At 36.1% G+C, this 72,089-nt stretch overlaps 1 protein-coding gene and 1 long non-coding RNA gene across 2 annotated transcripts; one reads left to right on the top strand and one right to left on the bottom strand.

Annotated features, from left to right (window-relative positions):
- Window positions 1–50,659: 50,659 nt before the first annotated feature.
- Window positions 50,660–56,372, bottom strand: LOC104887209 (MLP-like protein 34). Its single transcript, XM_010671805.3, has 2 exons — window positions 56,097–56,372; window positions 50,660–51,203 (listed from the first exon to the last, which is right to left on the bottom strand). The coding sequence occupies exons 1-2, from the start codon at window positions 56,287–56,289 to the stop codon at window positions 50,926–50,928; spliced, it is 471 nt and encodes a 156-aa protein (XP_010670107.1). The 5' UTR covers window positions 56,290–56,372; the 3' UTR covers window positions 50,660–50,925.
- Window positions 56,373–67,279: 10,907 nt separating this feature from the next.
- Window positions 67,280–69,570, top strand: LOC125495152 (uncharacterized). The gene is made up of 3 exons (XR_007271834.2): window positions 67,280–67,455; window positions 69,055–69,129; window positions 69,247–69,570. It is a non-coding gene; the product is annotated as an uncharacterized LOC125495152 (long non-coding RNA).
- Window positions 69,571–72,089: the final 2,519 nt, after the last annotated feature.

Here is a 72,089-nt window from a genome sequence, read left to right as displayed (position 1 = left end):
TTATAACCGGTCTCTTAGCCTAGGACACCTGTGAGATGGAGATGTGTTATAGTACGGTTTCCTAGGCTATTTTCAACCGGTTTCCTAGGCCTTTTTTTTGTAGTAGTGATCATGAAGTTGTCACCCTACATGCAAGCATGTCAAGAGATTGGGCAGACTTTTGTGACGGGTTTCCTCTTCTTTTTGGGGAAGACATGTTTCCAAAATCAACGGTTGAAGATGAGGGAACGAACAAGAAGAAGAACAAAAGGAATCCAACCGATTTAGGGAACGAGGGTACGAGTAAGAAGAATCGGGTGTGGTTCTAGTTTACGTTATTTAGTTACAGAAATTTAACTTAATTCTACTTAATTCTACTTGTCTATGCCCAAAATCTAACTTCATTTTACTTGTCTTGTCTATATGCCCAAACTGTACTTTGGTTGACGTTATTATATAGTCTTTACATAAATATAGTTGTAATATGTAATCTCTTTGTGTTTTTAACCATTATGATATAAACTATATACTACTTTTTACGCGTTATAATATTTATCCATGATTTTAACCATTACTCCTAAGAACAACACTGTTTAAATAAATAAGATCACATTAATTTTCTTTCCCCATGTACTTATCTTACGATTATTTGCAACATATATTATAAAAGATTGGTTATGGTGTGCTGCCCTGCCCTTATGGCCTCTACTCAAATTGTGAGAATGCAGGGGTTCGAATCCTTATAATGATCTAATTCCCAATTATTATTTTTTTTTGTGTTCCCAACATTCATTATAATGATCTAATTCCCAATTACTTTTTTCTTCTTACAAACAATTGAAATACTTATTGTATTTATGTCATATATATTATATATATACACTTTTATCTTAGTAAATGCAGTTGAAGTATATAGTCAATCCATAAAAGGCTATATATGTTTTTAATTTTACTATACTTTAAATTAACTCATATGATCAAATCACTTACTATACTTTAATGTGTGTAGTTACCCGATTCTAATATAATTTAACTAGTTTAATTAATGTCCACGATTCTTCCCCAGTGGCGATTCTTCTTATAATTTTCATTTGTTAATGTTATTACTTAAAATAATAACATCAAACATTACTTGATTTAATGGTTAAATTCGAACTCATATGATCAAATCTATAGCACAGCTCTTAGTCGATTTATAACACCAAAAAAAAAAACTAGTAATACTTCAATAGTAACACTAATATGTTAAGCTTAGTAAAATGTTCTCAAAGATTTAACAAATGATTAATGATCGTCAATGACAAAGACAACCTTAAACTTAAAACCTTGGGCCAAAAAGTGATCGACAATTGTATTACCAATTAAGGGCCCATTTCTAATTACTTGCACAACGCCTCCAAAATAATTGAGACGCCCCTGTTAGTATGGTATTACCTAGATTACAACATTGGGCCAACAATATCATGAAGTAACTATCTCGTGTGGCCCAGATCCCAGATTACAACCTTGGGCCAAATTGTCATGAAGTAACAAGTTATGCGGTTTCTAATTGCTAAGTTGTTAATTGCAATGGCCATTTACAAAAAATTATGGACACCAACTCATAATGTACTTAATAGATCAATAACGCTGCTTCGTGCTTCATTTTCCGTTGACATAACGTCGTCACATAGCAGCCACTCCCGTTCCTTGGACATGTTATCCTTTATAAGGGATTAAACAAAGGATTTTAAGTGTATGTAAACTTATGTTACGTTAACAAATTATGTTAAGTAGTTAGATAAGAAACAAATACCACAATAAGTCTGTACATAAAATGATCCACACAAGCTTTAATCGCAATGAGCATATGCATACCACAACTGTGTCTATCTGTGTGCATGTAAAAATTATAATTCGTTATCATGTAATGTAACATGGAAAAATAGTTAACTAACAATCACGAAATAAAAGTTCAGATAATCATACGTGTCCTTTTGGAGGTTAATGTCCAAGGTCACAGTCGGCCAATTATGTATACCACCTACTCTCCAAGAGCTATCCAAAGCACTAAATAACGTACCCATCCCATACCCCTACAATGATATTTCTTTCTTCAATGGTAACATTCCTTATAACAAAAAAAAGTACATAACAGGGTCAATGGTACTTTACCAATTGTGTAAGGCTCAAATGATGGCAATTGGATGCCTTCTTTGGCTCCAATGAGTCAATCACCAACACCTCTTCCCTATTTGGAAAGTAAGCCGCGCACCACCAATGCTTATTCTCAAGAACCGGAACAAATACCTTAAACAATGTAAAATGAATTTCAAATATTACTAACTTCGATTACTATAACTTAACATATACTTCAACAAACTATGAGCCATTAACATATAGTTCAACAAATTCAATATTGACTACTTACATGTACTATCCTTTTCCATGAAGTTCCAATCATTTGCTTTCAATAAAACGATACAACTTCCTCTACATCTGTATGCTGCGTAATACCAACCTGCAGTACACGTATCTACAAGATAACATAACACACATGAGCTCCTTCAACTAATAATAACATTCCTTAGCATTTTATTTGCATCTTAGCACTTTATTTGAATCTAACCGCAAATGTCGGGTCAAGCATAAACCTCCTACTCCTCCCTGGGAAACGTTTCTCCCACGCTCTCGTGTATAACAATGCTGCCAACCTAACATACTGCAACAACACGTTAAAATTGACTTTCTAATAATACGATACACAAATACACTTAAAAAATTCGATATAATACTTACGTTATCGTCAGCCCACCCCCTAGGACGTGCGACGGAAGCACAACTTTGTAAAGACGCGTAGTTCCCATCACACTTAATCATTTCCATCGTCTTCAGCGCACTACGATAATTATCCTTACAAACCTCCCTAGCTTCGCCTTGTGTTGCTTGTATTGGCATGGCCACCATGTCTCCTTATAACCTTCAATTCTTTTAATAGACCACTTAGTCTTTCTTTGACTTCGACCTCCAATACCACTGCCAACATCCTCATCCTCATCCTCAATTATAAGCTGATCAACATTATTTCCAACTTGATCACCCACAACCCCAGCCCCTGCTCACCTAAACCTCCACTACCACTGCCACCATCCTCATCCTCATTTATAAGCTGACCCTGATCTCCCCCATCAACATTATTTCCAACCTGATCACCCACAACCCCCAGGCCCCTCTCACCTAAACCTCCATTATCTACCACTGCCACCATCCTCATCCTCATTTATAAGCTGACCCTGATCCCCTCATCAACATTATTTCCAGCCTGATCACCCATAACCCTCATCCCCCGCTGACCTAAACCTCCACTACCACTGCCACCATCCTCATCCTCAATTATAAGCTGATCAATTATAAGGTGATCCCCCTGCTCACCTAAACCTTCCCAACAGTATTTAGACCCCTCCCCATGACTTCCACAAACTTGATTATCCTCATCACTATCAATATTCTGACCAATACGACCAATTACTTCACCAAGATGCATTGTTTCTGTATGGGGTTAGGACAATTAGTAAACATTTACATTAATACATGCCATTTTACAGTTACTAAACATTTACATTAATAAATAATTTCCATGGCATTTTACATTAACCATCACATTACTAACCTTCATGACCTAAGGCCTCTTCTAAGCGGTTGTGTAAAGGGTCTAGTACATTGGCCCCGTGTCCTCCACGTTGGACCACGTGTCCTCCACATTGGGGCGCTGCTCAACTTGTTCATGCCTTGCAGCTTTCATTCTCCTTCTTTTAATTTTCCTACTAATGCGACCACTACAATGACTCATTTCCTGCATTCAAACAACATTATTCAAAAAAATTATCAACACAACAGTAACAAAAAAATCATATACAACAAATATTACACTACCTCATCTTACACTGAAGGCATGACATCCCGAGCCTTCAAAGGATGTCTTCCGCCATAAGCGACATCAATACCCTAATAAAAAATTTCAACATTTAAATTATTATTCTAAACGCATGGATAACCTAATTAAAATATACGGAATTAAAATATACCTACCCCTAGCTTGCCGTAATCTCCCGATGATAGCAAATCTTCCTTCTTCACCTTGCTCACATCTACGGTACTCCATGGCCGTATCCTTGGAAAAGCGCCCCACATCAATGGTGTTTGGCGCAACCGATCAAGATATAGAATCTGCAACAATTGCATACACATTACTAAACCAAAAACAATTTACTACTAAATCATAAATACTAAAATAATTAAAACCTTCACTTACTGCTAAGAACATAGTGCGCCCACCACACCCCTTAGCAAATCCATCACGGTAGAATCTTTTTGCAAATCCGTCAATCGCATTCATGAGATGATCCAGCAACAAACTAAACCAATCATACTCATGAGCTCTCTCCTACAACTACAGCATACAACATACTCATAGACATTCTCTGACATGTAGTTGGACATATGAGATCATTTAAGGCCATCATAAAAAAGGCCTTCTTAAACTCTGCATCTGAAGATATTTCACCTTCAACAATTTGCTGAATTACACTAGCTTTAATCCCCCTAACACCCGAACGACTAGTATACCTATATACATCAAAAAACCTCATTACCTAATCAGCACCCTCATTAAGATCATCATCATATAATGGTCGGGTCTTTGGCCCCGCCGGAATACCAAAAACCCAGTAAACTTGTGTCTTACTAAGAGGGAATTCTCGCCCATCATGCATCAGCAACACATTATTCTTAACATCCACTCTTGTACACAACCAATAACAAAAAGGTGTTAGGCCAACTTTTATCTGCGAGAAACAAAAGACCCCCAAAACCCATCTCCGTCACTAGCTTACGCTTCCTCTCATCAAATCCCTTCACAACCTTCCCAAAAGTCTCTACTCTATAATTTATATTACTCTCCTACATAAAATAAACACTATATTAGCATTTTACATTTCAAAAACAACTCACCAATTATAAAACAAAACACAATCTAATCATTATATAACATTACTCTTTTATTGTTCATGTCGCGTTGTGTAGCAATTACTTTGCCTTCACCTTTCAAGCATCCACCTTTGCTTAGATCATTCTCCTATGAAAAATTACAAGCATATGTTATTAAATACTTCATTTATTAACCATGTATTAACAACTTCAATAAGATTACTTACCCGATGCACTCGTGCTTCTATTTCTTTATACGAAGACGATCGTCCAGATTTCTTCCCTATTACCTATAATCCATTTCTACATATCACCATTATTTCAAACAAACTACAAATTCATATATAATTTATAACTCTTTCCCCGTCTGAATGAAGATCCTCATTACTAGATTGTTCATTGTCATCACTTACATGCACATCATCCAATTCAAACACCTCCAATTGAAATTAATAAATAGTAAAATGCGTTACATTCACGTGATTGATTATAAGCAATCATAACTCAAACTTACAACATATTTTACCTTTTGCTTCTTCGCCATTCTTCAATACTCCTTGATTAAACTAACAAACTGAAATCAATTCTATTAAGATTCGTAGTAGGAATGCAAATTATATTATCTACTAGCAGAGTATATACTTCTAAACATTAAGACTCTTTTGTAGCAGATTATATACTTCTATCTACTGGCATATTATATACTTCTATCTACTGGCAGATTATATACTTCTTTCTACTGGCAGATTATATACTTCTATCTACTGGCAGATTATATACTTCTATCTACTAGCAGATTATATACTTCTATCTAGTAGCAGAAATATTATGGCAGGAAACCAATACCAAAACCAAGAAGTGTAGAAAAATTTCATATATGCAGATTATATACTATGTAGTAGCAGAAATATATATGCACCCACAATAATTCAACAAAAAATTCCATCTTCCTTCAACTAAAATTGGAAAATTTTACATTGCATGTTTTTTTTTTTTTACATAAAAATTTAACAAAATTCACTTTTTTCCTACTAACATGATCATAATTCAAGCATTAAGAGTCTTTAACATGATCATAACTCAGATTTTACTTTCAATGCTTCATTTCACAACCAAAAAAGAACTGAAACTAATTCTGATCTTTCACAGTGCATGACATGAATTTTATTTTTATAAATTATCAAAATTTACTTTTTCCCGCAGTTAATTGTAAATTTAACAAAATTTAACATGCATCACATGATTTTTAAATTAAAAATTTAACAATTTTTAACAAAATTCACTTACTCCCGACGTCGGTTTCTTCTTCTTCGTTGACTCCGCTCTTCTCCGAAGCTTTTCCGCTCTCAGCTTCTCTCTCTCTCCTTAAGTGAAACCAAGTATTCTAATTCTTCTTCTCTCTTCTCCCTCTTTCTTTCAGACAAAAGTACAGATAATTCTCTCTCCTCCCTCTTTGTTTCACACAAAAACACACATTACCTTTTTTTCCCTCAGCCATCACTTTTTGGAAGGTTTTCCCTCCTTTTTCCTTTTTACCTTTTAGATAAGTCCATTGTAAAATTTATTTTGCCATCTAGTCTTTGCTAAGGTCCATTTAGCCCATAACTGCTATGGTTTTATCACTACTCATAGTCTCATACTCTTCTTATGTACAGGTGTTGTCTTAATGCTAAAGGTGTTCTGCACTACTTGGTCTTCGTTTTCTTCATTTGACACTTGATGGTGTCGATGAATATGCGGTGATAATAAACTCTATTTTCGAGGTTTTAAAACATAAGATGTGACTAGAGGGCGAAGTTCATTCACTAGTCAAAGAATTTCCATCTTGCAAATTTGACATCAACGAAGAAGTCCTTTTCTTCCTACTACCCTCGTTTCACCAGATTATGTTCAACAAAAAAGAGGGAATAAACCTGAGAGTTTAATATTGGGTTTCTGATGTGTTTCTTTAAGCAAGAATCACTTAATTTAGGCTCTTTGATGTAGTTTAGTGGTTTTTCTATAGGAAAGATTGGATCTTTATTATTGAATATTTAATGATTGATTCTTTAATGAAATAGTAACAAAAGTAGTAACTAATAACCAAAATATGGAGAACTTAGGCGTATTTCGTCTCAAAGTTCAACTAGGGTTTTGGATTCTCTCCTAAATTTTTAACTCACAAGAATTAACTCAAAAATATTCTCTACCTTTATTAATGTGGCCGAAATTCTATATATATATTACAAGATTCCTAAACTTATTAAAACTAGTAAAGCTTAAAGGATAAACATAAATAACTAACTAACTTATCTACTAACAAACTTATCTATCTTTATTTTTTGGAAAAATTGACAAGAGAGGTCTGAACTATGGCCGATAATTATTAAAAGGTACCAACTTTGGATTAACCTGTGGAGGTCCTAACTATGTGGGGTCCTAACTTTTATAGGTTCTGTGTGACTTGTAACTGGAAACATAGGTCATAAACAGGGTCCCACATGTGCTTAATGAAAGTAATTTTTTGGGTTGGCCATTAACAGACCCATTAAAGTTTTTTCCCCTAAACTTAACACCCTCAACTGTTCATCTTCCTCCTCCATCGCCATTATTGTGCAGACAAGTTTCGCGATTTTGAAGCTGTTAAGCCCTAGTAAGTGAATTTTCTTCAACTTTTTTGCTTATAAAACATGAATTTTTATCCGATGGTGCTTAGTTTGAGCAACGAAGTAGAATTTGTGTGGACTGGAAATTTTTCTGTTTAGTAAAGGTTGAGTTTTTGTTGTTTGCATTTTTTTTTTGTTTTATGCTCCATGAATTGAATTGTTAAAGCAGAATGTTGATTATTTTCTTGTTGTTTCATTTACTACTGTAGTTTGCAAGTGATGGAAGTTGTGACCTTAAGATTTTGCCATGGGGGAATTTTCAAAAAAACTGGTAAGGGTATGGAATACATTGGTGGAGGTGGGAGGACCTTTCCAGTTGATCTTGATGATCTGTGTTGGTTTTTTTTAGAAGATTTGGCCAAAAAATGTGGTACTTATAGGGTAATTGATAAATTTTTTTACCTTATTCTTGGGAAGACATTAGATGATGGTTTGAGAATTGTTTACAGAGATAAGGAGGTGTTAGAGATGGGAGAAATAACAATGAAAAGCAGGTGTATTGATCTGTATGTATTACATGGGGTTGATGAACCTCAAGTGGTGGAAGGGAACCTTTTAGACTGGGCCACTAAGTAACCTGAACTCAGTGAGGGGCCTGACCAAAATCAACCCAGTCAAGGGCCTGAAGCTAGTATGTCAATACCTGGGCCTGAACCAAATGGGCCTGAACCAAATGGGCCTGAACTAAATGGAAGGAGTGGGCCTGGATCAAAACTTGGGCCTGAACCAAAGCCTTATAAGCCATCTGTACCTGTTCAGCAAATAAAAACAGAAGTGCCCACAAGTAAACCCTCTCTCCCAAAACAAAGGCCAGAAAAACTCAAATGCTTTGGTAAGAAAAAGGGCCTACAAGTACTGCCCCCACTTAGGTCTAGTCTTAGGCTAAAAGAAGTTCAGATACTCTCTAAGAACCCTTTTGAACCAAAGCCTCCCCTAGAAAAACCTGCAGCTACAACTGTTAACTGTCCTCCCAACTCACTGTCAGCACAAGCTCCCTCATAAACCCCTTCAGCTACATCTGTAGATTGTCCTCCCACCTCACTGTCAGCACAGGCCCCCTCACAAACACCTTCAGCTCCAACTGCCTTCTTTAATGAGTCCAACCAAAGAACCTTTCATAGATGACCAGGAAACTCTTCCACATGATTACTATGACTGGTATGACAACAAGCCTGAGAGTCCTCTTACATGGAAGGAGTTAATTGGTGAAGAAGACAATAGTGACTCCTCTAGGTATGAACCTAGCACTGAAGGGTCAAATGAAGGTGATTCATCTGAGTATGTAGACGAATCTAAAATAGGTGAAGATGAGTTACATGATCTGTTGAATGAGGAGTATAAGGAGGTGCCTGAGGATGAAATTGAGACAATTGTTGATGGTGATTATCCTGAAACTAGTGATGATGAACTGAGGATTGCAAGAAGTAAAGTTAGAGGGACCAACACCAAACTGTTTGAAATTGCACAACAGTTGCAAAGGGAAGCTGCAAATGGAAAGATAAGAGGGGGAAATGAAAAACAATCACATAGTGAGAGTGGGTTTCTGAGTGAATATGAGGACAGTGAAGATGATATTCACACTCCTGAGAACAGTGATGTTGAAGGAGAGGAAAAGGGCCTAGGAGGACAGGCAGGGGGTTATTGATTCATGGAGACATTGATTACACAACTTTTCCGGACAGTGGGGCAGAGATTTCCAAATAGGGAATGCTTTAGAGAAGCAGTAGCTATGTTTGCTGTGCAACAAGGTAGGAATTTGAGTTTTTCAAGTAGTAATAAAAAGAGGCAAGAGGATGGAAGTTAGATGCAAGAAAGGATGTCCTTTAGGTTGTATGGATCTTGGGATACTAGGAGGGCATGTTTTGTTGTCAAATCTGTTGACAGTGCACACAGTTGCACAAGGAACATGGATAGCAATAGGCAAATGAAGTCATCTTGGCTGGCAAAGCAACTGCTTGAAATCTTTAAGGCTAGGCCTCACTGGCCAGCTAAGGAGATTATGGATACTGTGAGGAAGGGTTACAAGGTTTTAATTAAGAGAGCCCTAGCTTATAAAGTCAAATACAGGTCATAGGCTCCTCCATGGATTCATGGTTGATCATTATGGGAAGCTGGGCAGATATATAGCTGCCATCAAAGCTAGCTGCCCTGACACTGGAATTGAACTGGTTCATGCTCCTGCAAAAAGAATGAGAAGGTCCCAGTATTTCAAAGGCTATTCATATGCTTTGATGGTGTTAGGAGAGGGTGGATTGAAGGTTGCAGAAAATTTTTAAGCATAGATGCTTGTTTCCTCAAAACATTTCTGGGTGGACAACTGTTGGCAGCTACTGGTAGGGATTCAAATGATCAGATGTACCCAGTTGCCTGGGCAATTGTGGAGGGGGAAAACAATTCTTCTTGGGAGTGGTTTATGACTCAGCTTCAACATTCCCTAAATTTAGGTGAGGGAGAGGATCTCACAGTTGTATCTGATGAACACTTGGTAAGTCTAACAATTTTTCTTCCTTTTCTTTCATGAATGGTTCAGTAATAATGTTATGATTAATCTCATGCTATGTTCAATCTACTTGCAGGCTATTATAAGTTCTGTGCCAAAAGTACTGCCAAAATGTGAGCACAGGCACTGTGCAAGACACATTTTTGCACATTGGCACAAGGACTTTAAAGGTGATGAGATGAAATTGATATTCTGGAAAGCTGCTAAAGCTTATAGTGTGGCTGATTTCAATGATGCAATGGAAGAGATGTCAGAGGTTAATAGTGATGCTGCTGCTGCATTTAGGAAACATAATCCAGATGTCTTTTGTAGGGCATTTCTGAAGACAGCTAGCAAGACAGATTTGATCACTAGCAATTTATCAGAGACATTCAATGGGTATATCATCAATGCAAGAACCAAACATCTCATTTACATGCTGGAGGATATCAGGACTGCCCTGATGCAAAGGTTGGTGGTTAAAAGACAGGAAATGGAGGCCAGTCTGCAAAGTTGTGTCCTAGGATTCAAGCTAGATTGGAGATTGAAAAAAACCTAGCTGCCAACTGCACTCCAATTCCATCAACAAATACAATATTTCAGGTGAACTATCATATGGATAGTGTAACAGTTGACCTTGAAGCTGATCTTGCACCTGCAGGAAGTGGGACCTCACTGGTATCCCCTGTTGTCATGTGTAGCCAGCATATTCTTCTGTAGAGGAGATGCTGAAGATTATGTGGACCAGTGTACACCAGAGAGAATTACCTGAGATCTTAGTGGGTCAATCCCACCTCTAGTAAGTGAAAGACACTGGCCACTAGTCACTTCTCCTCTCATCCCACCACCCATTAAAGTTGGGCCTGGGAGACCAAGAATATGTAGGAGAAAAGACCCACATGAAAACCCTAAAAAACCTGGGAGATTAACCAAACATGGGGTTGAAATGACATGTACGTATGCAAAGTTAAGGGCATAACAAGAGGACTTGTCCAAATAAAGACAAAGCTCCTACTCATCCACCTCACAAGAAGGCCAAGACATCTGATGCTTCAACTCAGCATGTGCTCAGAATGACCCTCACTTGGATGCAATAGCAGAGCCAAGCAGAACTGGAAAAGGAGGAAGGGTCATCAGGGTAGGGAAGGGTTCAAGAGGAGGAAAGAGATCTACAAATGTTGATCCAAGCACTCAGACCCACATCCAAGCACAGCAGGGAGAGGAGGAAGGGTTCAAGAGGTGGTAAGGGTGGAAGGGGGAAGGGTTCAAGAGGTGGGAAGAAAGCTACAACCACTGTAAGTTAACCATTTGACTTCCCTCTGTTTTCTCAATATTTCCAACTTCACCATTTTCACCTATAATATTGTTGTTCATGTCCCAAAATAATAGGTGCCTAAAGGAGTGGGTGTTTTCATAGCTGATGATGGTTCTACTTATGTGGGGTAAGAAGCTCACAATAATTGTTCAAGAGGTGTTACTTTTTTGTTGTTATCATTTTGAACTTACACGTTTTTGATGTCATGTGCACAGGGAGGAAGAGTACCAAGAATCATTGGAGAAACTGTGGGTTCAAGTCAACCATCAACCCAAGCATCAACCCAAGCATAAACTAACTAAAACTGTTATATGTCCAATTCTGTTTTGGGAACAATATTCTGTATTTTGGCAACACTTTGGTGGTTTTGGAACAAACTTGATCTATTTTGTGCAACTATTGTTACAATCAATTTCTATGATACAATTGTCCATTGTTGACAGTTATTAATATTTAAATTACATGTTGTGTCAATCAATACACTTGAATTACTTTTGTTTCTTTATATTTGCAAATACATGAAAGAGTAATACACAAAGTATGTCAGAATAGGATTCATTCATTCATCCAAAATGCATAATCATTCATAAGTTGTTACATTCTTGAAATTGAAGCCCACACAAAATAAGCCATCTATGGCACTTTAACCAGCCTAAACACCTACATAAAGATCCAACATACATGAAACATCTAACTTCCTAATGTCAATTTCACTCCTTACACATCCAAAAGTAAGCTAACAACATCCATGAAACAACCATCCCCATTATCATATCTCTGTCCCCTAGCTGTCTTCTGCATTTCCCCACGCATTATTATCATCTCAGCGTTCATTTGATGCATAGACACTGTCATGCTATCCTTCTTCAACTTTAGTTTTCCAAGCTTATCTTCCAATGTTTTAAAACCTAATTCGAGCTCAGAAACTGCTGAGTATTGTTCCATTAGCTGTGACTGCAAGTCATCACATTGCTTGCACCCTTTTGTAAACATTTCCCCACTCTCCCACAAGAAAAATTCACAATCATGCTTCTACAACAAAAAAAGCGCAACAATTTCATTAATCTTGAAACTGCAATTAAGAATCAAAAAAACACAGAAAACCCTAAAATGGGGAAGAATACTTACTGGCCACATTGAACAGCCGTAAAACCTTTTCCCATAGCTTCCACTGTTTTTCGATGTCCTTAATTTTGCCGGAATTCCATGGTTGCATCTTACAATTGCTTCACTTTTGGAGTTGATAGATCTAGAGTTGCCAGATTTTTGTGCTTCCATTGGAGATTAACACAGAGAAACAAAAAGAGATAGAGGAAGACAGAAAGAATGATAAAGAAAGAGAGAAAGAAAGATTTTAGGCTACAAGGCAACCTAACGTGCCTTTTTAATGAAGTCGCGTGAGGGTTTACCGGTTTCCGCAGGTTGGCAACCTGTAAGGACCTATAAAAGTTAGGACCCCACATAGTTAGGACCTCCACTGGTTAATCCAAAGTTGGTACCTTTTAAAAATTACCGGCCATAGTTCAGACCTCTCTTGTCAATTTTCCTTATTTTAAAGGATAAAGATAAATAACAAACTAACTAATCTATCTAATTCACATGCTCATTTTAAAGATATCTATAAAGTGAGACTCCTAATTAGACTCAATGACAAAGGAATTAGGCTCCTAAGTATAATAGGATTTCTTTATCACTTAAACACTTAAATTAAAGTAATTAAAAACAATTAAACTACATAGTCTCCTAACAGAACTAGGATACTACATAGATATATCCTAACAGAACTAGGACTCTTCACCTTAGCCACGCATCAGTTTGCTTTTGAAGATATCAGAAGTTAAAGCACAATGTCATGTAATTGCTGCATTATTTCTAGCAATCATTTTATCCATATAGTCATACTTAGGGGTGTAAGTGGATTGGACTGGATTGGACTTTGCCAAATCCAAATCCAGTCGAAAGTTTTTTGGACTCGAGAATTTGAGTCCAAGTCCGATCCAAATATTTTTTGAGTCCAGTACAATCCAGTCCGATAATTTTTTCTTGAGTCCGAATCCAGTCCAGTCCGATTATTATATCTTTTTTCCCGATTTAGATTCAATTATTCACAACGTTTTTTGAGATGCTTGAGCATTTTACATCTAATTCAATTATCAATATCCAAAAATTAGATTGAAAGCTTAAATCAAAGTAAAATAATATGAATAAAAATTTGAATTAGATGCTTACCTTGATCTAAGTTGAGAGGAAATAGAGAGACTGAGAATTAATCTGAGGAAAAAATAGAGAATGCGAGAGTCGAGACAGCGAGGTAGAAAGAAAATGAAGAGTAAGAGGAAGTGAGTAGTAAGGACTGAGGAGTGAAGTGAGCTAGAATTAGTCGGCTACTAGCCTACTAATGCAGTACTGCTAGTATAATTTACTTATTTGACAAATGGAGCTAAGTGCAATAGTCTGGCGCCAAGTAAAATTGTCTGGCGCCAGTTGAAATATTTAGAGAGGGAAGGTTGAAAACTCCACAATTTTAAAAATAGTATTAATTTTTTTAATATATACATTATATATGTATTAAATATATATTATATATAAAAATATTTTTGGACTGGACTGGACTTATTGGACTTCAAAGGGATGAGTCCAAATCCAGTCCAAAAATATTTGGACTCAAAATTTTGAGTCCGAGTCCAATCCGAAAAATTTTCAGTCCAGTCCAGTCCGACAAGTTTGGACTGGACTGGATTGGACTCTGGACTTTTCGTAGTCCGCTTACACCCCTAGTCATACTTCTAACATTTCTATGATTTGATATCCTCTGGTACTATTTGGCAGATCATAGTGCTGAGTGCTGAATGGTTTCGTGCTGGTTATATAAGGTGATTCTAATGATCTTAACTCAATCGGGGTTAGGTGATGCTAATTACTTGCATCTCTTCCGCAAATGAACGTTACTTGCTGTCTGCAGATTTATTCACAAGGTTGATTATAGGCTTTTAGTGTTGTTGCCTAAATGTTCATCGCATGTTCATTGATTAGCTGATTTTACATCTTCTAATGATTAATTAGTTTTAGTATTAAAAGGACTAGACTAGTGAAAAGAATAAATGTCTCAAATCTCAATTAATTATCTCTAGCTCCTAGTTATATATTGAGAAGCAGAAGCAAGTTATAATAATGTCTGCCACTAGGAGAAGCCTCATGTACTGGGTTTGACATTTAGAACATGTTTACAATGACTTAGTGGAAGGTGCGCTTAGTCTCTTCAATTTACCTCATATACCCTCGTGAGCCTTGAATCGTACATCACTATGGATACTTGACTCTTCATTCAAAGTGGAAATTAAACAAAAGTTTAAAAAGGCAGCTCTTGAATACATGTCCATGTTGGATACTGTGTAAGTGAGTCCGATAACACAAATCAATAACTTAGATGACCCACTCTTCCTCTCTCTCTCCAGCTAGCTTCGTTCATCTATATATAGTTTTGCAAGAACATATAAATGCATATAGTGGAATTTCATAAAACAATTTAACTAACATCTATTATAGGATTGCAAACATAATCAAACATATGAATCATTCAAAAGGGATTATATATCAAACCTTTATAGCGCGATTTCCCTGTTATATGCAAGCTTTGAAGATCCGAGAGCCCCAAATGTTGCTCCTCTAATCAGTCCACGAGCACCAATTGAACACCAACGTCTGGTAGAACGAAAGAGATATATCTCTTGCTTTTAGATGGTATATAGGCGCCGGTTAGAGGGAACATCTTAGTGTATCACTTTCTCTCTCTTGTGAAAAGAAACCGATTAAATTAATTGCTCACCTAAATACCAACATTATATCCTATATATAATAGAAGAGTTATAGACAAGTTAGAAGAACTAATTCCACTCCTATTCCCCTTAGGACTGGCCCAACCCTAATCCTAAACGGATTTGGATTGCTTTGTTCAACTTGAGCTACAGTGTGTGACCTCATAGGATTAATAATTTTAGTTATAGGCCCAATCAATATTGTCCTAATACTCATATTTATTCTCTGGCAAGAAAATACAATTACTAAAATAATTAACTTTATTATCTTCATAATATAATTCTTATTTATATTTAGTAATTGTCGGGATGTCTTAGGACATAATCCTTCAATCTCCCACTTGTCCGAAGACAAGAGCAGAGTGATACATTATTTAATTCACTTATTGCTAAATTTGATAACACCATTGTAGACACATAATTGTGTCGCCCCATTTAAGGATCCGATGATGAAATATATGGTGGTCTTAATTGGTTCGACCCAAGGTAGAGCAGTCTGAAAAGTCATTCAAAACCATTTCGAAAAGTGTTAAAGTCCTATTTTAAAGCCCAATTAGTTATTCATGATAATTAATTGTATTTTGAGCCCAATTTTTTGAAAAGCCTAATAAATTGTTTAACAATAAATAGATTGATTTATTTTAATAAATAAATAATTTTCAAAAGATAATTTTTATAGTTAAAATCAAAATTTATCCCGTAAAATTAGATTTCTGAAATTAAAGGATTTTCATATTTTCAATCTACACAAACACAGTCCATCTACATATATTCAGATTTTCAGGCTTCACGATTGCTCGTGCCAAAGGTTGTCAATCTTGCAAACCCAAGTCACAATATAATCCTGAGGGTCCTTAAATAAATTCAATCTACATACATTTCAAATTTTCAAACACAAACACATTCAATCGACTAACTGTTACTTTCATGATGTAGATCTTTAATATAAAATCGCCCTACTATATATTCTAATCCTTCCTTCCTTTTTGTTTACATTTGCATATTATTATATGTTTTCTAGATTATTCTATGCATATTATATGATTGTTCCTACTTTATTGCTTTTATCACCCACGTGTTATTTTTGCTAATCAATGACCTAGAAAATTGTTCTAACATTAGTCAGATTAATTTGGACAACCAGTTAGGTTCCCTATAAATTGATTGCATAATAACTTATCACTGAAATTAGTCTTTTTATGTGTTTCTTGAACCAACTTAAACTAAATATTTTTAGGGTATTTTAAAACATTATATGATTATTCATTAGCATAGATCTGTAAGGAATCAATATTTAGTAGAGGCCAGCAATGGGCAATATGGTTCCTGACTGTATTGTACCCTCACCTCCAAACTCAATATCTGATTCACTTTGACCATCTATAGAGTATGACGGGAAAATCTACAATGGATAAGTCCCTAATTTGTCCCAATGATTTTCCCATATCTAATTATGTTTATGATTCTTCCTAAAAAGAATTGTTGGTGACTTCTTTCAAAAACAATTTTCAATAAAAACCTTTATAGTGGGGTAGTCAAATCTAATACGCGCTCATCTTGTGTAGGCGAAATAAAAATACGCATACAACCATGTTATTCCAAAATTCATGTTCCTTGATCGATGAGTTTGAACTGCTCAAATAAGAATTAACTCTTTGCTCCCATTCCGCATGGCCATGCAATTTTTTAGTTCTCACTTATCAAGTGGCCTAGACACCATTCCTATTTAATAGGAAGACTTATCCACTCTTGTATTACTATAACTCCCACTCAATTCTTAGCCCACCTAATCATTGCCTTTATAACCTTCTTTTATGATGCAGCGTTTAATAGTGTCAAATTTAAACTAATTATATTGTGGTTATTAATACATACTCATGTCTAAGGAATCCACTAAATACAGTAGTTTGATTCTACTTTTAGAATCAATTAGACATCTCTATGTCTCCATAGTTCATGAAATTACACTATCAATTAATAACATATTAGTCTTTTAAACAAATCTTTTGTGTCCAAATTAGTGATTTAAACTAGGGACTTTAAATAAATTGTGATTTCAATTCACTTTATAGGGTTCCATCATCAAAACGTTTCGATAATCCTATTCGAGAACACAAATTATTTGGACATTTTATTTAATACTAAACCAAATAATTAAATAAGAAACGAATTTTTATTCATAAACATTCAAACCATAATAAATGTCTTTACAATTGTAAACATGAAGTAAACAATCTAAAGCCATTCTACCATATGCTTAAGCCCTATAGACCTAGTATAACACTCATGCTTAGGTTGAGCAAGCAGTTTACTCAGAGGAAAAGCAATACTATCCTCCGTATGAACCTTACTTTTTTTTTCAGATCCTCTAATCCAACGATCTCCCGAAAAATATGGAATTTCCTGAGCACATGTTTAGATGTACCATTGATGCGATCTGGGTTTCTTAGATTGAGCAATGGCACCATTATTGTCACAATATAACTCATTGTTCTCTCTACACCAAGCTCACCAATGAACTTTTTGATCCAGACGGCTTCTTTTGCGCTGCTGCAATATACTCAACCTTTATTGTAGAATCTGTGATGGTACTCTGCTTAGAGCTCTCCCAACTCATAGCTCCTCCATTGAGACAAAATATGAAACTAGATTGGGATAGAAAATCATCTTGTCACTCTGGAAGCTTGCATTGGTGTATCTACCATAAACCAAAGTCCTTCGCAAGTACTTAAGGATGTTTTTCGCTACAATCCAGTGCGCATCTCCTAGATTAGACTGGTATCTGCTGCATATATACTGAAAGCATATGCAACATCTGGTCGAGTGCATATCATGGCATATATAATGGATCCTACTGCAGAAGCATAGGGAACATTACTTATACGCTTGACCTCATTAGGAATTGAAGGACACTAAGTCTTGCCAAGTATTATGCCATGTTGCATGGGAATGAAACCTCTTTTGGAGTTTTCCAGCTTGAACCTAACAAGAACCTTATCAATATAAGTCTCTTGACTAAGTTTAATCAACCTTTTCCATCTATCTTTATAGATTTTTATTCTCAATATGTACTATGCCTCTCCTGGGTCTTTCATAGAGAAATAAACAATTTTTAAATCATTCGTGGACTGACTTAAGAATTGTTCTATCATTTCCAACGAGAATTATGCCATCCACACACAGGACCAGAAAAAGTAATACTGTTATGCACTATAAAACTAGCAAACTTATATCACACTCCCAAAGATGGGTTCTTATAATTGGAGACTTGTGCAACAATGATTGATCCAAATCCCGAAGCAAACTCCTGACCAGCAACCTGCACAAAAGGGACCCACCCTGGAGGTTTGGGTGGTATTTCCCCCTCCGAAGCTTAAGTCAGATGTCAGGGATGTAAAGGAACTTTTAGAGAGAGAAAGTAGAGAGAGGAGAGAAGAATTTATGACAGAGTAACAGTACTATGCTCTGAAAAACGTACCTTTCACCCTGAAATCAAGGACTATTTATACTGTTTGAAATGACTGCTGTGCCTTGATGTCACCCTAATTTGGGAGCATCTGATTGGCTAATCAAAGTTGGGACACGTGGCAGCTATTGATTGGTCAGTACACCTCACTTTCAATAAAAGGTGTAATCTTTATGGGCCTAAGTACAATTTTTGGGGCCAGAAGAAGGTCTTTTAGTACTTTCTCAGAGAAACGTACTTTTAGGCCTGTCACTTCAGGCCCTTTTGTACTTTTATTCCTGCATGCATGCCACATGTAGGGCTCAGATGAGGCCACGTGCAGCAGAGCCGTTGATTTTTTAGGCTACAACATTTGCCCCTTAAAAGAGGGAGTTATTATCTTTTGGGCGCCAAGACGGTTAATCTTCCTCTTTTAACCGACCTGAACTGCTCCCTTCTTTCAAAAAAAGGCGCCATTTTGCCGGTCTCCACAGGTCAACTCTATGACAACGGTTACTTTTACCGGATGAGGGGTCATTTTCACCCTCTATAAATATGTGCCTTAGTCGCTCCTGGAATCATTTTAACATTGCTGAGAAATTTTCTAGAGAGAGAGACTCTGCAAATTTTTACTGAACTTTTTAGAGAGAAGAACAACTCCCGTCCAAGCTCTTCTTATTTGCTCGTCCGAGGTTCAAGTCATTTACTTCGTCCGAACTTTCTTCTACAGGTATATTCTCAACTCTTTTCTTGATTGCACACATATTTTAAGAAAATGGATTCGTCCTCTTCCTCGAAAATTCCGGCCGCTCAAGGGTTGGTGCTAACCCTAGAACAGAGGGCCTAACTTCCTCGGCATCTTCTAGAGTTGGTCCTATCTTCGGCCGGGCATGCATTCTTTATCTTTAGCCATGGACGGCAAAGTCAGACGACCCAGTCTTTACCTGTGCAGGGTAATCTGGCGCGCGTCAAGCAAACGGCTCGCATCAGAAGAGGGGTACCTGCCGGCCTCTAGCTCTGAAAGGGAGGAATCCACTGGGCGAATTCCGGCCAAGGGAACGAGAGACCCAAAGCGCTCGTCCTGCCACCAAATCCTTCTCCTGAACATGCCGAGGAGGAACCAGAAATCAGGGGCTCCCCAGAAGCCAGCCCGTCCATCACAAGGACGATCTCAGATAGCCAGGACGGCTAGCTCTTCTGACCCGCTAGTGGCTCAGAGGAGACTCAACCACTTCGTCTGAAATAAGACGGCGGTTAGGTCCCCTTTCTGACCCTAGGTTCATCCTGGCCGATAACACTTGGCTGGGACGATTAGGCTCAGACCTTAGACCTTTTTCAGTGGCTATGCCCATGCCGGCTACCACTTTGTCCTTCCCGGCCGAGAGGACACTATTTTCAGTGCTCCTCCCGGCCATTTTGCAGTTTATCGGCTGGCATTAGATGCCGGCCTGCGCTTTCCCCTTCACCCTTTCATCAGCCAACTTCTTCAGTATTACGGCATAGGACATAATCAGCTTGCCCCTAACTCTTGGCAAAACATCCTTACCTTTCTGGCCGTCTGCAACTTAAAGGGAAAGGACCCTTCTCTGGCCGCTTTACCCATATTCACTATGTTGCCAAGGTCCCTAGGACCATTGAAGGAAGCTGGCTGAGCGTGTGCAATCGTCAAGGATTCTTGACGTCTTGGGATAAGACTTCCAAGATGCACTCATGGAAGGGCGAGTTCCTCTTCGTCCAGGCGCCACAAAGCGGTGGCAAACCGTCTTCGGTATTTTAGCCGGCAACCACAAACTGGACGGATGGCCTCATACTGGAACTGGAGAGTAACTCTGCCGAAGAGATGGTGGAGTACTTCCGGATTTCGGAGTATACTATGGAAGATGTTTCTTTCAAGGGTCCGTCCAATTGGATTCCTTTTAAGGAAATGTTTTACCATGACAACTTCCTAGTCGCTGCCGGCTTACGGCAGGACGAGGACAGAGGTATATCAACTAAGAATCTTCCAAGTAAAAATTTCTAGACTTGCTTATCATTCGTCCAACACTTGTTTATTCCCTTTTGCAGATTCAGCCAGGAGCAAACTAAGGAAGTCTTGGATAGGAGACATGAGCTCATCCAGATTTGCGGAACACTCTATGGAAGGAGTACAGTAAGTCAGGTGCCGAAAAGAGGGCCGACACACTGGTAAGTCATTGTATAAATATATATTTTTTTTTTTTTTTTTGCTGGCCGGTCTGCTTTTTTGGAGGGTAACCCGTCAAGATGGTGCCTGGACGACTTGTCTACCATGGGGCAATTCGTCCAGAGAAACACGGACGAGCTACTTCTCAAGAAGCAACTCGTCTAGATTGATTCTTGACGGCTTGCCTCTTAGGGGCAGTCCGTCTGGAATAGCATAGGACGAGTACTCATCTGAAAGCAACCCGTCCTGGTTGAATCTTGACGGTTTGCCTCTTCGAGGGGCAGTCCGTCTAGAATAGTGTTGGACGAGCTACTCACCTGAGGAGCAACCCGTCCTGGTAGATATCTTGACGATTTGCCTCTTTGGGGGACAGTCCGTCTAGAATAGCGTTGGACGAGCTACTCATTTGAGGAGCAATCTGTCCTGGTTGGTACCTTGACGTGTATTCTAATCTTTTCCTTTTTCAGAAAAATGCCCCAACCTCTAAGGCTTTGGCCGAAAAAGCCGCAGCAAAGAAACGGCCGGCCGGTACCAGTGAGCCCTCCCTCAAAAAAGGCAAAGGGCTTTACTGCTAAGAAGAAGAAGACCACACGGCCGGTTCCCAAGGTCGTGATCGACTACCGGCCAAGGAGGAGGCCAAAGAAGAGCCGCTGAAGTGACTCCCGGGCCCTCGTGGCCTATACTGGTCCGGCCGAGCAACCCACCCTTCCAACCTGACGAGGTTGTCGTTTTGGACGATGCTGGCAATCTCTCTCAGCCGGACGCGCTGTGGACGGATCCGCCTTCTCTGGGCCAGTGGCCCAACTGTAGGCCAGATGCCGGCCGCTTATGGACGGCTTCCCGTTCTTCTGGTGAGTCTTACTATTCCAACGTAGTTAGAACACTACGGGTTGGCGGGCGTCCGATGAGTCCGTCCAACAAACAGACCGTGGTTATTCCCATCAGGTGTACTGACGAGTCTAACCTTTCAGATAAAGGGAAGGGTCCAGCTGTTGACGGCTCCCTATCTTCTGATGAGAATCTTCTCCAGCTTTGGAAAGATGTCTCGTCCGATCGTGGAAAGCTCAAGACGGAGCTTTTCAAGTGCTTTCCCGAACCTTATATTAAGGGGTTAAGGGGAGCATCGTCTGGGCATGTAGGTTACATGTCTCAGCTTGCTGCCGAGGTAAGCTTTTCTTTGACGCCTAACTCATAGTTAAGATATTTATTATTTTTTCTAACATCGCCTGACTATGTTATATCCTCTCTTCTTTCAGCTTTTGCTCGCAGCATGATAACAGAAGATGGGCAAGGAGCTCAGAAAAGAAAATAAAAGCTCGTCCGATGTGACGGCGGCCGCTGACATGCTCAGTTTGTTATGTCCGAGCAAGAGGTGCTGCATCAGCAACCAAGATTGTTGGAAAACGGTCGTGCCGAACTGGATCTCAGATCAAAGTCTACCTTCTTCGCGACGGAGATGATAGACGAACGGGCATCTTATTGGAACGAGCCTGACGGACGAGAGGAACTCAGTCATGGCATGGCTGCAGATTTCTACAAAGAGAACCTCGTCCTGAAGGTAAAGAACCAATCCCTTCGTCGCTGAGGTTGCGGACACCGTTGCTGGCGCCAAAGAGGCTATGAACAACGTCATAGATACCTCAAAAGAATGGGCGGTGAAGGCTTTTGGCATGATGGCCGAGGAGGAGGATATCCCCAGATATGCTCGTCGGCTGGAGTTCCAAGAAGCCTTTCATAAGGCCACCATAACTGGAGCAGAACCTCCCGTCTTTGAAGAATCCTCTGAGGATGAAGAGGGAGAGGACGATGCAGAGGCCCAGGACGAAGAGGACAATGATCCTCCTGCCGCCTAGTTCTTTTGTTGTATCTTGGCCGTGAGCCACTTGTAACTTTTTCTCTTTTTGTACTTAGATGAATTTAGGTTGTAATCATCTTCTTTACATTTATGAAAAACTACCTTTTTCCATCTCCCTTGTTCTATGCTTTGCTGTTTTTGACGTATTATCTTACAACTCCATGATTATACAAAGTACAAAAACAACTCGTCGTAGCGTTTGGCCGATTTAAGCAACTAGATTGGCCGATCTCATTTACAACTTACATTAAAGCCCAAATATAAAAGAAAGTAACTCGACAAACATTTGTTAGTTGACCAAGTAGCTCTTTTCTGGACGTTCATCACCAGATGCTTTAAGCAAAAAATTACCAAGTATAAAAGTTTGCTCGGCCAGAATCTGGGTATTGTTCGTTATTGGACAAAGACTTAGTCAATTTATAAATTATGCCCCTATATATGCCCCCCTTCTTGGACGAGGAGTTTCTATAACTTTCCACTGTTCAAGAAGGAGTTAAGACCATAATTTTTAAATAACTTGGACGTTTTTCTAAGAGTTTGTGTAACTCGTCCATCTTTGTTAAAGTATGAAATAACTTGTGCCTTTACTAAGGTTGTTATTTCGAAGTTTTGTGGCTGTTTGACGGAAAGTAGGACACCTTTACTAAGGCGTCCTAATCCTAGCCAACCTTGTTTGGGAGGTGTTCAACTCTTTAAGTAAACGACCGGCCAAATTTTGCATTTTTATCCATTTAAGGACGATAACAAAGTCGGCCGACCCCCCAATGAAAAGGTGCATTGTCTTTTGCTTTGTTAAATTTAATGACTTTGGACGATTGTATAACTTTAAGCAAATAAATCAACAAGTATAGAGAAGTAGAGCTGTATTATATGAAGTTTGCTTGACGAATAGTCAAGATACATGTATACATTCTACTTTTCTTTGTAATGCTAAAAAGATTACAATTTAGAGGATGCCCTAAACAAAGTATTTCTTCAAAGTGTCAGAATTCCACGTCCTAGGAATAACGTCCGTCCAATCCTTCTAGACGAAAGGTGCCATTCTGAACTACTTCGATTATCTTATAGGGTCCTTCCCAGTTAGGAGTAAGCTTGCCTAACTCTTTGGCTCGGCCGACCGCTTCCATTTTTCTTAGGACGAGGTCTCCCAGTTTAATGGACGTCTTGCAACTCTTTTGTTGAAGTCTCTTGCCATTCTAACTTATATAGTTGCATCCTCAGCAGAGCATTGCCCCTGACTTCAGGAACTAAGTCCAAAGCCGTCCTAAGAGCTGCCCAGTTAGCATCTTCTGAGTACATCATTACTCTTAAGGTGGGTTCTTCAACCTCATAGGAGAGGACGGCCTCAGAGCCATAAACCATCATAAAAGGAGTCTCCCGTGGAATTCTTGGCCGTTGTCCTTATTGACCATAAGACCAGCTGCAATTCTTCTACCCAAAGCCCCTTTGCATTTGCTCTAACTTCTTTTTTATTCCGGCCGAAAGAATCTTGTTAAAAGCCTCCACTTGCCCATTAGCCTGTGGATGAGCTACTGCTGCAAAGTGAGCCCTAATTCCTTGGCCGGCCAACCATTGACGAAGCTTGGGTGTTCAAATTGCGGCCCATTATCAAAGACGATCGACTGGGGCATCCAAACCTTGTAATCAAGTTCTTCCAGATGAACCCTTTGACATCATTGGTGGTGATGCCCCTTAATGCTTCAGCTTCAACCCATTTTGTAAAGTAGTTACAGCTACTATTACAAATTTCTTCTGGCCGGCAGCAATAGGAAAAGGCCCAAGAATGTCCATCCCCCATTTAGCAAAGGGAAGAGGAAAGAGAATGGGCGTCAAGTAATTGGACGGCTTTTGATGGATATTACCATGCTTTTGGCAACTATCACACTTCTTGGCATAGAGTAGTGCGTCTTCTTTTAAGGACGGCCAGAAGTAGCCCGTCCTAAGAGCCCTTTCTGCCAAAGCTCGTCCTCCAATGGAGGCACAAGCTCCCTCATGCAACTCCTTTAAAACGTCCAGACCTTCCTTTCGGCTGATGCACTTGAGAAGAGGCCGATTATAGGATTTTTGTATAGAAGTCTCATTCCACAATTCAAACCACTTGTCCCTTGCTTTCACATACTTGGCTTCATTGGATCAAGAGGCAGACGGCCGTTTTCTTGAATTCAATGATTGGACTCATCCACTCATCTCTCGGCTGAGAAACAGACTTCTCCGGCCTCAATGCTCTTGGCCGCCTTTACCTCCCAGAAGACTGTTCTAGGAACATCTCCTTCAGCCGAGCTGGCCAGTTTAGAGAGGGCATCAGCTTGATGGTTCTTCTGATCTGGGCACCTGATCTAGGACGAACCTCTTTAAAGACTTGATCTCTCCTTGACCAAATTCATATACTTGCTCATGGACGCTTCCTTGCATTCAAACTCACCATTGACTTGACTGACAACCAGCAGAGAGTCAGTTTTAGCTTCAATTTCCAAGGCCCCAGCCGCTTTGCACATTTTTATGCCGGCTAAGAGAGCTTCATACTCTGCTTCATTATTGGACGCCTGGAATTTGAACTTCATAGCATATTCAAACTTATCCCCTTCTGGAGATTGAAAAATGATTCCTGCCCCACATCCGTTAGCAGTTGAGGATCCGTCCACCATAAGGGTCCAATGACGCCTTCCGCTGCGGGATCTGGACGCTTTCTATCGTAGGCCGAGTAAGCTCTACAATAAATCAGCCAAAGCTTGGCCCTTGATTGCCTTTCTAGGCTCAAATGTTAAATCAAACATATTAGCTCAACAGCCCATTTTAACATTCGGCCAGAGCATCCATCTTATGCAACACTTGCCTAAGGGCTGATCTGTATATACAAGAATGCTGTGAGCTAAGAAGTAGGGCCTTAACTTCCGGCTAGCCATCAACAAAGCCAGGCCGAATTTCTCGATGGACGAATATCTGTTCTCAGCATCTTTCAGCACATGGCTCACAAAATAGACGGGTATTTGTACCGCGTCTCTTTCAGCCAAGAGGACTGCACTTACTGCGAAGGGTGATACAGCCAGTATACATACAACTTCTCACCTTCGGCCGGACTGATCAGCCTAGGCAGCTGCCGAAGATGATCTTTTACTCGCTGAAGCGCCACCTCAGCTTCTTCCGACCACTCAAACTTGGCATTTTCCTTGATAGTAGCAAAGAAATGGTGACATTTGTCTCCTGATTTTGAGAGAAACCGTCCAAGACAGCCAAACAGCCCGTCAACCTCTGAACTTCTTTGACTTTGGACGGCGAAGACATATTCATAATAGCCTGAATTTTGTCGGGATTTGCTTCAATCCCTCTCTGATCAACCAAAAATCCCAGAAATTTCCCAGCAACTACGCCGAACACACATTTTTGCGGATTAAGCTTCAACTTGAATTTTCTCAAGGTGAGGAAGGTTTCCCTCAGATCGTCCAGATGATCTTTCTCTTCTTTACTCTTGACGATCATGTCGATATAAGCTTCCATATTTCGCCGAGCTCGGCTGAAATACTGTATTAATGAGCCTCTGAAATGAGCCGGAGCATTTCTTAGGCCGAAAGGCATCCTGTGCCATCCATACAGCCCTTTCTCAGTAATGAAGGAAGTCTTATCTTGATCATCCGGCCACATAGGAATCTGATGGAAGCCAGATAGGGTCCATAAAGCTCAGCAGGGCATGGCCAGCCGTAGAATCAACCAGACGATCAATTTTTGGCAATGGGAAGCTGTCCTTAGGGCAAGCCTTGTTTAGATCTGTATAATCAACACACATTCTCCAAGTGCCATTCGGCTTTGGAACCATCACAACATTTGCTACCCAATCTGGGTATATGTTTCCCGGATGAATTTAGATTTGAGCAGCTTTTGAACTTCTTCATCAACGGCCTTATTTCTGGCCGGCCCCAGATGCCTCTTCTTCTGCCGAATAGGCTTTTGCCCCTGCTCAATGTTGAGCTTATGGACGGCCACTCAGGGTCTATCCCAGGCATCTCTTCTACAGCATAGGCAAACACATCTTTAAATTCTCGCAGCAACGCAACTAAGGCGTCCTGAATTTCTGATCTCAAAACTGATCCAATTTTCAATGTCCTTTCCGGACGCTCTGGATTCAAGCAAATCTCTACTGGACTTTCCACAGGTCTGGACGTTCTAGTCCCAGACTCATTATAGCCATTATCTCAGATGAATGCTTTTCTCTCTTAATAGCCAAACACTTTCTCTTCTTGCTAGGCAAAAGCATGGACGGATTGCTTTCAGGAAGAGGTGACTCCTGAACCTTCTCAACTTCCTTCTTAAGCTCAACAATATGGCCTCTTACTTTCTCGGCCGGAGCATCTTCCTTGTCCTTCTCTTTCCAAGCTGATGGTTTGAGTGTGGTGAGATAGCATTCTCTGGCAGCTTGCTGATCTCCATAAAGGGATCCAATCTTCCCACCATCACATTCAAACTTCATCAGCATTAAATGGGTCACAATGACGGCCTTGATGTGATTTAAGGTAGGTCGTCCGAGAATGACATTATAAGCTGTCAAGTCTCGTACTACCAAAAATTTCACAAAAAGCGTCCTGGCCGCATCTTTTTCTCCAACTCTGACGGGCAATGTGACGGTTCCCATAGGGTGTATGACCCTCCGCCAAAACCAATTATAGGATGATTACCGGCATCAATCATTTTTGTCAAACTTTAAACGAGACAAACAATCAGCACTGATTATACAGTTGGAGCTTCCAGTATCAATCAAATTCGCCTAACCCTAAGGTTGGCAATCTTCATTTCCACAACAGGATCATCATGCGGCGTCCTTATCTTCCCTCGGTCCAGCTCGCTGACCACTATTTTTGGAAAGGATCAGACTCGGCCTGGTTGTGAGCATAACCTGGCTGAGTTCCCTCAAATAGTTTTTGTGGCCCGATTTGTTGGACCTCCAGCGCAAATCCTCCTGAGATGACCATTACACTCATCATCCGTGCTATCTCCGTCCATTTTCTTCCTTGACGGTTATCCCTTTTCTGAAACTTCCTTCCTGACGAGGTAGGTAATTGTTCATCTTTCCTTTTCGAGCCAACTCTTCTAGGCTCGCTTCAAATGCTTGCATTCATTGGTTTCATGCCACAATCTTTGTGAAAGTGACAATACTTGCTCTTGTCTTACGGTAAGGCGTCTTCATCTCGGCCGGCGCCTTTAGCTCATGCTGATCTTTTATTTCCATCAAAATGGAATATTGATCTTTGTTGAACTCTATTGGTTCAACTGAGGCCGCCGGCTCTGACCGCCTACTTCTCTTGGACGAGGTGGTCATAGAAGTCATTGCCCAAGTCTCAGCCTTCTTGGGCGGATTCTTTTTTGGCTGAACAACTTCTCACTTTCTTCACTTCTGGCTGTTTTGCTTCAGCACAACCTCGTGGCATGAATGAATGCTTCAGCCTCCCTCAATGCTTCCGTCAAAGTAGTGATTTTCTTCTTCACCAAATCAAACTTAAAACTTCCTGGTCTTAGCCTCTGATGAAGGCGTCAAACGCCACACCGCATTCAGATCTTGGATCTGCAATGCTCTAGATTAACTCTTCACATAACCTCTCAAGGCTCCTTAGGACCTTGGATGACTTTCCCAGGTGCATGCTTGTTTTTGTTCTTGACGATTAGCCACAAAGTGACTGGTGAATAGAATGTCTAAGTTCAGTAAAATTGTTCACCGAGTTAGGTGGCAAGTTGTTAAACCATTTTTGCGCTACTCCCTTCAAAGTAGCTGGGAAATTCTTACACCAAGTAGCATCGTCCACCCCTTGGACATACATCTGATGCTTGTAAGCTGATAGGTGATCGTCCGGATCAGTAGTTCCGTCAAAAGGTTCAATGGTTGGGAGCTTAACCTTTGGGAAAGGAGGGGACTCCATGATCCTGACCGAGAAAGGAGTGGGCCAATTGATCTGGAGTGCCGCCACCTGCCCCTCAATGGGTATGTGCTCCTGACGGTACTCTTTCAAAACCGGATTAGATGAGGTGTTAGCTAAGGCTTGACGCCTGTACACCATAGGCTGCAAAACTGTCTTCTTTGCCTGGCTGGAAAGCTGATGGACCACGGCTTCGCACCACTGTTCTGGACGGGAGCCTTAAGGACGGATCCTTCATATATGGCGTGGAGCCAGAGGCGAACGCTGCTGCGTGCCGCCCTCTTGGCCTCCAAGTACTCCCGGCATCAGTCTCCATCATGTGACCAGTAGGAGGGATATTATCTGCTGGACGGACCACCAGTTCCAGTCCATCTTCCTCCTAGAATCACTGACTGCTGGCTGCTTTCCTTTGGAAGGCGGCTAGTCAATTCTGGCCGAGGTGGCCGACTAGGTCCTGGACGACCCTCTTGGGATCGCCCTTTAGTGGCGCAGCTGCCTCTTCTCTCGGACTCATCTGAAAAAATAGCATGTTGTTCTTAATCTGCTCTTCCATAACAGCGGCCATCCTGGCCTGGAAGTCATTCAAACATTTTCCAAATGACCAGCAGTCACTGGACGGTCAAGATTTTCTTGGATGACTGGAGTTACAGTCCTACCCTCAGGTGAACGGCAGCATGGCCCTGATCCCTGCCTCGAGGTGGCCTCTCGTCATCAACGGTATCATCCACCTGAACTCTAAAACTTCTGTTCCTTGCCACATTCGAAGAGTGACAGTCCGTCATTGTTGCGTCTCCCCACAGACGGCGCCAAATGTTATGTAGTAAAACTAGTAACTTATATCACACTCCCAAAGATGGGTTCTTAAACTGGAGACTTGTGCAACAATGATTGGTCAAATCCCGAAGCAAACTCCTGACCAGCAACCTGCAAAAAAGGGACCCACCCTGGAGGTTTGGGTGGTATTTCCCCCTCCGAGCTTAAGTCAGATGTCAGGGATGTAAAGGAACTTTTAGAGAGAGAAAGTAGAGAGAGGAGAGAAGAATTTATGACAGAGTAACAGTACTATGCTCTGAAAAACGTACCTTTCACCCTGAAATCAAGGACTATTTATACTGTTTGAAATGACTGCTGTGCCTTGATGTCACCCTAATTTGGGAGCATCTGATTGGCTAATCAAAGTAGGGACACGTGGCATAATTATTGGTCAGCACACCTCACTTTCATAAAAGGTGTAGATATTTTATCTGGGCCTAAGTACAATTTTTGGGGCCAGAAGAAGGCTCTAGTACTTTCTTCAGAAAACGTACTTTTAGGCCTGCCACTTCAGCCCTTTGTACTTTTACCTCCTGCATGATAGCCACATGTAAGGCTCCGATGGGGCCACGTGGCAGCACGATAGCCGTTGATTTTTTAGGCTACAACAAATACTACTCCCATTTAACTTCTTATATACTCAAGATTCCACTTCATTTTTGAGAAAGCCAAATTTCTTGACTGCCTCATCAAATCTGAGTTCCAACTCCTTGATGCTTGCTTTAGTACATAAATGAACTTCTTAAGCTTGCATACCCTCTATGGATTTTCTAGATCTTCAAAACCTTGAGGTTCTGTCATGTACCCATCCTTTTTCAAGAACCCATTGAAGAAAGTAGTTTTCACATCCATCTGCCATATTTCATAGTTATGAAAGGCAGCAATCGCAAGGATTATCCTAATGGACTTCAGCATGGCTACTAGTGTGAAGGGTTCACCATAGACAACACCATGAATTTGTTTGAAACCTTTTGCCACCAACCTTGCTTCAAAAACACTAATGTTTCTGTCCTTGTCTATTTTCAATGGATTTTAACCCATCATGCAAAATCAACTAAGTTCCATACTTAATTTTCCGACATGGAATCCATCTCAGATTTCATGGTCTCAAGCCATATCTCGGAGTCTTAACTATCCCAAGAATCTTTGTAACTAATAGGTTTTTCTGATTCTAAAATCATTATTTCAGAACTTTCAGCCAAAAGGAAATTAATATATCTCTTTGACGGAATGATGATCCTACTAGACCTACATTGGGGAATAATAGAAGAAGTTTCTACCTCACTAGCTAGGTTGAGTGACTTCTTATGGAGCATCTTCAAGTGGGACGGTAGGAGGTACGTGAATTGAATGCACCGCCTTCTCAGAATTTTCATGCTGGGTCGCCTCTGATGTGTTGTTAACCTCATCCATGTGTTGCTCATCTCGAACTTCTTCGAGATATACATTTATCCCGCTTGTTTTTTCGAAAATAAACCCTTTTTCTAGAAAGACACCATTACGAGCAAATAACACTTTGTTTTCGCTTTGGTGTAGAAGTAGTATCCCTTATCGTCTCTTTTGGGTAACCCACAAAGAGACATTTATCGGATTTGGGTGAAAGCTTATCAAAAAGTAAACGTTTTACATAAGTTTCACAACCCCGTATCGTTAGAAAAGACAATTTTGGAACGTTTCCGGTCCAGATATCATATGGTGTCTTTTACATTGTTTTGGATGGTATTTTGTTAAGTGTGAATGCCGATATTTCAAGCGCAAATCCCCGGAATGAGATAGGAAGATCAACAAGACTCATCATGGATCAAAACAACTCAAGTGAAGTTCGATACCTTCTTTTAGAAATGCCATTCAACTGTGGGTGTTCCTGGTGGAGTCCATTGTGAAAGTATTCCAAAATTCTTCAAATGATCACCAAATTCTTGACATAAATATTCACCACCACGATCGAATCAGAATGCCTTAATTTTCTTCCCAAGTTGGTTTTTTACTTCATTCTGGAATTCCTTGAATTTTTCAAAGGTTTTCCACTTATGCTGCATGAGGTAAACAAATCCAAATCTGCGTAATTACATTATCAGTAAAAGTAATGAAGTAACTATACCCTTCCCTAGCCAAATTACTCAGAGGTCGACACAAATCGGTACTTACGAGGGATAAACATTCCATTGGCCCTTTCACTTGAACCTATAAGGAGACTTTTTCATTTTTCCCTCAAGCAATCACAAGTATCCAATGATTCTGATTTGAGAATTCTATCTTTATGAAGTTTCTAAACGTGATTTGGGTTATCTGGCCTAATTGACAATGCCATAGATGTACAGGGATTGAATCATTTGCTTTATGTTTCTTGTTATCTATGTTATAGATGTGGATTTCTAAGTCTAGCACATATAAACCATATGATAACTTAGTGGAAACGTATAACATATCATTCAAATACGCAAAACAACAATTGTTCTTTATGGTTAATGAAAACCCTTCTGAATCGAAAACTGGAATTGTAATAATGTTCTTTGTGATAGCAGGAACATAATAACAATTATTAAGTTCTAAAACTAATCCTGAAGGTAAAAGTAGGCTATATACTCTCACTGCCAATGTAGCAACTCGTGCTCCATGCCAATGCGAAGATTTTTCTCCGATCCCTTTCCTAAAGTTCCACTTCTTTTGAGGCCTTACATATTACAGATAAAGTGTGAACCACAAGCGGTCTCAAATACCTAATAAGTAGAAGTTTGTAACTTAACTTCTATAACATACATATCTGAACTAGAAACACTAGTATAGAAAAGGCAATTTGCGTCGGATGTGAGGCGCCTATTTGCGTCGGACTCTGGTGCGACGCCAAAGCCCTCGACGCAAATGACTCAGACGCGATCGGCGTCGTATGCGGAAACGACGCAGATGGTTCAGCTATTTGCGTCGCACACGTATACGGTGCGACGCAGATGACTATCCCAACCCAATTCAGAGTAATGCAGAGGGTAATGTGCGTCGCACATTGCCGAGGGTGCGACGCACATTAGTGATTTGCGTCGCACCTCGGCCTATGTGCGACGCAAATTACTATTTTAATAAAAAAAAAAATATTTTTTTTAGACCCAGAATATACTGCAAAGATGATTCTCGAACAGTAGAAGAGTAGAAGATTAAGAGACAAATTACCAACTGAAATCGAAGTAGGATTGAACACAACAAAATATATACCAACAAAATTCAATAATTTTATAATTTACAACTCCAACATAAAACATTAAACCACCAAAATTCTATAATTTACAACTGGAACACAAAATAATATAAAAAATCAGAGATATAGAGTAGAGAGACACAAAATTCTATCAATTTCCTTCCATTTCTGAGGAAGAAAACTTCCAGAGAAACCAAAAAACAGATCTGCAAATGAAAGTAAGAAAAAAAAAGTCAATAAAAAATCAGATCTAAAAAGTAAAAAACAGAAGAAGATAATTTCCGAGAGATAAAACTCGAAAAACAATGAAAAAATGAAAAAATTAGATCTAAACAATGTAAAAATGAAAAAACGAAGGAAAAAATTGTAGATCTGAAAACATGAAAAAATGAAAAAACGAAATTGTAGATCTATAGCAATTAAAAAACGAAAAAACGATAATTTTACCTGCGAAAAGTCAATCGTCGGAAAACGGCTGTATATTGTCGTCGGAAAACTCATTTGTTTCTTAGGTTTAGAGCGAGGGAGGGAGAGAGAGGAGGGAGGAGAACTCAAAATCGCCGGAAACCGACACAGACCACCGCCATTTTACCTTCTTTCTTTCTTATCTCTTCGCCGGAAACCACCAAACACGACCACGCACTTCGTTGATAAGATTATTCGAAAGAGATATGAATTTTTTAGCGTTTGTAAAACTGAAATTGTAAACTGAAGATTTTGAAAGAGAGAGGAGGAGATCTGAGAGAGAGAGAGGAGTAGTGACGGCGAGTAAGGAGAGAGAGAGAGAGAGAAGTTGGAGAGAGAGGCTGCTGATGAGAGAATGAGACAGTAAGAAAATTAGGGTTGAGATAGAGCTTTATACCACGCGTCAGTTAAAACTTGGATTGGGCTTTTAATGTGCGTCGCACAATGGGCTTCATGCGACGCGCATAACTTCTGTTATGTGCGTCGCACCATGGGCTTCATGCGACGCACATAGTTATTTTGCGTCACACGTTAGTTAGATACGACGCACATAGGTTGTCTTTTGCGACATTCCCTTACAACATGCGACGCACATAGGTTTTTTGCGTCACTTCCGTGTCTGTGCGACGCAAATCAGGGGACGCAAATCGTCCTTTTTCTACTAGTGAAACTCTTTTCTTTTAATCATTCAGATACCTAGGACAACTACTCTTCCAATGACCAACCATGTTACAGGTGTAACAATAGTACTCATTAACTAATTTTGGATTTGGTGAAGTCTTTTGCCTTTCAGAATATTTAGACTTGGCAAGTAGTTTGCTTTATTTCGTCCTTCTTAATAGCAATCCCAATCCATTGAACTATTACCCTTTACTAACCATAAGAACATCCTCATATTCTTTTCGTGGATGGTTAGGGATGTTTCGCTCAATCTGATTAGCACTTTATGCATCTCTTACATCGTTGCTTCCTCCCCTTGTATGTAAAAGTTGTTGAACTTTTGAGTTATGAGAACGATCCCCATGTCCCTTTCACTTGCTATGAAACATTCAACATTCAATTTGTCCTTCGAAAGGATGGAGCAAAAATTAAAAGAAGATTTGTTGGTGTCATTGTTATTGTTGTTAGACATGATTACTACAATAAATAATAAAGTAAGTTTCAATCAATGTTTATCAACAAAACAGTAATTAAGCAAATTTTAGTTAGCTACTACCCTTTATTAAAAATGAAAATCCCCTATTGAATAAAGAAATAACCAAGATCCCCTCCCCCTACAATCAAACGGACTTTGGCCCTGCAGCCTTCAATTTATAGCAGTTGAGGTAAGTAAACACTTCAATAATTATAACTATATTATAATTTTTGGTAGACAGGTTAACAACTTCTTGTTTGCTCCTATCTCTTAGCTTCAAAACCCAAAACTTCGTCTTTTGATGATTTTGTTGAGTTAAACTAATGAAAATTTCAAAAACATACCCTACTATCCCCAGAAATATGAGCAACACCCTGCTTTGGCAGATTCTATTACTCATCATCTAAGGCTTTATAGGCGTTGTTTGGAAAAGCATTTAAGCTCAATATTACTTTTTGGGACCTAAGTTTACTAATGTGGTCAATTAATACTGAACACATGAATCAACTAACCACAAACAAACTTAGAAGCAAGCATTTAAAAGCAATAACTGCAAGAAAATAATAAAAGCGATAATTAAAATGATCTATTATGGCCCCATATACTTAGGAAAATAACTAATCTTCATGAATCTTCCCTTGAATCTCCATGGATCACCATCCTTGAAACTCCTTGGATCCTCATGCTTGAGTACATAATTTGAATGAAATAAATAACGAAAATTTAAAGTAACAAAAATAAAAACAATTCCGAGATCATATTTGATTTACCTTCAAATATAACGATTGGCATATCGTATTTAATTTACATTCATATATAACGATTTGCATATCGTATTTAATTTACATTCAAATATAACAATTCGCGTATTGTATTTACTATCCTAATTTGGGTCATGGTGAATCCTAGTTTTGATGATGACAAAGAAACAAAGATGCAAACTAAGTAGTGAACTAATGAGTTATTTAAGTGTATGATTTTCTAAGGTATCATTGAAAGGAACAAAGAGAATACTAAGTCAAGGAAGAAGTCAAGTAAGGATTTCGAATACTAAGTGAAGATGTTTCCCAAAAGTGATACTGGAGCAGCATTGGATCAAGAAGAATAAAAGCAACGCGTTTTATTTTCTAGTTCCATTGTAAAAGGAACAAGTAAGGATGGTAAGGAGCATTGGTAGTCTTATTTTGGAATGAAAGTTTGTTCCTTTCTAAGGAACAAACTAAATGGCACTAAACGAATCTGTTAAAGGAACTTAACAAATAAAAAGAACTAGACTTAGGCTTGAAGTAGTATAACGGTTCGATTATGAAGTTGAGTAAGTCATGCCTAAATAATAGGAAACCGTTTTTATCTAAGTGAAAATCAGTTTTAATAGAAAATCTTTTTTTGGAAAAGATTTTGTTTTTCGAAAATGAAAAGAAAATAATTATCCGGTTTTTAAGAGGATTTTATTTAAAAGAGTTTAAATATATTTTAAAGTTACACTAGGGGAAAAAACATAAAGGGCTGCGCAGGAAGGGCTGCGCTTTTCGTAAAAGCGCAGCCCTACTAGTGAAGGGATGCGCTTATTTAAAAAAGCGCAGCCCTACTAAGCAGAAGGGTTGCGCTTATTTAAAAAAGCGCAGCCCTTCACTAGTAGGGCTGCGCTTTTTTAAATAAGCGCAGCCCTTCTGTAGGTAAGAAGGGCAGCGCTTTTAAAAAAGCGCAGCCCTACTAAGTGAAGGGATGCGCTTTTTTAAAAAGCGCAGCCCTTCTGCTTAGTAAAAAAGCGCAGCCCTTCCTGAAAAAATTTGAAATTTCGGAATTGCGGGCTTTGAAATATTGAGCGGGGATTCGTCAAATATATTATCTCTCATTCTCTCTCCTCTCTCACGTCCCTCATTATAATTCCTTTCCTCCTTCTCTCTCATCCTCTCTTCTTTCTCATCCTCTCTTCTCTCTCAAAATCTCCCATAAACATTTGCGACAAAAACCTTGAAATGATTTGCACTAAACATGGCGACGGAGTCCGATTGCTATTGTGATACCTTTTCGGAAGCGGAACGAGCCAACGAGTCAAACTCACCGCTATGCTGTGATGTTTAGGCTTTTTAAGCCATCCGAGTTCGTTTAAGCCTCCAAATAGCCATTTTAAGTTTTTCCGAAATTTTTTTTTGTCCTTAAATTATGTATTTGGGTTTTGTTTTATGTATTTAAACATTATTTGGTTGTAGTTCTTGTATTTTCAGATCTATAATGTTCTTGTATACTTCTCTTTGTTTATATGTTTTGATTAATGTTCTTGTATACTTCTCTTTGTTTTGATTAATGTTCTTGTATACTTTTCTTTGTTTATTTTGATTAATGTTATTCTTGTATGCTTCTCTTTGTTAATTTTGATTAATGTTCTTGTATACTTCTCTTTCTATATAATTTCTTGTATTTTCATCTTTGTTTTGATTAATGTTCTTGTATACTTATTGTATACTTCTCTTTGTATATTAGTTTTTGTTCCTTTTTTTCATTTTCGTTTCATTCTTTTTATTGTTTTGGGTTTAGTATTTTCGTTTTGTTTCTCTTCTCTTCTGTTTAATTTCAGAAAATGTCAGATTATGAGTAAAAAAATGACAAAAAAACATTTTTTTTTTTATTTTTTTTTTTTTGGTAGGAAGGGCTGCGCTAGTTAGGAAAAAAGCGCAGCCCTTTAGCCCAGAAGGGCTGCGCTTTTTCTTAACTAGCGCAGCCCTTCTGGGCTAGAAGGGCTGCGCTTTTTCCTAACTCGCGCAGCCCTTCTAGCTTAAGGGCTGCGCTTTTCTAGCGCAGCCCTACTTAAAAAGTGAAGGGCTGCTACTGAAAGGGCTGCTGTCAAAAAGCGCAGCCCTACATGCCTTTTTTAGCGCAGCCCTTCTTCATTTTTCCACTAGTGTTAACTAATTTTCGGATAAAGCTTAAGAAACTCCTAATCTTTAGGAGCAGTGGCTAAAACATGTCCACGTCCAAAAGGAGGTCATGGGATCATGGGATATGTTAAGGAACGTGTTCCTTAAGGGAAGGAACATCATGGGATAATGGACTAAACATGAACACGATTTTAATTCCCACGTTCTATATGTTTGTCACTATAATATTAAAGTCTAATAAGTTCCAAAGTGTGTCTGACTAAGTAATTAAGTGAGTTTAACTAATTAAGTGTCAGTGCCTTCATTCTCTCATAATAGCCATTTGTTCTTTGCTTACTTACTCTAATTCCACTAAGCTTATTTCAATCAATTGTATTTTGGTTTTTGGGGTAAGAGGACTTTGAGTGAAATTCTGTAAGAGAGAAGCTTTGAGTAAAGCTAGTAAGAGTGAGAAAACTTCGAGTGAAGTTGTGAGGAACTACAGTTATGGGAATAGTGGCTAATGAACTTGAGTTTAGGAACGCAAGGTGTGGCTCGAGAATAGAATTAGGTTGTAACAAAGTTGTTTGGCCTAATTAGTGAAAGAGTTGAGTTTAAAATCCCTAGTGGTCGAGGTTGTTTCTTCTTGTTGGGCCCAAGAAGTTTTTCCTCGTAAAAATCCCTTGTGTTCCTTAGCTTGTTTATTCGTTTAAGTTTAATTTCCGCAAAAAGTTACGTTTATTTCTACACTACAATTCACCCCCCTCTTGTAGTGTTCCTAGGGAAATAACAATTGGTATCAGAGCTAGAACTCACGTAAGATAGGAAACCCTATTGAGAAAAAGATCCAAGGAACAATGAATACCACCGAGAAACTTGAAGAAGGTTATTCCACTCAAAGGCCTCCTATGTTCAATGGGAAGTACTACAACTATGGGAAGAACCGCATGGAGATATTCATCAAAGCTGAAAACTATCAGGTATGGAGAGTCATTGAAGTTGGTGATTTCGAAGTCACAACTACAAATGACAAAAATGAGGTAACTCTAAAACCCCTCTCTGATTATGACAAATCTGATTTTAAAAAATGGAAGTAAATGCCATGGCTATTAAACTGTTGCATTGTGGACTTGGACCCCATGAACATAATAGGATCATGGGATGCAAATCCGCAAAGCAAATATGGGATTTACTAGAAGTAACCCATGAAGGAACTAATGAAGTTAAAAGATCAAAATTGATTTACTTATGAATCAATATGAACTGTTCTGCATGAAACTAAGGAAAGCATCGAGAATGTTTACTCTTAACTAAATTAAATGAGTTCTCTCTTGGAAAGTTTAATCTAAGGTTCGAAAGGTTCTTAGGAGTCTTCCTAAGGACAGATGGATGGCTAAAGTCACTGCTCTTCAAGAAACAAAAGACTTCACTAAGTTCAACTTAGAACAGCTGGCAGGGTCACTTATGACTCATGAGCTTCACCTTGATACTGAATATGGTGAAAGCTCCAAATCAAAATCAATTGCTCTCAAAGCAGATGATGAAGATGATTCGAACTCTGAAGAAGAAGAAGCAGCCCTCATGGTTCGAAAATTTCGAAATATGTATAAAACATGAAGAATGGAAACTTCAAAGGTAAAACTAAGAAATTTTCTAACAAAGCTGCTTGTCATAAATGTGGTAGTACAGATCACTTCATCAAGGAATGTCCCTTTGGGAAAATGACAAAACCAAAGAAAGGAACAAGGAACGCTTTGCTGAAAGGAACAAAGAATCAAAGACACCTTTCTCTAAGGCAAATGTGCGCAAAGCTATGATAGCTGCTTGGGGAGATTCAGAGACGGAAGAAGAAGAGGAACAACAACTGAAGAAACAGCAAACCTTTGCCTCATGGCAAACTGACGAAAAAGAAGATGAAGAAAAAGTTGAGGTAAGTCAACATGGTCTTGAGTCAGACTTAGATTGTAAAACTAGGCCTGAAATATATGATCTTTCTTTATGATGCAATTCTTGAATGTAGAGATGAACGTGAAAAACGTGAACAAAAGCCAGGAACACAAGAATGGCTTAAGAAAATGAGAACAGATGTTGAAACAGATTCTTTGATTTATTTGAAAAAACTTAAAAATCAAAGAATTATATGAAAGTTTGAAAAATGAAAATTATCTAATTAATTTAGAGATTTCACACTTGAAGGAGTTTGTCCCTGTTCTGAGTTCCTTTGATATAAGATCAACCCTTTGAAAGGATACAGATCTGAGATTGAAAATTTGAATAAAGAAAAAATTTTTAAAGGAACAGATCTGAATCTTAAAAAGGAACTGGTTGTCGCAAGGAACAGAGGCAAAATCATGGAGTTCCTAAGTGGATTGAGAAACCACAGACCAAAAGAAGAAGGTCTTGGTTTTGAAAACTACAAGAAAAGGAACAAGACAAAGAAATATGTTGATCTACCTAGTGAAATTTTGTATGTATTGTGGAAGGTAGGTCATTACATAAATCAATGTCAACTAAAATCTGAAATGATTGGAAAATGTGAAATAAGTAAAAAAAATGGGTTGTCAAAACAAATCCTAGTCAAGAACAGGAACCCACGAAAGAGGGGTTCCTACAACTAACAACTAGTTGATTTTTGCAGGTTGGAGTGAGGGGGAACAACACATGGTATCTCGATAGTGGTTGTTCCAAGCACATGACAGGAGACAAAACTAAGTTTCTCTCACTCACAACCTATGAAGGTGGAAGTGTAACATTTGGTGATAATAAGAAAGGTAACATAGTTGCCATGGGAAGGTTGGTAAGTCACCACTACACTCCATTGAAAATGTATTTTTAGTTGAAGGTCTAAAACATAATCTATTAAGATTTCTCAATTCTGTGACAAGGGAAATACTGTAAAATTTGATAAAGAAAAATGCTTGATCATCAACATTAAAACTAAGAAGGTTATCTTGGAAGGAACAAGGAAAGGGAACACATACATTGTGGATCTGGATCTTGTTCCTCAAATCAATTTAACTTGTCTTAGTGTTATTGAAGATGATTCACCTCTTTGGCACAAGCGTCTAGGACATGCTAGCTTTTCATTACTTGAGAAACTTAGATCAAAAGATCTTGTTTTAGGATTACCATCCATAAAATTTCATATTGATCAAGTTTGTGATGCATGTGCACGAGGTAAGCAAGTAAGATCCTCTTTCAAATCTAAAACGATTGTAAGTACCACTAAACCATTAGAATTAATTCATATGGACTTATGTGGACCTATGAGAATTCAAAGCAGAAGTGGAAAGAGGTATGTACTTGTAATTGTAGATGACTACTCTAGGTATACTTGGGTTATTTTTCTCCTAGTAAAGATGAGACTATATGATGAGTTCCTTGTCTTTGCTAAAAGAGTTCAACATGAGTGGTCATAAAATAATGCACATTAGATCAGATCATGGCAAAGAATTTGAAATTATAAATTTGATGACTTAAGCAGAGATAATGGCCTAGATCATAATTTTTTATGCCCCTAGAACACCACAACAAAATGGTGTTGTAGAAAGGAAAAATAGAACTTTGGAGGAAATGTCTAGATACATGTTAATTGCTAGTGAGCTTCCAAGGAACTTTTGGGCTGAAGCTGTTAATACTGCTTGTCACAATTAATCGTGCCATGATGAGACCTATCATTAACAAAACTCCTTATGAACTTTATTTTGGAAAGAAACCAATATCACTATTTTAGAACATTTGGCTACAAGTGTTTTGTGCATAATAATGGAAAAGATAATCTTGGAAATTTGATGCAAGGAGTGATGAAGCAATATTTTTAGGATACTCATCACATAGTAAAGCTTATAGAGTATATAACTAGAGAACTATGTGTGTTGTGAAAGCAGTTTCACGTAATCTTTGATGAATCTGACAAATACAATCCAAGCATACAGGTTGATGACTATGAGATTGGGTTGGTACAACCAAGTGAGAAAATGCAGATTCAAATGAATGAAAGAAGAATAAAAGAGGAAAGGAACGAAGAAATTGGAGAAATCAACTGATGATGTTCCTGTTCCTCAAGAGAGTAGAAGATGCTCTTGTTCCAATAGATAGGAACAAGTCTACCGAGGCTAACAGAGGAACAACTGATCTCAGTTCCTCATCTACTCAAGGAACTCATGAGGAACAATGTTCCTATAAGAGAGTTTCAACAAAACCTTGGAAACTACAAAAGTCACATCCAATGGGACTCATAATCAGCGACATATTCCAAATGGTACGTAAACTAGATCTCAGTTAAGGAATATTTGTGCATTTCATGCGTTCCTATCAATGATGGAACCAAGAAATCATGAAGAAGCCCTAACTGACTCTGATTGGATCACTGCCATGCAAGCTGAATTAAATGAGTTCGAAAGAAACAAGGTATGACATCTAGTTCCCTCATCTAAACAACAAAAAGTAATTGGCTTAAAATGGGGTGTTTAGAAACAAACTAGATGAATATGGAACCATTGTCAGTTCAAAGCTAGATTAGTAGTAAAGGTTATAATCAACAGAAGGAATAGATTATGAAGAAACCTTTGCTCCTGTAACTTAGAAGCCATTAGAATTTTATTGCATTTGCTGCTTACATGGGATTTAAATTATATCAAATGGATGTTATGTGTGCATTTTAAATGGCTATTAAATGAAGATGTATATGTTGAACAACCCCCGGCTTTGAAAACTATAATCTCCCAAACATATCTTCAAGCTTGATAAAGCTCTTTATGGGTTGAAACAAGCGCATAGATCTTGGTATGAAAGATTATCTAAGTTCCTTTTAGAAACAATTCTAAAAGAGGAAAGGTTGATAAAACCTTGTTCCTAAAATCGAAAGGAACTGATTTTACTTGTTCAAATATATGTTGATGACATCATATTCGGAGCAACAAATGAAAGGTTATGCAAAGAATTCTCAAATCTCATGAGTCCTGAATTTGAAATGAGTATGATGAAATTTCTTTCTTGGACTACAAATCAAACAAATTGAAAAGGGAATAATTTTTTACCAACAAAAATACATAAAGGAACTATTGAAGAAAATTGGCCTAAAACTCAAAGATAAATCACACTCCTATGGGAACTTCAACTAGATTAGATGAAGACTCATAGGAACAAGTGTTGATCAAACAAAATATAGAGGAATGATTGGTTCACTTTTGTATCTAACTGCTAGTCGTCCAGACATAGCTTTCAGTGTTGGTTTGGGTGCTAGATTTCAAGCAAATCCAAAAGAGTCTCACTCTTACTGCGTGAAGAAATTCTTAGATATCTTAAAGGAACAGATGATCTTGGACTCTACTATCCAAGAAGTGATACATTTGAGCTAAAGGATATGCAGATGCAGATTATGCTGGAGATCTTGTAAATAGGAAAAGCGCCTCAGGTATGGTACAATTCCTTAGTCATAGTTTAGTTTCTTAGAGTACCAAGAACAAAACACAGTTGCTTTATCCACTGCTGAAGCAGAATATGTAGCGCAGCTGCATGTTGCTCCAAATGCTTTGGATAAAACAACAACTTAGTGACTATGGAATAAACTTTGATTGTGTTCCTATTTATTGTGATGAATACTAGTGCTATAGTATTTCTAAAGATCCAGTGCATCATTCCAGAGTTAAACATATACATATCAACATCACTTTCTAAAAGAAAATGTTGAAAAGGTTTGATTAAACTTGATTTTGTCAAACTGAGAATCAGATTGCTGATATACTACTAAGCCTTTCAAAGAGATAGATATGAAAAATTAAGGCTTGAGTTAGGATTAATAAAATTAAGTGATTGTTCCTATTTCATTCCCCCATGTGTGATTTAATTTGAGTGACTTTGTGTGCTAAAAATATTGTGTTTAATTGCCTAAGACCATTGCAAATTAGAATGTTACAAAACATAAACATGAATTCAAAGGAATTAAACAACTCACAAATGTCACATAATACTCCCCTTACTGTTCCTAAGGTAAAGAAACATTCATGATATGAAGAACATTGATATGTAGCATTAGTTGTTCCTATAGCACAAGTTCCTTAGCATTTAATTTTCCAAAAATTAAAACTCATAAAAATTCCAAAAATCCGAAAAATCCCAAAAAATAGGTCTTTTTAAATCTTGATTCTCATTATCTTCTTTTCGTTTTTTTTTTTTTTATTGTTTTTTTTTTTCCGCGTGTACAAAAACACTGTTACATGCATCTCTTCCCTCTTTATTCATCTTTCTAGAATATGTGTTCCTTAAAACTCTTCATCTTGTGCCATTAACAGAAACTCCTCACACCTCTTCACAAACCATAAAACCCCAATCCTACTTCACATCATGGCAAAAACCTTGGGAAATTCACCTTTTCCAACCTCAAAAACTCCCAACTCCTCTAAAATGGAAAACTCTCCTTCTCCTAACAAAACCCTATAAAACGAACAAAATCAAGAAGCACCCGTTGATGAGCAAAAATTAGAATCTCCAAGAAGGAGTATGCGAAGAAGGAAGTTAATAGGGGAGGATGATGAAGAAGAATCCCCGGAACAGACTCAGGAGGAAGAAGAAATCACTCATGTTCCTTCCAAAGGAACTGTTACTTCTTCTTCAAAGAAACGGGTTGAAAGAAGTGAATCACAGTATGTGTTAGGTTTTTGCGTAGATCTAGAATGGGCAAATAATGTGAAATTTAATGAATTAACATACATTCTAAAGGAACAAGGTATGGAATTCCTCTTTGAATATGCTTTTAACAATGCTCTTGTTCCTTTAGCAATGGATGAATTCTGTGCAATTTTACCAACACTGATGGTCTTTGCACAACTGAAGTTAGGGGAAGAAAATTAAGTTTAATCAAGAAACATTGGGAAAAGTTTGGGAAGTTCCTTGCCAAGGAACAGATTTGTATTTTAAAAGGAAAGGAACTGTTTCTTTCCCTAATTTTCCTCAGGATAAATTGTTGAACTATTTGGAGGAACTGCTGGTCAGAACAAATTAAACCATAACCTACTCTCTCCACTTCACAAAGTCCTGTTCAATTTAGTATGGAGAGCACTCATTCCTCGCACTGAAAAGAGGAATGAAGTGGGTCTCTTAGACATGTGCTATATGTTCTGTTTAGATCACCACATACAAATCAACTTTCCCTTTTTTTTTATACAACATCTTACCCACTGTATAGAAAACAACTGTGTTGTTGGTTATGGCGCCTTGATTACATCCCTCCTTCATCATTTTGAAGTTAAACTTACTGGTTGGCCTACTCTAGGAGTTAAGCAGGGAAATATCTTGAATGAGAATACTCTTAATGGACTGGATCTCTCTGTCCAAGAGGGAGTACTCACTCAAAGGAGAACAGCTCCCAGTTCCTCTAGCAAGAGGAAACTGCCTAGGGTAGTGTTGAGGAACTGGAAGATGTTATTCTGGAGGAACCAATTCCTACACCAAAGGAACCTCAACCAAAGAGGCGCAAACACATTGCCAAAAAGCCTACCCCTCCTGTTCCTAAGAGAGTGAGGCAGGGCACTAGATTGAAAATTGCTCTTTCTGCCTTTGTTCCTTCCAACAAGGACTCACCTTTAGTCCTTTCTGATGTGGAGGAACAGGAACACCACTCTCTCAAGGAACCCACTCCACCATCATCTCCAAAACTTTCTGTTCCGCTCACCAAACTATCCTCTATCTCTCCCTCATCATTTTCTGTTCCTTCCAGTTTTGAACAGATTAAGGATGAGTTGACTGGACCTAACCCCTTTTCTACCATCTCTACAGATCTTCCACCACCACCACCTTTTTTTCCTCACATTTACATCACCTCACCATCTGTTCTACTCACTATAACTGTCCTCTACAATAACCTACCCAGTTCCTCCACCAAAACCTCATATGCCTCTGGTTCCAAAGGTGAGGAACAAGTTCCTTCGGATGATTGTGGTTGGGTTAACGAAGTTTGTCTTCCTGCACAACACATGATAAAATTTTATAATCGCCTTCACTGGACCTTGGATGACAAAACTGACAAAATGTTGGGTTTGATGAAAATTCTAAGTGATACAGTGGTTGAACAACAAAAGAAAATGGAGACAATGGCCCTCGCCCTTGAAAGTTTGCAGAAGAAGGTTGGTGAAAACCATGTTGAAGTGATGAAGAAACTGGAGGATGTGGTAGAAGAATAAGTTGTTGAGGAACACAATTCCCCTCCCCTTTCTTAGTTCTTAGTTCCTGTTTCCCTTTCGAGGAACAAGACTATTGTTTAGTTCTTTTCTTTTTCTTTCTTTGTTTTTTTTGCAACAAGTGCTATATAAAAATGACTTTTGCTATTATGTCTTTGTTTGTGATTATTTGTGCATAATTTCTTCCTTGGAATGGCTAATATTCTGTGATTGATGTTTGAGCAAGTTTATCCTTTGCAATTCTAACTTAACCAAAATTGGTGCTTGCTTATGGTCTTAAGGTCTTACAACCAATTTATAACATCACGCAGAGTCTACTCTTTTTGAGGATGACAAAGGGGGAAAAAGATTTAAGGAACAAACTGTAAATAAGTTAAGTTAAGGTAAATGAAAAATAAAAAATAGGTTAAGGTAAATTAAAAATCAAAATTCAAACATTAAGTAGGTTACTTAATTTTGTTTTATTTTTCATTTTCTGCTTTATTGTTTTATATTTTTCATTCACTTATAATATTTGTTATTTCTTTAGTTTGTACCTTTGTTGTCATCATCAAAAAGGGGGAAATTGTTGAACCCTAGTTTTGATGACAAAGAAACAAAGATGCAAACTAAGTAGTGAACTAATGAGTTATTTAAGTGTATGATTTTTAAGGTATCAATGAAAGGAACTAGAGAATACGAAGTCAAGGAAGAAGTCAAGAAGGATTTCAAAGACTAAGTGAAGTGTTTCAAAGTTATACTGGAGCAGCATTGGATCAAGAAGAATAAAAGCAAGGCGTTTTATTTTCTAGTTCCATTGTAAAGGAACAAGTAAGGATGGTAAGGAACATTGGAGTCTTATTTGAGAATGAGAGTTTGTTCCTTTCTAAGGAACAAACTAAATGGCACTAAACGAATCTGTTAAAGGAACTGAACAAATAAAAGGAACTAGACTTAGGCTTGAAGCAGTATAACGGTTCGATTTGAAGTTGAGTAAGTCATGCCTAAATAAAGGAAATCGTTTTTATCTAAGTAAAATCAGTTTTAATAGAAAATCTTTTTGGAAAAGATTTTGTTTTTCGAAAAAAAGAAAAAATAATTATCCGGTTTTTAAAGAGATTTTATTTAAAAGATAATATTTTCTTAAAGATTAAAATTCAGTTTTAAATATATTTTAAATGTTAACTGAATTTTCGGATAAAGCTCAAGAAACTCCTAATCTTTAGGAGTAGTGGCTAACAATTCCACGTCCAAAAGAGATCATGGGATCATGGGATATGTAAGGAATGTTCCTTAGGGAGGGAACATCATGGGATAATGGACTTAACATGAACACGATTTTAATTCCCACGTTCTATATGTTTGTCACTATAAATATTGAAGTCTAAATAAGTTCCAAAGTGTGTCTGACTAAGTAATTAAGTGAGTTTAACTAATTAAGTGTCAGTGCCTTCATTCTCTCATAATAGCCATTTGTTCTTTGCTTCTTACTCTAATTCCACTAAGCTTATTTCGATCAATTGTATTTTGGTTTTTGGGTAAGGGACTTTGAGTGAAGTTCTTATAAGAGAGAAGCTTTGAGTAAAGCTAGTAAGAGTGAGAAAACTTCGAGTGAAGTTGTGAGGAACTACTGTTAAGGGAACAGTGGCTCAGGAACTTGAGTTTAGGAACTCAAGGTGTGGCTCGAGATAGAATTAGGTTGTAACAAAGTTGTTTGGCCTAATTAGTGAAAGAGTTGAGTTTAAAATCCCTAGTGGTCGAGGTTGTTTCTTCTTGTTGGGCCCAAGAAGTTTTTCCTCGTAAAAATCCCTTGTGTTCCTCTAGCTTGTTTATTTGTTTAAGTTTAAATTTCCACAAAAAGTTACGTTTATTTCTACACATACAATTCACCCCCCTCTTGTAGTGTGCATAGGGAAATAACATGTCATACTAATCATACATATTACATTAAACATCCATGCATTTATGATATCAAAATAAAATAAAGACAAACTAGTTACTTATAAAAATTAATAAGAAAATAAAACTTTCCATAATAATTATAGAACTTAACAAATTTAAGCCATAAATTATTTAGGAAACATTATATTAATTCAATTACTTATTTAAACATGAAAATAATCATTATTATTTACAAATTTGTAAAATAGGAATCATTTGGATTTATGCTCAAGATTTGAAAATAAGATTTCCTAAAAATATTTTTTTTTAAGTTGACTTCTTGACCGTTAAGCAGCGGCACAAGGCTGCCAGTCAACAGCCAAGACATAGCAACTCACGCAAAACAAGAACACGACGAGCAGCAGGCAGGGCATCAAACCCCATCGTTGCCTGCAGTCACAAGCACATACTACATGCCGCCGACCAGCCCATACCGCGTCATAAACCCGATTCCGTCAGTCAGTCAGCCAATCTGGTAGCATGGCCGACCAAAACCTCCAGCACGGCCAACAGCTCGCGCTGACAACCCTGGCCAGCAAGGCCGATATCACTCATGCCACCCCTGCCCCTTTGTCACCGACCAAAAAAGCCCTTCACCGTCGCAAGTGGGGTCACCCAACCATGGTGGGCAATCCCTTTTGAATTTTTGGAACTATTTACAAAATTTCAATTAATCTTTAATTAACAATTAATAATTTCTCTGTTTCTTTTTAAATGCAACAAAAGGGTATTATTTGTGAGATATAAAATATTTATTTATTGCATTTAAAACAAAACAAAGGAAGTGTAAAGATCTAGGAAATAATTAGGTTACAATAATGCAAAAATTATGGAATTTTTGAATTAATCAGAAAATCTTAAATAAATTTTATGTTAGTTGAGATCATATTTGAATGAATAACTTTTATGAAACATTAAATCTAACAAGAATTCAAAATTAGGTGAAAAATCAAATTAATTCCAAAAATTCAGAAAATTAACAATTAAAATCTGAAAAATTCGAAATTAATATTTAGGGCGATTTACTCAATTATGAAAAAAATGAAATTAATTATTTTAATTTTTATGCTTAAAATTTATGAATAATCAAATTAAACATAAAATTTAACCAAAATTCATTAATAATATGATAAAATTTGAATTTAGTGAAAAAAGTAATCAGATCATTTTCAACCATCATATTATTCGAGATCTACTCCCTCCGTTTCCTAAAGATCTTCCCTCTTTCCGTTTAAGTGCGTTTCCAAAAGATCTTCCCTCTTTCACTTTATTCCTTATTTGGAATTTTTTTTCCCCTTTTTACCCTCTTATGTCCCTATCATATGATCCACTATTACATTATTAATTCAATTTTACTCCCTTTCTCTCTCCTACTTTAACCAATTTTTATTTGTTTATTTATCTGATCTTAACCCCTTTCTCTCTCCTATTTTACCCACCCCACACCCCACACAACTTGATTCTCATTGGTATTTATAGTAACAGTAACAAGAAAAATCTTTAGGAAACGGAGGTAGTATGTGGGTGATGAATATTAGATTTATTTAACAAGTAAAAATCAAATATTTTAATTGTTAACAAATTATTTCAATAATTAATAAAATTAAATATTAGATAATTTTAAATCTAACAAATATATTTATAAAATTCCAAAATTTTTGGAGTGAATTAAATAATTTATTTTGTACATAATAAAAAAATTCGGACCTTTATAGAATTATTTGAGCATAAATTGCAAATAAATCAATTATTTATGATTTTCAATAAATTAATCGCAAATGTCAATTATGCAAGTTCAAGTCATAAATAAATTTTCCCTTAATTTAATAAAATAAAATAACTTATATACAATTACATGATCATATGAATATTATGAATTAGGAAACTGATACCACTGTAGGAATATAATATAGATGCATATAGCGAAATTTCAGGAAACAATTTCCTAACATCTAACGTAGGATCATAAACATAATCAAATACATGAAGCATTCAATATGGATTAAATATAAAACCTTTGTAGCGTGATTTTCCCGTTGTATGCAAGCTTTGATGATTCGAGGGCCCTAAGTGTTGCTCCTCTAATCAGTCCACGAGAAACCAATTGAACACCAACGTCTGGTAGAACGGAATAGAAGAAATCTCTTGCTTTTAGGTTGTATAGACGCCAGTTAGAGGGAATAGTTTATGGTTCACTTTGTTTATCTTGTTAAAAGAAATTGATAAATGAATTGATCACCTAAACGCTAATATTATATCCTATATAATAGAAGAGTTATATGGTAGTTAGGAGAACTAATTCTCCTCCTATTCCCCTTAGGACCGATACAATCATAATCCTAAATGGATTTGGATTGCTTTTGTCCAACTTGTGCTACAATGTATGACCTCATAGGATTAATATATTTTAGATATAGATCCAATCAATATTTTTCTATTAATCATATTTATTCTCCAACAAAAAAATATGATTACTAAAATAAATTAACTTTATTATCTTCATAATATAATTCCTATCTATATTTAGTAATTGTCGAAATGTCTAAGCATATATTCCTTGAAGTTTATCTGCTGATTTAAGATTTGGAGGGGACTCATAAAGTACTTGTAGAAAATCAAATGTTGATTAACATTTATTGCTAACAAGTGATAAATTGGCACATATGAAAAATTTATGACTAAAGTAGTAGAACTCATTCTCACTCCACTTTCATTTACTTGAAGGTAGTACAATGCATTAGGACTCCTTATCTCTCACTTTACTTTCATCACTCGCTTGTTACTTGTATTAATTGCCCAGTTATCTCTAGTTATTTAAAGACGAATTGCAAAATATTGTAATTATAATGATTATTATTGTATGTTAACCTTATTTGACCATGAATATAATATTTTTAATAATAATATAATCAGCTAATAGTAATATGAATAATCAAAATATAGACAATAATACAAGTATAATACTATATAATCATTGCGATACTGTAATTAAAATTTTAATTATAACATAATAAGCTAATAGTGATATGAATAATAAAATAATGGACAATAATACAAATGTTTATTGAACATTGACAATTTGGACTTTATTGGACCTGATTGAATCTTATTGCACCTGATTAGAAATTATTGGACCTTATTAGACCTGATTGGAACTTATTGCACCTAATTGGAACTTATTGGACCTTATTATACCTGATTGGAACTTATTGCTCTGATTGGACCTTATTGCAACTTATCTGAACTTATTGGACCTGAAACTTAATTTTTTAAGTTTGAAGAGAAAACACCCTAAAGGTATCCTTTGTTTGAGGTTTGGAGCAGTAAATGTCCTAAAAGAGAATATTTAATACTAAATATGATTAGCAATTCAGCTTTTATCTTACATGAATACATGTATTCTGTTCGGTCCTACTATTTTTGTCTTTTATGACCCCAAAAAAATTAAAAGGTGATTAGATTGATTACACTTTAACTGAGACAAATAAATGGAGATGGAGAGAGAGGCAGTAAAAAGTATGTCACCACAAGTAAACATGCCATGTAAATTAAAGCACGTCTTAATATATTTCACAAAGGAACACACAAAGACACATACTAGGTCTGCACTTATAATAGTGCTGCCAGTTGCAATGGATATTACAAATACAACAATATTTATAATCTTTAACCATACATATTAATAAACCTGGATGATAATTAGACAACAACTACGTCTGCAGAAACGAATTGTTGAAATTATTGACGGAATTTATCATCCAGGGACAAACACATACAAACATGCTTATTATTTCTTTATGCCATGGTGATGATCATCCAAATCTTTGGCAGCACTAAGCCAAGAATCGAGTAAAGCAGTCGGCTCAGGTATACCAGGGTGCTGCTTCTCATACTCAAATGTCCACCTGACTATGCAGTTTTCAGCATCTTTGGGTATCACTTGGCAGGTTCCAGTTATGGTCTTATACTCTTCTAATATATGGCCTTCGATGGCTCTGTATTTGATTAACTTCTTCTGCTCATCAATCTCATCAACTACAAGCTTCGCTTCAAAAGGCTTCCCACCTAAAACCATTATATTCAGGATTAATTCACTTTCTCACAATTATTGACTTGAAACATCATCATTCACTATTTCACTATGCTAGTCCCTCTTACAACAGCAATAAACAATAACCGAGAGTTTAGGCAATAGCGGATGTTGATTATTGGGTTGGGGACTGGGGAGTAGGATTTGGTGTGTTGGAACTCATGAAAATATTCTCACTACCTTGTTTGGCAATTAGAAATTTAATTGGGTGTAAATTATAAGATCACTTTAAAACCCTTACTCATCTTTCTTTTCCATTCTCTTTATTAATTTATTTCCTCTTTCCAATTCCCATCCATAAGACATGCTCCCGTCTTATTTTGGTGGGCATGCCATAGAACTTAGGAGCCACATATTCCCATTTTCAGTCCTACAAAAGAAATCGCGTTGGTACCAAGCAAATAAGGGAATATAAAAGTTGCAGTGCTAAAATCCCATTTTCACATACCGAACCGCACATCATTGTTTTGGTGGAATTTTTGTATCTTAACATCGATTTATTAAGTGACACATTTGTATCCCTAAGTTCACAATCTTAAATCCACCATTGATTGGAAGGTAAAATTCTACTTCCTCCATTTTCTTTTAGATGTTATACTTTCTATTTTAGAAAGTTCTAAATTAGATGTTACATTTTTATTTTGGGTAATAACTTCTCTCTATCTCTCTTCTATCAAATGTTCATCATATAGGACCCTTTTGTTTTTCATCTCTCCATCTGTCTCAGTGGCGGACCTAGAAGGGGACATGGGGGTACAGCTGTATCCCCAAATTCAAAAAAAAAAATCAGTTTAAAAAAAAAAAAATTAAAAAAATTGAAAAAAAATCGCGCAGCGAGCCAGCGAGCGTTTCTTTCTTTCTTTTCTCACGCAGCAGACTCCTCTTTCTTCTCTCTCTTCTCTCTCCTCTCTCTCTCTCACATAATAACGGCCGTCGGCCGACAGGCCGCCCGCCGGTGGCCTAATTCGCTGAACTCACGCCGGTCGCCGGTGCGGCGGTGGCCTATTTCGCAAAACTCAAGCCACTGACGCAAATCGCAGCTTTGTTCTTGTAAGTTTTTAGTTCTTAGACTCTTAGTTCTTACTTCTTAGTTCTTAGTTTATACTTTTGTGTTTTAATTTCAGATTTTTCAACTTTTCTAAGTTTATATATTGTTAGATTCTTAATTTAATTGAATATTTAGATGTAAATTGTTGAATTTGAACATTGGTGATTAATTAGTTAGGGTTTATACTTTTGTGTTCTAATTTCAGATTTTTCATCTTATCTAAGTTTATATATTGTTAGATTCTTAATTTAATTGAAATATTTAGATGTAAATTGCTGAATTTGAACATTGTTGATTAATTAGTTAGGGTTTATATATTGTTAGATTCTTAATTTAATTGAATATTTAGATGTAAATTGTTGAATTTGAACATTGTTAGATTCTTAATTTAATTGAATATTGTTAGACTCTTAATTTAATTGAATAGTTTTAGTTTGAAGTTTAATCTTATGTATTTTTTTAACAAAATTGGTTGTATGACTATGGATATTTTGGTTGTAAGACTTATGTATTGAACTTTTTTTATGAACTTTTTTCTACTATTTTTGTGTTTGTTGTACGTCCGTAACTCCGTATCCCCATATTCAAATTCCTGGGTCCGCCACTGATCTGTCTCATCTCCAAAATTTACCTAGGAGTCCGCGATTTGAAAAATGTAACATCTAATAAAAAACGGAGGAAGTATATGTTTTACATAACGTCAGAAGAAGCACTATTTCATAAATTTGGACTTTTTCCCCCTCTATTATTATAGATTATAGATATACTTTTACTAATTATGGTTGGGGGTAGTGTCAAGTCGACACTACTGTCAAGTCATTGATGCTATTTGGTGTTAGTTGATAGAGTTAAATGATTCTCTTACATATTTTATTTAATAACATCGATGAACAGCTTTTACCTATAGAGATGTCATCCTACAATGGAAGTCACATTCTCACACTATCTCAATGCTAGAGAGAACAGTAAGGCGACGCATTTTGACTAATAGTGGCGGATTCACGATTTGATCTGTGTGAGTTCGGAGTTCATAAAATAAAACAAAAAACTTGATTAGATATTCTATTATACTGGTCCAAATTCAAATTACAACCAGTAACTAGTAATTTAATGCATTGTTACATATTAAAAATAAAAATCAATTAAAATATATTATCATTCATTTTTGTTTATCATTTTTATCAGTTGTGTGTTAAAATTATACCATGGAAAAAAAAGATTAATCTCGATTTTATAGTAGTTAGAGCTGACCATATAAATACATGAGCATATCATTATCATTTCTGATATATTTAACGATTGTGTAACATTTATTTATGCATATAAAAATATAGAGGGGCAAAAGGACAACTAAAATATTGAAGAGAAAAAGAAAAAAAAGTAAAAGTTAGGTCGATTTAGGTAACTTTTAAAAAAAACAAAAACAAGAAATGACAAGAACGTGCAAAGAGGAAAAAGTGCTCTAATTAGGAGTCGAACTTAATTAGGTCAACTGATGAAGGCTGCAAATGCTTAAATCGAATAGATATCACTGAGCCAACATTTTAACGGAGAACATAAGGAGCGAGTTTCTTATATAGATTTGTTGTTCTTTTGCAACCGGAACAATTACTTTTTCGGGTAGTGTTTTTTATTGCGCGAGTTTCTTTTGGTCTTTTTTCTTTGCCAATTTTTTCCTTTTTTCGACTTTTTGTGTTTATTTGAACATTCGGTGGAAAAAGTGAGATTTACAACAAATGATGTAGTTATTTTAAAACTGAATTTTATAAGATAGGTGCAAAGACGTGCAACAAATGATCATGCAGTTAACCCACTGAACCTTGTGATAGATTTGCCACTAGTGACTAATATGTATTGGACAAGATTCATATGCAACAAAATAATTTCATACTATAACATGTATCCCGTGTTTGCAACGTTACCTACACCATAGTTTATGTTTAAAATTATAGTTTATTTGATTATATCAATTGCTTGTCATAAAAACTACTCCGAGTACATGGAATCAACTTTTGGCCTAAATTTCAGTTATATTTCTACTAGTTTACTGTCACAATTTCAGCTCAATTTAGTTCAATATAGCTCACTTTAGCCCAAAAGAACAAGGTCTTAGTGTACAAAGGATTAATATGTTCCATACCCACAATCAATCAAGTTAGAGTCCAAATCTTTTGCGCGACAATTTAAGATGTACTACTTGTATGCCACTTTTCTTATTTATTTGTTGATTAGTACAACAACAATAACAAACAACATCGACAACAACAACTAATTAAGTATTAGTACCCAAAATAATTTGGGGTGGACTAACATAAATAGTCATGTGAAATCATTTTCATTATCACCGGCACAATAAAGTTTAAGAGAGTAAGAAAAGAAAAAAGATAGACCGAAAGATAGAGAAGTTAGATGAGAAAACTTAAGAAACAGCAAATCAGAATAAGTATAACATGAAAACTAATATTCTCATACTTTAAAAATAAACGTAAACATTCAGAAAGTTTAATAAAAAGAAGGTAGACAAAACATACATGAAGAAAAACAAAAGAAAATGTTATAGAAAATAAACCTTAAAATCGAGATTGAAAATGAAAATGTATGAGAGATAAGTTTGCAAAACACAAAGTCAAAGTAAATAGAATGAAACGGAATACAAATAATATTAAACCGTGATATCAGTATACTCTTTTCGTCCACTCTGCCCTACAATACTCAGCTACCTTCATTGAAGTTTTATTTAGCTCTTCCTAAATCCCTTAAAATCCTATGACTTTACCTCTCTTCTAATCTCCTAACTGGGATTTGATGTTGTTGACTATTATGCACTTTAAATCATTGATTGTTAAATAATAGTATGTTCAGAGTAATAATATCAATTACTAAAAAATTAAGCATGACTGATAGTAGGAGAAAGTATATGCGCATACCCGGTATGGGCCAACAGTGTCCATACCAGGGTATGTTAGTAATTTTGTCAGAAAAAGACAAAAAAAGTTGACTTAGACAACTCTGATCATATTGGAGAGAAATCACAGATCAACTATTATATGAATCAGATCAACTATTATATGAATCAGATCAACTACAATGTGAATCAGATCAACTATAATGTAAATCAGATCATGAATATATGTAAGTAAAAACTCAAAAAAAAAATATATATAAAAAAAACAAAAAAAAAAAAAGAAAAAGTTGTATTTATTTACAATTTTACCCCGGTATTTACAAATACCGGGTATGCGCTTATCAGCTCTCCTGACAGTAGTATGTTTGAATACCAACGGTAATATGTTTGAATTTCAATAACCATTTAGACTAACAAAAAAAAGGAAGCAAGACTTAAATTTAATGCTACAATGAAAATCTAATTGTATTTTTGACTATCATGTATTCATGTTCGATGTATTTTTTTTAGAGTGGCAGGTGATAGCCTAATAGTGTTGGTATCACTTTGGATTCTATAGATTCTTGAGATCTAGTCTCACCCCATGGCCCATGCAAGGAGGGATTCCCCAATTTTCCCCCTACTTATATGCGTTTCATTTTTTTTTGGGTCCCCACTAGGGACCCGTTGGTAAGAAGAAAGATCCTACTGGACTCGGCTACACATGTTAACGCTTAAGAATAAGGAGATATAAGAGAATCCCTACTCTCAAGCACTAATAGGTGGTGCGCTTCGAACTTGTGACCTTCAAATTACAAGGTCTTCAAGTTACAAGGTGAGTTCCCCACCACCTCTAAAACAAGCTTGGTTATATGAGTTTCATCTTAGGTTATAAAAAAATTAGATGTATTTTTAGGGAGAGGAATTGAAATTTACCTAAAGTGTACTTCCAAAGAGATTTACAGCCTTGGTTACCATGGTCACCCTCGTGCAAATCAACCGCCTGAATAAAGTGAGAGGCTGCATGACAAACATGATGAGGTTTACTCGAAACTATTTCATGGTGCGCATCTGCAGCAGTTGCTCTAATCTCAACCTCACCCTCAAGCTTACGTTTAAGACTACTCATAGTTATTTTATTTTTATTAATATTCACTACAAGTTTTACAGTTTAGAGCTAGTATTTTCTACACACACAAATTTTAAGTGCATATTACAACGCCTATTTATAGGAGAGAAAAGTAATACAGTGATCTGTCCCTTGCACTTATCTTTAGTTTATATGTCCCTTGTATCTTTGGCCAACATTTTATATATATATATATATATATATATATATATATATATATATATATATATATATATATATTAATTTTCCAAAAAAAAACTTCTCTCTCAATAATATCAACTGCTCTTTTGTCACCTATCCGGGTTCAATGATTCATGCGTGAATCATGATATACTAATTTATTTGTTTTCTCAAAATTATGAGAAAAGTCAATCGATTTCTCATCCCTACTAAATGTTAACTAATCATATATATATATATATATATATATATATAGAAGTAAGTTCATATGAGAATGCACACTTACATGAGAAATGAGAATGATATTGAGGCGCTATAACTCTTATGAATAAGTGATGTAACTCTAATGAAAGAGTGATATAACTCCAAAAAAAAAAGAATATTAGAAAAACAAAATTCAAAATTTGAATTTTTTTTTGGCTCTAAATTTTTTAGGTGGGTATAACTCTAATGAACAAGTATTGTAACTCTAATTCAATCATGTGGTTGAGATTTATTCTCATTTCTCATGTAAGGAGCATTCTCATGTGATCTTGCCCCTATATATATATATATATATATATATATATATAAGCCAAGGTGTCATGCTTCCAATGAATTCGCCAACATGTCATCTTCCCATGCTATTATACAGTTGAGCTTCCACATGTAGGATGTTTGAGAGATATTACTTACGTGTCGCTTACACGTAAATCTTGAGTGTGTGCTAATCCTAATAGCTGGAAAATTGCAATCATGATATCACTGATAATCATTTATATTAGGAAAGTCAAATATAAATTGTTTATTCCAAGCAAATATTCATATGCGAAAATCAAGGCTAATTACTTTGATTGAAATCATAATCAACGTGTGATTGATTCAAAATTCATAATATTCTTTCTGTTGAGTGTTGAGATTGGTATAATATGCAATCACAAAATAATTGTCTATTATAAATCCTTCATCGTTATACATACTATAAAGTTGACCATAAATATTTTCGACTCTAAATGTCTTCCCAATTTATTTATTGTCTGCTCATAGAGATTGGATAAGATATGTAAATTTTGATCTTACTAAAGATGGAAATCATTGATATTATTCCAGCAATTAGAAGCGTCCATAAGAAACGATGTCACCACAAGCAAATGTGTTCAGTGTCTCAACCATTCAAATTAATATATAGATATTGAAAGCTTCAAAATTTCAAGAAACATGGGCAGCAAAAAAAATTGCAGAAAAGAGGAAAATTAGAAGAAACTAGGAATAGATGAGAGACATTATAGATGACATTGGTATTATTAACTATTCGACCATTTCGAAAAGATAGAGCAAAAGTAAAATGGTTATGCATGTTGTTTTTGTGAAGGGGAAAAGTAAGAGATATTCTAGGTTCTTCTAGAGAATAGATGAGACCAAGGTTCTAGCATGTATTGGACAAACTACATTCGCCAACATGTCATTTTCCGCTGCTATTCTACAGTTGAGCTGCCACATGTAGGATGTTTGAGAGATATTGCTTACGTGTCGGTTACACATAAATCTTGAGTGTGTGATATTCTTAATAGCTAGGAAATTGCAATATCACTCATAATAATTTATACTAGGAAAGTCAAATATAAATTGTTTATTCCAAGCAAAGAATCATTTGCGAAAATCGAGGCTAATTACTTTGATTGAAATCACAATCAACGTGTGATTGATTCAAAATTCATAATATTCTTTCTGTTGAGTGTTAAGATTGGTATAAAATCAATCACAAAATAATTGCCTATTATAAATCTCTCATCATCATACTATAAAGTTGACCATAAACATTTTCGACTCTAAATGTCTTCCCAATTCATTTATTGTCTGCTCATAGAGATTAGATAATAACATATGTAAATTTTGATCTTACTAAAGTTGGGAATTGTTGATATTATTCCAGCAATTAGAAGCGTCCATAAGAAACGATGTCACCACAAGCAAATGTGTCCTGTGTCTCAACCATTCAAATCAAAAATTGAAAGCTTCAAAATTTCAAGAAACATGGGCAGCAGAAAAAATTGTAGATAAAAGGAAAATTAGAAGAAACTAGGAATAGAGGAGAGATAGCATTATAGATGACATTGAGATTATTGAGTATTCAAACATTTCGAAAAGATAGAGCAAAAGTAAAATGGTTATGCATGTTGTTTTTGTGAAGGGGAAGAGTAAGAGAGATACTTTAGGTTCTTATAGAGAATAGATGAGACCAAGGTTCTAGCATGCATTAGACAAACTACATTCTCATAAATTAAATCCTTTTCCATAAAGGTTACTAAAATCGAATTAAAGATCCATATTTATCAAATAGAGTTTAGGATAGTTTAAAAACGTAATAAACCATATATAAATGCATTATTGGATTTGGTTTCAAAAAATCCATAATAGCTTAATTTATACTAGATTTTGAAGCACCTGCGATGAACTGTTATATTTCTATGTGGTTGATTTATATTCATTTCATTAATTTTGTGATAATAAATAAGATAAAGTAGATATATTATTGATTATAATTATAATAATTCTAAAACTATATAGTAATTAATCATATAATTATAATTAATATAATAATTAATCATATAATTATAGTAATTAATCATATAATTATAATTAAATAATATATCATTTTTATCATATATAATCACAACAACTACTTTTACCGAACATTTATATTATAAACAGCTACTTTCACAGCTAAGAGCTAACAACTAACAACTACCCGAGATAACAGCTACCTGAATAGACGATAACTACTTTTGCCGATCGAACAGGCTCGTAGTATAATATGATCCAACATATTAGTTAAAATAACTCTTATTATATTAAATTCATATTTTTTCTTAATAACTTATTTATTATAATATGATCCAACATACTCCTTTTGTTTCCTAAAGAACTTTCCTTTTCCGTTTAAGTGCGTTTCCAAAAGATCTTCACTCTATTACTTTATTCCTTATTTGGAATTTTTCCCCCCTTTTTATCCTCTCATGTCCCTATCATATGGTCCATCATTACATTATTAATTCAATTTTACTCCCTTTCTCTCTCCTATTTTAACCCCTTTTTATTTGTTTATTTATCTCAACCCTTTTCTCTCTCCTACTTTACCCACACCCCACACAAATTAATCTCTTAGTTGTTAAGTAAATTGATTATAGAGTAATTAAGAGAGAAGACACATGTGGTTGATGCTTGAAAACAAAAATGATTATGTTTCTTGCAGCTAAAGATAGTGAGTTAGGAGTTAGTTGCAGCCATAGAAGATGATCTGACAAAATAGCAAGAAAGAAAGATAAGATCAAGTGTATACGTGAATGAGTTTAGGGCTAAGAAAATGGTAAGTATGAAGCAACAACAAATACATAAAAATCTAAAAGATATATATAAATACAATGAAGCTAAATCATAATAACAGACCTATAATGAGAAAAATATCTCAAGAAACAAAGATTTATTAAATAATTAGCCAATCCTTATGAGCAACAAGATGAATACGCAATTAGAACTCAATTTATGTCCATCTGCAATCTGAAAGGACGGTAATCATGGAAAAGAAAGAAATCAATTTATTTAGTTGCATTTAAAATTCACTTTACACCAACCAAGAGCATAAATTCCACGTTGATTAATATTCTGTAATCTACGCAATCGTGCTTACGACATGTCCTCACCCCCAAATCTAAATACTCCCTCAAACCCATAATAAATGCGAGTTTAGCCTCTTGCATAATAGAAAGAACATCTAATACCTTTTTCCTTAATAATTAAATTATACAAAAATTATCCGCACGAGAACGATCACTAAAGAGAGGAGAAGTTGTCCTCAAAACAGAAACAGAAGACAAAATTACAAATTAGCCCAATTCCTTTGAGTCTCCTCAATAGAATAATCATTAAAAAAAGTCCAACTGCTTTACCCATACAAACACTAGTAAGAATTACTAAACCCTAAAACATATTACACGAACAACCAATCTTGAGAAATTTGGGCTTTCTGCTCCGGCCACAAACTTAACTTAATGGCTATCACAATATAGTGCTAAAGCAATTTCTTCTCTTTTACCCTTCCAAACTCCACAATTAAATATTTAAAAACCGGAACCGATTCGGACCAGTTCTATAAAATGCAACAAATATGCAGCCAAAATATGCATTAATATAATTAGTAGAAAAGCATTGGGGTTTGAAATCCCATTGACATTATATAGGAGCGCTAGTCCAATTTTGCACTGAAAATGTAAAACATATAATTTGGATCAAAACAACTCTAAAATTATGTGTTTCTGGATCAAAGTACCTCCATCTCAGCAAGGACACAAATTAATTTGGCAAGACTAGAAATTTGCATAATTAAAAACAGCATATGATTATGAACCACCAGAAAAGAAGTGTAAAAAACTGCTTTTACATAGATCGAAGGGAGTCAACAAAAATTCACATGACAAAATAAAACCAGCCAGACAGAATGCAAAAAATAAAGTGTTGTCTTGCCTTGCCAGGCTTCAAGGCTAGCCGGGCCACCGATGATTTCTCATATCCAGCTTGTTGAGCAGCAGCAATGTCAGCATTATTTTCAGTCTTAATCAGTTCTTCGTTGTCTTCGAAGGCATCAGTTATGTCAAACATAATCTTTTTTCTTTCTTGTGCAGATAGCGCCTGTTGATTAAAAATTAATTTGATTTACAAATATATATATTCCAAAGTTCACTACTACAAAAATGGCCAAAGAAACTACCTATAGGAGACCGGTTGAGGTTACTAACCCATTTCTTAAATATAGGAAACCGTTGATTATCTAAAACTAGTCTCTTAAGTTTAGGTATTTGACTGATAAAAAAAGTTGTTGTGAAATAGGAGACTGCTTCCAAGTAAAACCGGTTTCCTTGAATATTTTATTTTTTTAATTCAATTTTTTTTCAACATAATTCAATATTATACGTACATATATTCTTCTTGTGAATATATAGGAGACTAATTCTAACTTGAACCGGTTTCCTAAAAATATCAATTTTAAAATTTAATATCTTTTAAATAATACTCTAGTCTCTAGTCTAATATAAGTTTTATACATAATTATATTTACTTTTAAAATTATTTATCCTTTTTAATGCAACAAATACCATAAGAAAAAAAAATAACTACCACGTACTCCAGCTTAAAATTATTTATCCTTAGCCGCGCCATCGATCCCTAAAACCTCCACTCCCAAAACCCAAATCCTCCCCAAAATCCAAATTCTCCCCATTATCCAAAATTGTCCATCACAATTCCACCTAAATTCCCCTCAATTCTCAATTGAAAACTGAAAATTTGTCTTCCACAATTTGATCTTTCAATCACAATACGAAATAATCCTCTCTATTCAGAATTCAGAATTTTTCGACTCAAATTAGTCAGTAAGAAGCGTAATTGTTTTTCAATTCCGCTAGTTCGTAATCCTGGAATTTGTGATTCAACTTCGTCAATTCTTTTCGCTGTAATCGATCTTCGGGTTTTCACATTGTTCGTCGATTTCAGGTGAATTGACTAACATTAGCTTCGCAATTGTAAAATTCATAAAGTTTAAGTTTTTAGTAATGATTGATTTGATCTCTATTGGTTTGTTTAATTTTAGTATTCAGTTTTTGCATAATTTGCATTGTTTATTGCTTTAGACGATTGTGTTAGATTTTCGTTACTTAGATCACTACTTGCTATAAAACCAAAAACAAACCAAAGCAATAAACCAGGTTGCACAGTGTTCTTCATGGTTCTCTCCTTAGCAATAAACTGGGTTGGGAGTACAATAACTGACATGTAACAATAAAAGTCCAGATACTCACAGCATTTTGTATGGCAGATTCATTAATTCTTAGATATGCAACAAATTCGAGTTTGTAATAAAACAGCTGGGTACGGTAGTTCAGCAATAAACCATCAATTCTTAGATATGCAAAAAATTCGGATTTGTCGCTTTAGACGATTCATCAGTTCTTAGATATGCAACAAATTCAGTATATCTTTCAAATTATAGAAGGATTTCATCAATTATTTATTTATGCAACAAATTCGAGTTTCAGCAGCTAGGATTTACTGTGGGGTGTTTGAATTGCACATCATTTTAGTTGAAATAGATGGATGCAATTGATGTTAGTTGTGCGAGACTAGAATTTTGAAATTTGATGGTTTATTTGTGGAGAGATTGAATGTTAGAGGCTATATGTTAAATTGTGATGGTTTAATGAGAATGTTTGTATATGGTAGTGATTAGAGTCAGGGTAGGTTAGTGTTGTTAGCAAGGGGGAAGTTAGTGCTACTGCAAGGTTTGGGAGTGACGAATTTGGTGCTCTAAAAATAGCAAGACAATTAACCATTAACCCACAAAGTTACCATTGTACCAACTCTTAAACTGTGATTAGTTATCTGGAATAAACTGTGATATCTCTCGACAGTCGACACTCTCTCATCTTTCTGAATTCAGTGTTCTCATACATCCATGTCCTGCAGATAGCAAAATGCCAATTAATGAAATTCTAGAGAAAAAAAAAATTGCTAAAATTAGTACAGAAATTGGCATAACTTGCTGAAGGAAAACTCAATTTTGGGTCCCACAAAGAGACTGCCAATCAAATTTGCAATTAGATTTGTACAGGAATGCGATATAATGTCATCATTATATGATAGCAACAAATCAACAATAGATTGCAAGACAATGAACTTAACCCAACGAGTCTGCAACGACAGTAAATACTAGTCCTAAGTAGGTACAAGATGCTTAATAAGGATTGTAGAAAATACAGTAGAAAGTCTTTGACTAATTTGTGATAACTGGTCTTCCTAGGAGAAATTTTCAAATGTTCCATTCATATGGCAAATAAATAATCTTATCTAATAACAACTAACAAATTCAGAGCAGAAAGATAGCTAGCTTAAAAAGGAAACTGCTGTTGTGAGTTGTTCTCACAATGTTAAGCTATGAGAACATTATCCATCTGGGTCTGTCTCTAAATAAAGAGCCGCACTAGATAAGGTCTTGTTCAAGAGAACTGAAAAATAGCCACAACTATCCTTAGTAATTGGGATAAGGGATTTTCTTTTCCCTTGATAATATCCCAAAGCCAAACAAACCATAAGTTAGACCCCTTCTTTTGTGTATTTTAGGGAAAAAAGTTATAAGACACTTCATGATGTAGGTTGGCTAGCGAAAAAGTTTGATAATGAAGTTCGACAAAAAAGCCTGAAATGATTTCAACTAATCGGGCCGACGGAGTCCGATTGCTTATTGTGATATCTTTTCGAAAGCGGAACGGCCCAACGAGTCAAACTCACCGCTATGCTGTGATCTATATGCTTTTTAAGCCATTCGAATTCGTTTAAGGCCCGAAATCAACATTTTAATTATTTTCAAATTTTATTATTTCCCTAATTTCGTATTAGGGTTTCATTTAAAGTATTTAAAAATTATTAGGTGATTGTTTGGAGGCAGTTTTTTGACTTTTAATAATATTACAGAGTTCATAGCAAGTAATTTCCGACTGCGTCACTTGAAAATTATTGGTTTATGTGATTGGTGCATCTTTCCCTTATCGTTTATATATTATACATTAGGATTGTTCTATTTCTCGTGTATATATTAAAGTCAGTTAACTATATGCAATTTTATCATTTAACTATTTAACTTGTTTTATGTGTTTATTGTTCATTTTAGGTGTGGCTTGTGTTGTTGCTAACACCTTGAATTGCTTTGTCTATACGTGGATTAATTAGGTAAACAATGCAAATTTTCCTACTTTTGCGTTTGATTGCGCATATATTCATTTGCATTGACCTAGTACCCGTTCAAGATTTTCTCATTTGGAATAGGCTCTACGTAGTCCCTTATTTGAGATTGTACTTTTAAGTGTAACCTCGCTTAGGATGTGAATGCATGCTTTTATACCAATTTATAGGAAAATTTTGGCGGCTTAATGTTCTCCGGATATATTTAAATATGTTAAATTCTTGGTGTGTAGATATGGATCGCAGTTGGATATAAAAGTCAAAACCGGGTGATCTAGAATCACTACAAGAAAATTGAGTTTTGGCAACAATGTTTTTGCAACAACTTAGACTTTCGTTGATAAAATAATATTTTTGCAACAAATAAATTTGGGCCGTGACTAAAAATTGTTGCTCTAAATATGAATTTTATTCTCCCTCCACCAACTTTCTGAAGCGCGGTATATGAAAAAGTGGTTAACTTTTGGCAACAAGGGCTTCGTTGCTGAAAATGAATTAATTTATAGCTACATGTGTTTGGTCGTTGCACTAAAAATGTTAACTTTTGGCTACAATAGTCATCGTTGCCAAAAAACAGTTTAATTTATATTTTCCAGAAAGAAACTTTTTTACACTTTCTTTTCAGATCTAACTTTCCCATAAGTTTTCGTTCAGTTCATCAATCTAGAGCAAACCCTAAATACCAAAATCCTTAAACCTGCTATTCTCTCTTGCCTCCCAATGCTCCCATGGTTCTTGCCTCGCCGAGACCCTGTGTAACAGCCCGCACTTCCGAGCTGCTAGCTAAACATACTTAAGATACACTCATTACAATTAACGCTTAATAACCTGAAATCGATAATTACTCGCAGCGGAAACATAAACCTTAAAGCGATCCTGGACTTGTGGGTCAGGGCCCACAACACATCATCCTCGATAACCAAATAACATATTACATAATATCTTACTCGAACCCCAAAACAATACAATACTGAAACACCAAATGAAAACTTAATATTCAATAACTTATATTCTAAATATAACTTCGAATCCCTAATTTATTGAAAACTCTTTCTCTTGATTCATTCCGAAACCCGAACATACACCTGCAAATTATAGAGGAAAAATACAAGACAAAAACAACAACTAAAATGAGCGAAAAACTCAGTAACTCTACTTCAGCCCGTCAAAACGGTTTTGGTTCGTAAACATTTTTCATGTCAGAAACAAACGTAATAATTGTTCGAAAATAATTCATCATTTAAAATATATCGCTGGCATAGCTCAATTACTTAACACAAATCGCTCGGAAGTACATGCTTATAACATAACATAACATAATATTCGACCTTATCTGGTCTTAACTCATATACGAATCATTTTCCTCCACCTGTACATTGCCCACTATTCATCTCAGTTCATAAACTAAGCCAGCTAAAACAATTTCGAAGTCCCTTTTACATATTTCTTACAAATCATATTTCGTAAATATAAACATTCCGAACAATTCCAATAACAAAACAAAAGTATTATTCTTTCATAACCATCAAATATCAATTCACAATTAACTTATAAATATGCATATATATAACCATGGCCATGACTACAAACGATATAAAAATTTTAAAATTCGATACTAAGCATACACTTGTGTGAATCTTCAAATCAAATTTTGCATCTTGGGCATAATATCATAATAGGACTTAAATAGTTGTTTTAATATTGGAAGTAAAGATTGAAACTTTCTTTGGTTAAAATGATTGGAAATGGTTTTGGAGCTTATAATCTTTAGTAAGCTTGACGAATTAAATTTTACAAGTTCTGTTTCGTATATTTCAAATCCAAATCATAATTTCATGTCTGCAAATCAGTGTAATAATTTCCAAAATAAGATTAATTAGAGTTAGTATGTGAGTTGGTTAGAGGAATAGCTTGCATATAAGATGTTGTGTTTAGTTCATGGAAAATTTAATGAATGTAGGAAAGCCAATTTATTTTTCTAAATTGTAGTAAAAGATTGGTGATTAATTATCGGTATTGCTTCTGAGGCATCTTATGTATATCAATTTGTGGAGCTTGGAGAATTAAAGGAGCTTAAGGGGGCTGAGTTATTGGATTGCATTTTAAGGAATTGGTTTGCAATTGAGGTAACCTTTATGTTCAGCAAAATGAATTTACATGCCCATGTGATATCGTGTTTTCAATATCATACATTGTTTATAGTCATGGCCATGGTTATATATGCATATTTATAAGTTAATTGTGAATTGATATTTGATGGTTATGAAAGAATAATACTTTTGTTCTGTTATTGGAATTGTTCGGAATGTTTATATTTACGAAATATGATTTGTAAGAAATATGTAAAAGGGACTTCGAAATTGTTTTAGCTGGCTTAGTTTATGAACTGAGATGAATATTGGGCAAGGTACAGGTGGAGTAAAATGATTCGTATATGAGATAAGACCAGATAAGGTCGAATATTATGTTAAGTTATGTTATAAGCCTGTACTTGCCAGCGATTTATGTAATGTGATTAAGCTATGCCAGCGATATACTAAAAAGATGAATTATTTCCGAACAATTACCAAGTTATTTCTGTTATGAAAAATGTTTACGAACCAAAATCGTTTTGACGGGCTGAAGTAAAGATACTGAGTTTTTCGCTCATTTTAGTTTTGTTTTTGTTTTGTATTTTCGTCTGTAAATTTGCAGGTGTATGTTTGGATTTCTGGAAGAATTAAGAGAAAGAGTTTTCAGTTAAGAGATGGAAATTAAATTAGAGATTTGAAGTTATATTTAGAATATAACTGTTGAATATTAAGTTCTTATTTGACATTAAGTATTGTATTGTTTTGGGATTTCGAGTAAAGTAATATATAATCAGGTATTGGCTTTGAAGTTATTATGTTGTGGGCCCTGACCCACAGGTCCAGGATCGGTTTAAAGTTTATGTTCCCGTTGCGAGTAAATAGTTAATTCAAGGTTATTAAGTGTTAATTGAGTTTCATGAATGTTAAGTATGATTAGCTATCAGCTCGGAAGTGCGGGCTGTTACACCCTGCCACTGCTTGCCTTCACTCTCTCCCTTGTTCATGGTCGTTGGGCTGCCGCTGCTCGCCGCCACTTTCCTCTCGCATCGCTCTGCTACTTCACTACTAAACAACACGACGAAAATTCGGCGAAAACTCGTGGTTGTTATCCAAGGCTTTTCTCTCTCTTTTGACTTGAATTCATCAGGTTAATTCTCAAAATTCTACTTTTTCGTTTTTTGTTCATTTCGAGAATTGAGACTATCCAAATTAGAGGAAAATTGGAGTTGTTTGTTGATTGACTGTTTAGAGTTATGTTATTTTCTTCAATTTTTCGTCTTTTCTATTACAATATTCAGCAAAGATTATATAAATGAACTTGCTTTCCTTTTATTTTGCTGAACTTTTGAGGTTCTTGGTTAAGATATTTAAATAATGGGCTTTGCATCTTTTGTTTTTTTTAGTGTAGCTTTATGATTTCCTAAATAAATTAGATGATTTAGAGTGTTTATCTAATTCTCGAATGAGCCTTAACATGTTAATTGCTCGTTTCACCCCTCTTATTGTTTATTTTTTTGATGGTAATAAAGCAATTTTTGATTTGTACCTATTGTTTGTGTCTCAGTTTCTACTCGATCAATACTTAATTAGGTTGCTAAGTAATGTACGTTCAGGTTCTTTGGTTTAACCCTTGTTCCATTCGTTGTTGTTTCATGATAATTTAGTAATTTGTGATTTCTATTTACCGTGTGATTTATTTTCTACTATGTTATTCAAGAGGCTCCCAATTGTGATTATGTGCAGATTATTCTTGTGTAAACCACCAAACTATTCTCCTGGTGTTGTGTTCCCAATGTTTTGTTAAAGAGTTATCCGATCTTGGATGGGGGTTTGGTATTTCCCTATTTTTCTCCTTGCCTTCGTACTAAATTGCTAATCTTAAGTGTTGTATTATTTATAAAATATAAATCTCATCAAGTCTCAACTTTAAGATAAGTTGCCTGTTTAGAGTATGCCACCTTGCTTTGTGTTTTTCTTCTAATATGATTTAATGTCTTTCATTTTGATTTTGATTTTGAGTAGTTTTCATGTGTTTGTAGTGCTTATAATTATAGAACTTCTTAGTCATGTGCTATTCTTGAGCGAATCAGATAGAGTTGAGGACCTTTAGTGATCCCAGATTGATATACTTAGGATTGTAAATTATCGTGACAAATATAAGATGGACTTGTAATCCTGGGACCGTGAAGATCTGAGGAAGTCGGTTATATGATTTTGTATTTAGCCCAAATCTTTTTGTGGTTCTAGAGGGTCCTAATTAATTAGAAAAAAGCAATGTGCTAAAGACACTAGCTTCTTTGCTTCAATGAAATTAGTAATATTATTAATACTGTAGATTTGACTGTGTTTACTGATCATGTGGCATAGGGCAAATAGAGTAATGGTGTCATATTACCAATGAACATGGTCTGGTGGATGTTGGATAAAAGTTCACCTAGTTAAAGGAAATTGTAAGATCAACAGGATTATTGGAAATGGGAGATAGATTGACTTTGTATGTTCAATCCCCTGGTATCTCTGATGAGCAACTGAGTGTACTAGAATAGCAACTTTAGTTACCCTTGACTCTCTTTTCTTCTTTTTCTTGGTGGCTCAAGTTTAGATTTACCGAGTTGATTGGGGTCCTGATGGAGATTTCGTACCAATATGCAGGAATGGACCTAATAGCATGCTAGGTTGCATAACTATGATCATTGAATTGGACTTCAAATTTTGGTAACTTTTGAACATTTGTTTTTGAATGCAGATATGGTGGTAAGTAAGATGCTAATAAAAAAGAGCATTTAGAGGGGACTACTAAAAAGCTTAAAACTTTATAAAGGTAAATTTCATATATTATCACTTTTTGTCACTTCCATTTAAGTTTGAAACAAAGAATAACAAATTTTATTTTTTGAATTTTTTTCATTTAATCTGTTGGCTTGTTTCTTTTTCTTAGTTAGGCAGTGTTTGAAGATGATGGCGATCTCGGGTGAGGAGTCTATCATGAACGAAAATGCATGTTTCTCCAAAGAAAATTGTATAGTTAACAAATTGGCTGTTCCAATTTCTTTTAGAATGTATGTATAGTTAATTATTGGGATCACTTAAGATTTGGGACTATGTATTGATAATACATTTCACTAAACTATATGTAATGATTATTATAGCTATAATGGGTATTTACATATTACATTGATAATACACATATTTGTTTTTCTGCAGGACTGCAGGTATTTACATTAATTATCCCTCAAAAACAATATATATATATATATATATATGTAGTATGTATGTATACCTTTGGCAACAACGATATTTGTTACTGTAAATAAGCTATTTGCTCTTTTGTAACAGCTGTTTAATGTTGCAGAATTTTAAACTTCTGCAACGACAAATTTTGTAGCGGAAAATAAGGTTCATATCTAGGCTGATGATGAAACTATGACAACGTAATTATTTTTGCAACGAGTAATTTGTTGCCAAAATAGCTATTTTTGGCAACGAAAATATGTTGTTGCGAATACCTTTAGTAACAGCATCTCTCATAACGAGCCGAAGTCGTTGCAGATAATGCTAATTTGTTGCCAAAAATATTTATCGCAACGACTTCTTTTGTTGCCAAAAATCAAATTTCTTGTAGTGAATATATGGCAGGAGTAAAGGAATTTATCAATTTCGCCGTCAAGAACTCCGGAGATCGTACTAGGTTACCTTGTCCTTGTTTTAGGTGCCATAATTTTTTGCATAAAAGAGTAGATGAAATACTTAATCATTTGAGCATATCGGCTTTTGATAGAACATATACTGTTTAGATTTGGCATGGGGAGGATATGGAAGGTTCTTCTAGAAAAAGTGTGGAGGAAGATGAAGGTCCTAGTGTTGATGAAGGTGATAGGTTAGAAGATATGTTACGGGATGTTCATGGTAAGTTTGATGAGAATCCTTCTACATTTGAGAAATTGTTAGTTGATTCTGAAAAGCCTTTGTATAAAGGGTGCGAAAGGTATACAAGATTGTCAAGTGTACTTAGGCTATATAATTTGAAGGCAGGTCATGGTTGAGCGATGCAGGTTGTACTGAATTCCTTGAAGTAGTGAAAGATATGATTCCTAGTGATAATGTACTTCCGAGTAATACATATGAGGCAAAAAAGATTTTGTCCTCAATGAGCTGCTTATGATAAAATCCATGCTTGCCCTAACGACTGCATATTAATAGAAATGAACATGAATCATTACAAGTTGCCCTGTTTGCAATGCCTCACGGTATAAGAAGAAGGAAGGAGTTCCAGTAAGGTTCTTGGTACTTTCCTATATACCAAGATTTAACATCTTTTTTTCAAATGCGGAGATGCTGAAAAGTTGACATGGCATCATAACGGTCGTATTAAGGATGTAAGCTTAGACACCCGGCTGACTCCCCGCAATGGAGGTATATTCATGGAAAATTCCCCGAGTTTGGTAAAGAAGAACAAAACATATGCCTTGCATTATCCACAGATGGTATGAATCCATTTCGCTCCCTTACTATAGTACTTGGCCAGTAATTTTGGTTACCTACAACCTACCTCCTTCGTTATGTATGAAAAGAAAGTACATGATGCTTTCATTGTTGATTTCTGGTCCTAAACAACCAGGAAATGAAATTGACGTGTACTTAGTTCCCCTCATTGATGATTTAATTTGAAGATGCTATGGGATTCAGGTGTAGAAGTGTATGATGCACACCGAAATGAGACGTTTAACTTAAGAACATTGTTTGTTTTGACCATTCAAGATTATTCAGCCTATGGTAATCTTTCTGGGTATACCACGAAAGGAAAACACCCTTGTCCTATATGTGAGGATGGTACAAGGGGAAAGTGGCTTCCATCATCTGGAAAGGATATCTTTGATGTACATCGTCGATTTTTGCAATATGATCATCCTTATCGTAAATTGAAAAAGGCTTTTGACGGGAACAAAACTAAGGGGACGTTCAAGAGTCTTAAGTGGTATGGAGGTGTTTGAAAAGGTTAAAGATATCGGGATTACATTTGGAAAGAACCGAGGGACCAAACTTCCTAAATAGAGATATAAGAAATGTTCGGAGTTATGGCGTTTGCCTTATTGGAAATATTTTGTTTGTGAGACATTCTCTAGATGTGATGCATATTGAGAAGAATGTGTGTGATAGCTTAGTTGGAACACTATTGAATATCTTGGGTAAGACGAAGGTGTGTTAGTGCTAGAGAAGATTTAAAAGCATTCGGGATCAGAGAAGAGCTCCACGTCGTTGAAAGAAACAATAGAAATTTTTTGCCTCCAGCTGCTTATACACTATCGAGAAAAGAGAAAAAAGAATTTTGTGAATGTTTAGCGGGTGTAAAAGTGTCTAAGGGTTATTCTTCTAATATTCGAAGTCTTGTTTCAATGGGAAATTTGAAGCTTCAGGGTCTTAAGTCTCATGATTGCCATGTTTTGATGCAGCACTTGCTACCTGTGGCCATTCGTTCAATTTTACCTAAAAAAGTCGATTTGCTATTATCAGATTTGTTTCTTTCTTTAATGCAATATATAGCAAAGTCATAGATCCTAAAGACTTGAATTCTTTGGAAACTTCAATTGCATCATTTGTGCCAATTAGAGATGTACTTCCCCATCATTTTTGATGTCATGGACATTTGACTGTTCATTTAGTGAGAGAGGTAAGATTTTGTGGTCCCGTTTATTTGTGAAATAAATATCCCTTTGAAAGACAAATGAAAACTTATAAGAGATATGTCAAAAATCACTTTAGACCGGAAGGTTGTATTGCTGA

The sequence above is a fragment of the Beta vulgaris genome, chromosome 2 (genome assembly GCF_026745355.1).
Source record: "Beta vulgaris subsp. vulgaris cultivar EL10 chromosome 2, EL10.2, whole genome shotgun sequence".
Taxonomy (NCBI): domain Eukaryota; kingdom Viridiplantae; phylum Streptophyta; class Magnoliopsida; order Caryophyllales; family Amaranthaceae; genus Beta; species Beta vulgaris.
Note: the sequence above shows the minus strand (reverse complement) of the source record. Positions and strands in the feature narration are given on the sequence as shown.

Excerpts from the sequence above, each read along its gene's own strand:
- LOC104887209 (XM_010671805.3), bottom strand. The coding sequence starts at position 56,289 with ATGAGTAGTCTTAAACGTAAGCTTGAGGGTGAGGTTGAGATTAGAGCA. Across the intron at positions 51,204-56,096 it reads TCTTTGGAAGTACACTTTAG|GTGGGAAGCCTTTTGAAGCG; the intron begins GTAAATTTCAAT and ends TAATGGTTTTAG.